Source organism: Crinia signifera, chromosome 9 (assembly GCF_055691185.1).
Source record: "Crinia signifera chromosome 9, ASM5569118v1, whole genome shotgun sequence".
NCBI lineage: Eukaryota > Metazoa > Chordata > Amphibia > Anura > Myobatrachidae > Crinia > Crinia signifera.
In genome coordinates, this window is record NC_139225.1 from 100057581 (window position 1) to 100129669 (window position 72089).

Consider the following 72089-nt stretch of genomic DNA (forward strand, 5'->3'; position numbering starts at 1 on the left):
GTTGGCATATGAGGGGGCCATATATTCGACCCCATAGCTGTACCCCTTAACTGCAAAAAAAATGAGTTCTGAAAAAGAAAAGAATTTTTCTTAAGAACAAAATCCAACAACAGTAATAAAAATTCAATCACTGGTCCCTGGTAGTGTGGACTAGAGGAGGTCGATGTACGAACCGATTCAATGCCTTCTTCATGCATGATATTTGTATAAAGACTTGTTATGTCGAGTGTGACCAACAAGCTTGAATCTGGTAAAGTGCCAAGTGCATTAATCTTAGATATGAAGTCGGTCGTATCCTTTAGGAAGTATTTCATATTCTGAACCACCGGTTGGAGCCAGAAGTCGTTATACTGAGATACCGGTTGGAACAAAGATCCACAAGCCGATATAATTGGCCTACCCGGAGGTTTGACCAAGGTCTTATGGATCTTTGGGAGTATGTATATGAGGGGGATCCTCGGATTGCTTTGGGTTAGGAAGTAGGAAGTGGGCTCATCAATCCATCTGTTATTCAAACCAAGTAGGATGATATCGTCCAACTCCTTCTTGTAGGAGTAGGTAGGGTCATAAGTAAGAGTCTTGTAGCACGATGTATCACTGAGTTGCCGCTTGATCTCACCAATGTAGTCCAGCTTATCGAGTAAAACAATTACGGATGATGACTTCACTATTATTTTTAAGCGACAAAAGAGCCATGTTCTCTTCTTTGCTTAAATTTGTAAAGGATGTTTTCTGTCTGTTCATGAAGGGAACCACATCCTTCCTCACCAAATTAATGAAAGTCTCGATATGCGGATTACTACTGGGTGGATCAAACGTACTCTTGGGCTTAAAACGACTGGGAGGCATTATAGTAGGTGTCTGATTACAGAAATATTCTTTAAGCTTGAGTATAGGGTGAAACTTAAAGAGCTCCACTTCAAAATTGAATGCATCCTGTTTAAAAGTTTTAACAAAAGACAAGCCCTTGGATAAAACAGACATCTCCGTTGTCGTGGGAGTATAGGAAGATAGATTAAAAACCACTACTTCCTCCTGCCAACCTTGCCCGTTGCCTTTCCGGGATTTGTGTTTAACACCTCCCCTTCTTATAGGTTTTGCCCTTTGTATTTGCTTCTGGTCACAGTGCACTTCTGAAAAGGATGTTTATAGGAATGGTCTGAATCACTCGCAGAAGTGTGCGAGTCTATATCAGTGAAGTTCCTTCCGGAGTTTGCCGTTTCGCGCGCTTGGTCTGAGCCAATCAAGCCCATCCCTGTACAGCATAAATACCCGCACTGGTTGTTTGATCTGACTGCACATGACTAAGGTGCCGCTGTGCACCGAAATGGCCGTCGTGTAATGGTCTATGGTGGAGGAGGACTGGCTATTATCTACACTATGCTGTTACTGCCAAGTATCTAATATGCTTATTCCTGGAGTCCTCTTTTTGTCACTTTGCACTTTAAAAAATTATGCCAAACAGTGAATGTTTGTATCATCCTGACGACGGGGGAGACCCCGAAACGTTGATTGATGGATTAAAATCCTGTCCTATCTTCACCACGCAATTTCTAGTCCATGAGTGCCCTTTTTTCTTTGTCGCTTATATATATATATATATATATATATATATATATATATATATATATAGCTTGTGGGGTTGCAGCCTGGCACTCTCCAATATCCGTGCAACTGCCCTGGTGCCTTCACGTGAGATTAACAATGTGGAAATACAGTAACTGGCAGCACTCAGAGGTCTTTTCAACAGTGCATTTGCAGAAAAAATGAGCTTATCGTTTCGGAGCTTGCGCTCCTTTTTCAATAGCGTGTAGGTGAGACAACATGATATAAAATCATCTTACCTTAAAAAACTCCATCCTCTGGCTCATGCCGGTCCCCGCCCGCTGCAGACGCTGCGGGCCAAAGGCCTGGAAGTCGGAGCTGTGTCGCTCCCGGAAATGACGTGGGGGAGACAATCTGAGGCTTGCCTGAACCGCAAGCTCCCGGTCACCATGGTGATCATCCTTCCATGACTGGATGACGAGTGTTTCGGCTGGCTGGGGACCTGGAATAGACATAGGGGGTGAGATTTAATAGGATGAGAGAACCAGAAAGTGAGAGATTTGGTAAGAAATCTCCAGGTTTTTTTTAAAGCGGCAATCATTTACACTGCAAAACCAGTTCGATTTTGCAGTGTAAATGATTGCCGCTTTAAAAAAACTGGAGATTTCTTACCAAATCTCTCACTTTCTGAATCTCTCATCCCATTAAATCTCACCCCCTATGTGATGAACACTCACACAGTGCAATAAGTGTATACGTAATAGTGACAAATTAAGTGAATAGATTTTGCATCAATAAAAACATGATAACAGGCATTCTCATCCGTAATAGTGACTGGCAGTGCTGTAAACAATGAGTAAAAGTGGAAAATAGTGATTGAACTAAAGTGTAAAAAACTAAGGGAATGACTGTTAGTGATATGTTGTTTGATGTGTTGTATAAGTGCTAAAAATGCCCAATAGGGTTTTAGAATATTTGAGAGTGTTTGGAAATACTTACAAAATATTTTAAAAGACAGGAAAGAAGTGTGGTTCTTATATCTCAAATGTGGGTAGTCTCTTAGGACAGCAGTTTCTCGCCTATATGATATTTGGATTACTGAGCTACAGTCAGTCTCACTCCAGGTGTTGTGATATACTGTGTTCTTAATCAATGGCCTGTGCTCATCTGACAGGTACTCTAAGCTGAGTCTTGCATATGTGCTCCTGAATCTAGGGTGCCTCCCTAGCCTGATAGATATGTCTGTGTAGATTGAACTATGGAGATGGAAACCAATCTCCTGGACTATCTGGCAGCATAGATCCAGGACTGGACAGGGTTAGTTAGAGCTTGTTAATCGTAATTGAACTTCATGATAATAACGTGCCCAATGATAACCTCTCATTGAGCCCATTGGGTTTGGTAGCATTCAGTCTGAATATCCATTTAGTCTCCAGTCTCATGAGGTGTCCACCTCTGTCTCCCCCTCTGATTGACTCCGGGACATGGTCTAGGGCTATGTGCTTCAAGTCACTGGCTTTGACAGTGCGCATGACTACCAAATGTTAGAAAAAATGTGTAGAATATATAATGATTACCCGATACCTGGGCTCAAGTGTAACTCAGAAGATACACAGTATATACACTAACCGAAAGGTAGATAACTGGTTTCTACAACTGCAGTAGGAAGGCAGTAATTAGCACACTGTATTCTGCCATCTGACATAGATATTTGGGTACTCTTTACCTAGAAGGGCGCCCACGATTTTTATCGTGGGCATCGTAAGTAAAAAATCGCGGGCATCGCATGCACTAAAAAATCGCATGCGATGCCCGCGATTTCCCATAGGGAACAATGTTAAATGTCCCAATTCACCCGATTTTCCTGTTCAATGTCTCAATTGACCCGATTTTTCCATAGGAAACAATGTTAAATGGCCCACAGTGGCCAAATAGGCACCCTGAAGTGTGAAATGGCCCCCACAATTGTTAACGCCACCCCACGATCAACGTGAACCCGAAGCGTGGCGAGCGCAGCGAGCTCACGAGGGGCGGCGGTACGCGTCCTACGACCTTTTCATACCCCCACTATCCACGTCGGCGTGGAGATGAGAATAGAAAGTGTGGCGAGCGCAGCGAGCCACCGAGCCCGAAGCGTGGCGAGCGCAGCGAGCCCCGCGAGGGGACGCGGACAGCTGTGAATCCCGCGAGGGGACGCGTATACCTGTGAAGGTGTCTGCGTCCCCTCGCGGGGCACGCTGCGCTCGCCATGCTTCGGGCTCGGTGGCTCGCTGCGCTCGCCAAACTTTCTATTCTCAACTCCACGCCGACGTGGATAGTGGGGGTATGAAAAGGTAGTAGGACGCGTACCGCCGCCCCTCGCGGGCTCGCTGCGCTCACCACGCTTCGGGTTGACGTTGATCGTGTGGTGGCGTTAACAATTGTGGGGGCCATTTCACATTTTAGGGTGCCTATTTGGCCTCTGTGGCCCATTTAACATTGTTTCCTATGGAAAAATCGGGTCAATTGAGACATTGAACAGGAAAATCGGGTCAATTGGGACATTTAACATTGTTCCCTATGGGAAATCGCGGGCATCGCGTCGGTCGCATCGCACCCGATTTTTTAGTACATGCAATGCCCGCGATGGCCGCGATGGGTGCCCTTCTAGGTAAAGAGTACCGATATTTGTAATAAAAAAAACTATACACAAAGATGATAAGCCCGTATGTATTATACACCTATTGTAATATGATCAGACACCAAAGTCAGCTTTTTATCACTGCTGTTCTCCATAAGATCCAAAAAAATAACTGAAATAGACTCCTCTAGTCCATCGTTTCAGTGATATAATTTCACTTTTATACAGGGCCAGATTAAGGGGGGGGGGGGGGCGGCACAGGGGGGTCAGTATCCCATGGCCCCCTTCTACCTAGGGGCCCCCTGTGGTTGGGATGTATTTAAAAAAAAAAGCTAAAGGTTTTGTGCATGGCAGTGGGGTAGTGCTGCAGCTTCACATATGTGACAATGATTACAAGTGTGCAGTGCATTCATAGGTGTGCGCACATTGGGTGTTAGGGGTGCACAGGCCCCCCCTAATGCTGTGCCCACCCTTATGAACACCTCGGCCGCTAGCAATACCAGCAATACCTTTAACCAAAGACTTTTGCTTTTTAGAACGGTTTTCCATTTAAAGAAGCGCCCATCAATCAATGATATGTGTGTTTGCATTGTTAATTGTACTAGACCAGTGGTGTCAAACTAATGGCCCTCCAGCTGTTGTGGAACTACACGTCCCAGCATGCCCTGACACAGATTTTATATAATGGATTGCTAAACTGGTGGCAGGGCATGCTGGGACGTGTAGTTCCACAACAGCTGGAGGGCCATGAGTTTGACACCACTGTACTAGACCATTGTCATATCACTACATACCTGCATTATTCATGTGTTTGTGTATGACTGCATTTGCATGTACTGTTACACAGAGTATTTAGAAGATTAAAACTGAAATAGGCAGGAGATTATGGTGTTGCTGAAAGACTTTTTATATTGTAGCGAGTGCCAATAGATGACGGAAGACACGCCCGATTGGCGGTGTTAGACATGCCCAATAGTTGGAGCTACGCACACCCCTGATAGTGCACCCCCTCATAAAATGTGCTGTGCACCAGGGCCGGTGCAAGGCACCGGAGCGCCCCAGGCGAGTCGGGCTGGGGGCGCCCCGGTGCCGGGGGTGTACCTGTCCTGCGGCTGTGTATATAAAGCTTGCGGCGGCGGCAACGGGGGTCCCTGCAGTCAATAAGAAATAGAGTGCTATCCGCCTGGCTACGCGGAAGCGTTTCTGTTGTGAAAACACTGGCCGCACGGCGCTCGCTGATTGGCTGAATCTCAGCCAATCAGCGTGCGGCCAGTGTTTCCACAACAGAAGCGCTTCCGCGTAGCCAGGCGGATAGCGCTCTATTTCTTATTGACTGCAGGGACCCCCCCCCCCCCCCCCCCGCTGCCACAAGCTTTATATACACAGCCGCAGGACAGGTACCCCCGTGGCACGGGGGGGGGGGGGCAAAATGCCGCCCTCCAGTGGCCGGCGCACTAGGCAAATGCCTAGATTTGCTTAGTGGTGGCGCCGGCCCTGCTGTGCACTCCTATGAGTGCATTAATGGGAGTTTACTAAGTCCCATGAGACTTTGGACAAAAGATCAGAGGCTGAGATGCTAGTCTAGTGTCCGTGAGTCTCCGAAACACTGCCATCTGCAGGTAGGGAGTGGAACTACATCCCTGTCTCACACATGCACAAACACAGAAGATAGCAGACTAGCTTTGAAAGCTTTTGCTTCAAGCGGACTTAATAGTAATAACACAAATACATGGAAGACCAATGTCGGCTATAGAAGGTACTGTATCTACTTTCTGACATTCAATGAAGAACTGATACTGAAGTAGGGCAGAAGGAACAGAAGTCACAAAAGCAGTCCGTGCATGAAATAGGATTTTGCCTAACACACCACATCTGTCGTCCTAATTTAGATTTTCATCTCTCAGCAACTTCCCTGTTTCCTTGCGTTTGCAGTCTGTGGCGCTATTATAGTGATTTAGAGGGTTGAAGCCTCACATTGTACACTTTCATAACAGGATTATTAATAAAAGGAAGTGCTCTACATATTGTTACTTGTTTCTGTGATCCTTAGGAATTGGGATATAAAAGCAGTATAGAGCTGTGGAAGGAATTATCCTGAGTCTGAACATTCTGCTATGTAAAGTAATGGACACACTGATATCAGCATTTATGTCACTGTTTGCATGTGAAACAGACAAATACTGTAATAAATGTAGGGGACAGATAGATTTGGGGGCTTTTTTGTCAGTAAATGTGAAAATGATCAAATAAAAATAAATGTATTTTTCTGATTGTAGAAATACAAGGAAATAACACATTTTAATCTCACAGACAGTGACTGTCAAGGTGCCTATATACTAGGGGGCGAAATACATGCAATTTGGTTACTTTTAAGGCGATTGCGGCGATCAATCGCATAAAAAGCGGCCAAATGTATTTCAGAGCAGGTCCAATGTGATGAGTGGTTCTGTGCTCATCACACTGTAGGGAGCAGGAGAGATCTGTCGAATCGCAGCCAAGCCAGGCAGTCTAAAAATAAGTATTATTAAGGCTATAATATTAATAAACCGGAGAGTGCTCAGCACTTCCCATCCGGCAGGATGTGGCAGCATCACTTCCACCCCTTCTGGGGTGCTGCAGTCCGCATGTGCGCGTGATGGTAAAATCTATTTGGGATTCGGCTGCAGCCTTGATGATGCTTGGGGACTCCCACCTCCAGTCCGTGGGTAGTGTGGATAGCATCTGAGCCACATGTGTTGTGCTGTCCAGTCCTTGCATAATGATCTAATGTTCGGGCGCCATTTTCTTGTGGGACCATTGTGACATATAGGCTTAGTATTCAGGCACAATATTCTTATAGAGACAGTCTGCAGACAATTTCGGCCTTATCAACATGGATATTACACTATTTCTACTCTTTTAAATACAGAGGGGGAATTTTCTAAGGGAAATAAAATAGGCATATTCGTATAAGAAAGTACACCTATTTTATTCATATTTTCGGCATTCACTATGCTAATTGTCGGTAATTAGCTGGATACGGCCGCTAGTTGCCGGTAAAATACTCCTAGAAATACACTTAATTTTTCAAATAAATAAATGATTTAAAAAAAACACCGGAGTGGGGTCCCCCTGGCCATAACCAGCCCCAAGCTCTAAGAGCCAGTCCTGGTTTAAAAAAAATCAGGGAACAATTGAAATAGGGGTTCCCTGTATTTTTTAAAACCATTCCCAAGGGCCAGTCCTGGTTCCCAAAATCTGGGGGACAAAACGAATAGGGGTCCCCTGAATTTTTTTTGAACGATAACCAGGCCCAACCAGCCAGCAGGGTAATGCCACAGCTGGGGGTAGACTTTTTATACAAGTTGCGCAGGCCAAAGCATTAACCCCCTGTGGGTGCCAATGTGTGTGCCCATCAAATAATTTAATGAGAAACACATATGACATGGACTATGCACTTTCACTTGTCTGACTAAAAAGTGGGTAATTGGTGGTGTTGAGGGGGGGGGGGGGGGCGCAGAAGCAGAAGTTTAACTTAGGGTGCAAAGAAACCTTGTACTGGCTCTGACCGCGATGGCTCAGGCCATCAGTAAAGAACCCTGATATTTCTATCATCCCACTTGAAATTTTATCCTTCAACTATTGTACATACAGTAGTACAACAAAGGAACAATTGTCTTCTTTATCTGGACTATGACTGGAATGTACTGTATATTTCCAGAAATATGCATATTAATGAGCAGGCACCAAGAGGAAATTGTAAGATGTGGACACTATCTACCTATCTATCTATCTATCTATCTATCTATCTATATATATATATATACACATATATACACACACACACACATACTTATGAATATAAAGGTCACAGATGAAATATCAGAATTATAGAAGGGGTGCATTGCTGTACATGGTCTCTGAATGCCACCTTCTTCCCCTTTTCTGTGTGTTGAAGGATCGTCTATTTTTATTGGTGTGTGTGTGATAATGTATTGGAGAATTAACGTTGCCATATACTATATACATATCATATTTGCTCCAACATTGTGTTCCTTTATATGTTTTGCTATCATTTTATACATTGATGTATTGGCATACACAGTCACATTTTGCCTCTGTCTGGCTGTATGTGCCACATTATCAAATGTCACTTAGACACATAATTTTCAGGCTGGCATGTCTGTAGCATACACATGAATTATACAACAGGTGTATTAATAATATATACAGCTAGGTCCATATGCCAACATCAGCAAAAATAATTGTCTGTAGAATGATGATACCCATGCAAATTAGCAGTCTACTATTTTGTTTTTCTTTTATAACATAATAAAATAATTCTCCCAGGTGCTTAATGGATTTTGACAGTGAAAGATAGGTTTAGATGCATTTTGTGCACTTCTGCCACCAACTGAGACTCAATTGTCTACAGGAACCAGCTTTCTATCCAAAAGCAGGTTAAATTAGTAATGGCCCTCCAATGCATGCTGGTCTCTGCAGTGTCACAAGGAGGATCTAGGGGTGACATCTGGTAAGCTGGCTCTCAAGTTAGATGTATGTGTATGTGCTATTATTATGTTGCCAGTAGCTATATGGCCCAGAGTTATGTAGTGTAGGAACCTCCAGTATCAGAGAAGTGTTGAACTGGAGGCTTACCATGTTTTTGCAAATATATTTACAATAACTAAGATGTCTGTATTATCTACTACCATGTGTTCTTTTAAATATTATTGTTAATGTCCTTTGGTGTGCTGGGGAATACATGTTTAGTGTATATACTAGTCTAACACAGCCCCTCCCTTTCAGCACGTGAGGGGCATTACTAATTTGATTGAGAAGCTTCCAATTTATGTGCTCTGCCTCTATCTGAGATGTAGTAAAAGCCCTCAACTGGCCCTCCCTCCCTCCTCCTTCCCACTAGACCATATCCCCTCCAATCTCCTCTACTACCACTTCTACCTGTTCTTATCTTTTACACCTCCTCAATCTCTCCCTCATCATCAGGCACTGGCTCACGCATTTAAGCATTCTTTAGAAACCTACCCTTAATACTAACACTCTCTGCAACTACTGTCCCATCTCACTCCTCCCTTTTGCCTCCTAATTTCATGAGTGAAGTGTCTACATCCTCGCCTCATGAAAATCCATCACTCAATTCATCTGCATTATACTGCCCTCTCATGGCTGACCTCCTACCTGTGACCACTCCTTCTCTGTCTCCTCTCATGACACCACTTCTCCTGCACTTCCCCAAACAGTAGGTGGCACTCAAGGTTCTGTTCTTGTACCTCTAATTTTCTTTCTCTATACATCCTCTTTAGGTCAGCTCATTCACTCTTTCGATTTCCAATATCATCTCCACTGAGCTCTCCTCGCTTGTATCTTCAACTGTCTCTCTGCTATCTATTCTTGAGTGTCCCACTGCTATCTTAAACTTAATAAGTCTCAGCTGATGATCTTCCAACCTGACGAATAACCTCAGTTACCACAATTTCACTATCTATTGATGGCACAATTATCTCCTCTAGCCCCCAAGTGCAATGTCTCGGAGTTATCCTTGATGAACCCTCATCTACCCACTGTCCATCTCCAGATTGGGTTGCTGTAAATGCCTCTCTCCACTTCAATTGGTCCTCAGTGCTGCTGCCCAATTCAATTTTTCTCCAAAAGTACTTCATACACCTCCTTTCTCTTGAAAGCCTTACACTGGTTCAGCTTAACTTTTCTAATCCATTTCAAGCTTCTTATACTCACTTACAAAACCCACACCCATTCCTCTTCCTTTTACATAATTGGCCTTATCACCCTTTTCAATCCCACATGCCTCCTTTGCTCCACAAATGCATTGCCTCACCTGAAAAGGTAAATACTTCCTCCCATTCCTGCCACGGTGCTCCATACCTACGGCATTCCCTACCTCTACCTTTCAAACTCAGCAACTGTATAAAACACTTCAAAAGAGCTCTTCATCAAAACCAGCCATTTCTCATTCTAAAGGTGCCCATACACGCACCGATCCCGGCAGTGCGATATGTGCTTTGAGGTGCGCGCTCCCACGGCACCTCATCGCACAGTAAAAAAACTATGTGCTGCACATACTTTTTGTACTTGCTTTTCATCGCATTGCATCGCACCGCACTGCATGCACAGCGCATGCACAAGACATGCAATGCGATGCGTGCTATTTAAGCTCAAAACGCCCACATCGGGACGTGTATGGGCACCTTAAGGCTGCAGTCCTGCCCATGGTTAAAATATGACACTGAACATAACTCTCTGGTGTTATGTGCCTTCTTGCCTACACAAATAAGGAAAAGCAGTGTTCTCTCCCTGCTTCCTCCATTGCCCTGATTCCATCATCTCTGCGCCCCTTGCAGCTCCCATTACACTATATGGCTTCCTCTTTTCTGCTCTCACTGTCCTTTTCTCCAATCAATGTTGGTCTGACAAGCCATGCAAATGCGAAAGATGGATGAAATCTCATCTCTAGGACAGCACTTTACCTTTATAGGTTAATTCGTCACTAAAAAATATATAAATAAATATATTTTTGTTTCATTTATTTTGAAATAGGCCCGTCTATCACTAGCACTGTAACATCTACCCCTTTTATGTAATACAACATCAACCACTCCAATCTGTCCTAAGGTTTGTGAATTTCCTGCCAAGAGCATGAGTAATTTAATCACAGTTTGTCACTTTGTCTGTTATCTAAACAGGTCTTGTTGACTTTGGCGATACACGGCAATGTGTGGATGAGGTGACTGCTGGGGAAACCCTACATTTGGAAGATAAAGCACCGCTGATAACTACCAGGCAAATATCTCACTCTTGTTTCTTATGCCAGGTGGTTAGTGAAACCAATCCCTGCAAGAGGTGCAATAGACCTTTGGGAAATAACTATACCAGATCAATGAAAACATTTTTAGCTTTATATAAAGTGCCAGGTCATCTCTCTTGCCATAACTGTTATTTTTGTGGGGGGGGGGGGGGGCTTGTACAGTGCATTGAACTCGCATTCAATTTGTATTAAATCTGTCAAAAACTGGAAACAGTATGTAGTCAATAACTGGGCAGCATGGACAGTGTCATGGTTAGCATTATGGCCTCACAGAACTGAGGTCATGGGTTTGCATCCCACCATGGCCCTAACTGTGCAGAGTTTGTATATTATATTATATTATACTTGCGTGGGTTTCCTCCGGGTACTTCGGTGTCCTCCCACAATCCAAAAACATACAGGTAGGTTAATTAGCTTCCAACAAAATGAACCCAAGAGTGAATGTGTGTGCATGTATATGTGGTAGGGAATATAAATTGTAAGCTCCACTGGGGCAGGGACTGATGTGAATGTTCAAATAGTCTCTGTAAAGCGCTGCAGAATATGTGGGCGCTATATTAAAAACTGTTGATAAATAAACTGTAGAAATGTATTTGTATTGTGCTACTCTCCATCCTTGTCTGACATTTCCTTCCAAATCCCAGATATTCTAATCAGTAAATTAGTTTCTTATAGAAGTAAAAGTTTTCTGTGCCTAATTAGACTAATTAACCAGTGTGTTTTCTAGGTGATTTAAAAGGGAATATAAATAAATGCTAAATAAGCCTGATCTAGTGTTTATGACTACTGCTGTTTTAACAACATCAATCAGCTCCACAAACTACAGTCACCCTATAGAGACCACTGGACACTGCTTCTTTCTTGTTACAGCCATGTCTCCAAATCCTTCAAGCATCATCCCACCTGTGTCTCTCCAACACATGCCTACTTTTCTAGTCTGTAAAGCGAGAAGGGGGTTTATCACAGGCTGCAGTTATTTGGAAAAAATGATAATTAGAAACAATCAGGGAAAACCAACATAAGACTAATTACAGCAAAATTATCAGCGTTACTATGTTGGTGGTGCTCCCAAAGAAGTTCAGCAACGAAGCTATAAGAAGAGAGTGTGTCCAGAGAAGGACAAAGGAAGAACCGTATGGGTTTTTGGGGCACGCTTGTATATTAAAGATATGTATGGATTATGAGTTAGTTAAAATATAACTTTTAGGTAAATATATGTTAGTTGGGCACCCACTAAGCTATTTGCTTAGTATTCCGCGTCCCCTCACGGGGCTTGCTACGCTTGCCACGCTTCGGGCAGGGTGGCTCATGGCGCTCGCCACACTATATAAAATCAACTCCATGCCAACATGGATAGTGGGGGTATGAGCATAGTAACTATAGTGGGCGCCCAACTAACATATAAGTACCAACTTTTATTACACTCGTTATAAAAATAAAGGCGTCAACAAACTGTAATTCAAAATAAGACTAATAGTAGTTAGTGTACATAACCAAAACAAACATTCATTGTATACTATATGCATAGTATACAATAAATGTAAATAGGGCTTACTCAGCAACGGGGGTGGTCACCGTAGAACAATCATTTTCGCCATGAACAGGGATGAAATTGATATAATGTTCACTTTGGTTATGTACACTAACTACTATTAGTCTTATTTTGAATTACAGTTTGTTGACGCCTTTATTTTTATAACGAGTGTAATAAAAGTTATATTTTAACTAACTCATAATCCATACATATCTTTAATATACAAGCGTGCCGCAAAAAACCATACGGTTCTGCCTCTGTCCTCTGGAAACACCCTCTTCTTACGTCTTTTCTAGGCTCCTCTCCGGGAGAAGCAATAGCAATGTTGGGCATGTGATGGAGAAGGTGTCAGTTAATTTTTTTAAACACTCTGTATGTATTATAGAATATATACAAGGTTCCAAGAACCTCAGCATTATAGGTCTGTTTTTTTTTTTTTTTTTTCAAGCCGACAGGATGGTGATATTAACTCAATAATAATGTATTACAGAATAGTATTTCTGAACCCACACCATATTGCACCTTGAAATGGATGGCATACAGCAGCAGGTAACCACACGGGGATCTAATTCTATCATCTAAGAACAGAATACTGCCTGGATGGACAAATCTTGATATCTGCTTTGCATGTGTAAATGGTTCAGGTAGATGGAGGTTGTGTACGAGAGTCGTAATGGTAATCATGTAATTATTGGTGTGGGGCAGAGGTAGACATCAACAGGCACTCCAGCAACTGAAGATCGACACATTCCAGCATGCTCTGCCAGAGTTTTGCTGTTAGGGTATGATAAAACCATACTACAGCAGCTGGAGCAAATGGAAGTTGCCTACATGTGGTGTGCATTATCACCTTATACTTTATCTTCACTGTATCTCTTCACCAGGCTTAATGCATCCGCCAGTTTTACGTGTTGCTGATGTTTTCACAATTGAGTGAATACAGGCAGACTGCGCATATGCTGCAATTGGACTGCGCATTTGTAAAAGTTCCTTTCAGGGTCTGGTCACAGTGAGGATTTCATTGCATAGTTATTGACAGGAATTTACAATTTAAGGGAGTTATTGAGAAGTGTGGGTTTTTGTTTGCTCAAGGGAGGGCAAACGTAAGACAGAAAAAGAGCTTTGTGGGCGCACTCTTGTATTTGTAGATATGGAATTAATTTAAAACTTAACTTTTATTACGATCTTTTAATATATACTGACCAAGTTTAACAATAGTAAGAAAGAGAGTATAAGGAGTTAGAAAAGGGTACCAATAGTATGACAAATATGAAAGATATAATATATAAAATGTTGTGTGATGGCACCTTTCACTTTTCACACTTTACTCTCCATTCAGCGCACTACGTCCTTATCATCATTGACATATGGACAATGTGATTATGGGCGAAAATGAATGGTTTTTATCACCTACAGGTTCGGATCACCTGTAGGGATATAGATTACCCCAGCAACAGTATGTAGGTATTATCACAGCTTGTATTGCTCAGGCAGTAGGCGTGTCCAGTGCAATTATCTTAGGGATACCTCTATTCGTACCACACCAGATGTTCTTCAGGGGTCCCCCACAAGAATACTTTTCTGGCCCGTCACTACTTTGCTTGCAAGTTCGGAACGTGTTTGGGCATTTCCAGTGAGGTATGGTGGTATTTTCTGAGGTTTTTATTTCCCAGAATAGAAATTGCCTGGTTGACTGCGGATTAGAGCATTGATAGCTGACTGGATACCGAAATTGTGTGGTCACCAATGGATTAGCAGCTAAATATGTATCTCTTCAATAATTGCTGCAAGACTGACATTACAAGGGGAGAAAAGAAAAGTAACATACGGAGGGGAGGGAATGGGGGGAGAGAGATGGGAAGGGAGAGGTGGGGAGGGGAAGTAGTGGCAATTAGTGATACAAGAGGCAAAATTGCCTGTTTGGTATGGATGATAATTAGGGTTAATTATAGCTGCTATTCAAGTCTGCGGAGTTCAGGGGGTTAACTACCTAGGTATCAGGTATAACCTGCCTGCTTATTTCAGGTGGTCACTTCCTCTTAAAAGAGGGGGGTTTTGTCCAATGTCCACAGTTGTGTATTACAATATTGCTGTCCCACAAAATATTTCAGGTCCGACAAAGGGTTAAATACCTCAGTGCCAGATATAGCCTGCCTGCCTATGTACTGATGGTCAATTGTAATTATCCTGTATCCACAGTCAAAAGTTACTACACTGCTGCCCCACATGGCTGCAATTACTGTATGTATGCAGAGAAACATGGCATCTGCATCGATACTGACATATCCAGTCTGTATAGCTATAGACCTAATCGAGCAGTTAATGTCACTGTGTATGAGTTGCGAAAGTGTATGCAGTTGTGACGGCTCCGAAGTATGGTAAAGAGGCCTGCTGGCACTCTTACACCCCGCAGGACCACAAATACTGCAGGGCTCATCCAGTCTGCAGCTCAGAGACTTACCTACCTCAGATGAGACATAAGTCTGCATAAGACTTATGGTAGAAAGGAACCTGCTGGCTACCCCATTCCCTCGAGGCTCATCATGTGGTTATTGACTTTGCTGACATTCACCCACATACTAACTTGTATGTTTCAACTTCTTATTGTACATTACTTTAATAAACATTTCTTATTGCAATCACGACTTTCTCACTAGCCTTCTTAAACCTCTAACACACCCACATACACATTAGGAGTTACAAGGTGAGCGCTTAACTACAACCTACTATTTATTCTGACTTTGAGTGTGGACAACTCAGTTAAGCTGCCCCCACATACAAGGGATCGGAGCGCGATAACCGACAACCTATCAATGCACAATTCATAGCCTACAAAAATGTAAATTCTATTGATGTACAAATTTGAATCAGGCCCTTAATTACTCACATTGGAGGCCATACGGGTACATTGTAACATACTTTGGGGAAAATTGACTAAGATTGGATGTTCTACGGGCAACCATTCAGATTCTATCTATTATCTTCTAGAAGATGCTAAATAAATAAGATGTACATTCTAATTGGTTTCCCACAGCAACATCTCATCTGAAGTAGAACTCCCATCTTAGTAAATTTCTCCCTTTGTGAGGAAAGCCCAGCCTGGTGGTGTTGCATCTGATACGACCATGCCAGGCAAGGAATGTGTAAATACCTTCTTCTTGACAGGTAGAACAATACAAAATCTCATAAATATATATATATATATATATATATATATATATATATATATATATATATATATATATATATATATATATATATATATATATATATATATATATATTGCTCATAAATATATATATTGCTAAATGGCAGCATAAAACACTTCTGAATGGACAAAGGCTAAAATAATAATAATAAAGCACCATCAAGAGATGTTCAAAGATATCTAAAGAATTGAGTGAACACTAGACTTACGCTGTATAACTACATAAGCAACAGTTTTACAGTCTTATAATTTATTAACATTCATATTGATATCTATGATATTTTACATATAAAGTGATTTGAATTAAAGTCTGAATAAACAGTGTGAAAAACAATTACTGGCAATTTAAGCGAAACATTTCGCTGGAGCATTTAAATTATAACTGACTTTTCTGCAAACAAGTTTTTTAGTTGATAATTTTTTACAAACAAACCTTATTTATTAAAAAAAATACTCTGTATTTATCAATTTATACTGTACATAAGTATAATTTTCAACAGAATATATTACATTGCTAAAACGTTCTTATAAATACTGTACAGACAACCATTGTTCATACACCTACAGTACAAGTATAAAATCCTGAATTGGACTGGTTTCAGGATGGACAGAATACGAAGCTTGTTTCTCAGGTACGAACATTCCAATAAAGTAATTTTTCCAAACAGAGAAACATGGTTTTGCTAGTGGTTATTTTAAGAGATGCAATATTTGTTTCCAAAGTGAAGGTTCCTTGCACACACAGATTGTACAATAAACAAAAAGCCTTTACAGGTATGACAAATGGCAGGCAATTTATATTACATTATCCTCTTAGGAGTCCATAGTATTAAATGAATATATAGATCTATTAGCTTAGCTGACATGGTCAGGGAAAGATCTCAATGCAGCAGAACAGAAAAGTAATGTCATGCTGCATTTTAAAGTAGACTTCATAAAAAATATGAGTGTAAAGAAAAATAAAAAAACAGAAAAGGAAGTGAGATCAGTAGCGCATACAGTCTCGTTTCGATCAGGCAAGGGCACCTTTTCGTGGTCAAGAGTAAGCCCACTTAATCTGGCATGTCAATGCTCAGTTTGGGAGGCGGTAAGACGTACTTCCCCGGGCTCTGCGTAATAACAACACCAGTCTTTTTACGGAACATTGGCGCAATCTTCGGAGGCTCCGGTACAGGCGTTTCCTCAGCATCTTCACTGTCCTCGTGATGAATGTCATACGAAATATTGCCATATTCCCGCAGGAAAGGGAAAATCTCTAGCAGGAACTGGCAGAAGTCTTTCCGAATACCAAACCACCCTGCAAAGATTTTGGTTAAAAGGAAAATACTTTGAGATCTAAACAAGTAGTGGTATTATCATGCATAAATGTGATCACTATTATATATATGCTTACAGTGATTCCCTCCTTTCTGCCCAAATGTCGTCGCCATCAAGGTAATTAACGAAAGCCAGAGGGGGACAAAGATAGGGATGTAGGAGAACAAATTATGTTCGTCCAATCGATGAACAAGTAGAATCTAAAATAAAAAGGAAGAAAACATTTATAATACTATTATTTAATTAACAAAAACAGAATTTTTTTTAGAGCAGGCAAGGATAAAGTGCAGTTTTCCGGTCTGTTTCCTAAAGAGATAGCACAGAATTAGGAGAAAATATTTCCCGCTATCAAATTATCAAGAGGAAAAATGAAAATGGATGGTGGAAAATGGAAAGAGAAGGACAGGACAGGGAAAGAAAGGGCAGTGCAGTCTCTAGGGGGTGCAGGCTGCAGTAGATGAAGGCAAAATATCACAGCTGTTCACCGCCTGCCAGATGGTGTCACTGAGCAGCAGTGGGTGGGACCAAGAAGAGGCTGGGGGCTCTAGTTACAATTCTTGTCTAAAATATAAAACTGCATAATACACCAAATGTCATTTTCAACAAGGTCCAGATTGGAATCACATGGTCAAACATTAATGGTCGAACGCATCTAGTTAGATGCCTAAAAATGGTCGGCAGCATCTAAAATCAACACTAACAGATAAAACGACAAAAGGTTGACGGGAACGTGGTTGACAAGTTTATCATGATTTTTGGGGGGGGATTTCTAACTGATTTGTTAATACTTTACCATCCCAGTGGACATAGGGGAGAATAAAAGTGTGCCGAGCACAGCGGGTCACTGTGCCGAAGCATAGTGAGCCATACGTGGGGATGTGGTACACTTATATGATGTCCATATCATCAGACACCAACAAAATCCTGTCGTCATTGACGACCACAGAATTTTGCTTGCATCAATCTTGTTACTGATAATCCGACCATTTGTAGGCATCCAACTAGACTTATTCGACCACTTGTGAGAGACCACGTGATTGTCAATCTAGACAAAGTCGATCCATTATACTATATAACAATTTCTTGTATACCACAGTCAAAGCCAAATAGGAGACATATGTTACATGGGAGGAGGCTAAATAGAGGAAAAATAAAGATAATCAAGAGTCCACAAAGCAAAAAACAGACTCCTCTACCTTACATTTGGCAACTGGATATGATAATCCAAAAGATAAATCACCCAGTGACTATATATCTATTCCATATTAAAGGCCATACACTCTAATACAGAGGTTCCCAAACTTTTTTAGTCCATGGCACCCTTTGGGTCTCGATAGCTTTTTCAAGGCACCCTTAAGCCAAAATCATTATTATGAGTAACTAGGTGGCCTGTGCAAAAAATTCATGAATAAAATACAATCAATTTTATAGCGAGGTTAATGGTTTGTAGTAAGATGAAAGAAGAACCAGGTCATTGCTATTTTGAGTAGCCGAGCAAATCTGATCATTTTAAGGGGCCTACACATGGGAAATGCTAGATCGCTCAGTACACAGCAATGTGTCAGTGCTATGCGCTGAGCAATCTGTCAGGGACAGTGTTCTCCGGTGAGAACCAAGGCCCATAACTACTGATTAATATCCAGCATGGTGGCAAGCCAAGGCAAGGCAAGAGCGACTAATGGGGCCATGCCTCACTATTGCTATGGCCCCTACACACGTATCAATGTCCCAACCCTTGCATCTCTCCATCCCTATCCCTGCACCTCTCCATCCCTACCCCTGCACCTCTCCATCCCTGCACCTCTCCATCCCTTTGTCACCGATGCATCTCTCCATCTCCCGTCATCCTTACACCTCTGTCCCCCCATCACAGCTACACCTCACTGTTACCCATAATATTAAAATATAAAGCATAAACCTGCATATTTTCTATCCTAGACAGCAGGTGGGCAGGTGATGGCCAGGGCGGGAGGCAGGATCCTGTCTCCTTCCCTGCAGTCTGCAGGTTAACATATCGCAGATGCCAGCCGTGGCTCTGAAGCACTGCTGGTTGTGATGGCTGACAGTGAGAGTGGAGCAGCGTGCGGATCAGATTGCTGACAGATTTAATCAGCGGTTGGAGCGGGGCCCCATCAGAGAGGGGGGCCTAGGGTTGCTGACCCTTAGAGCCTCCCGTAGCTCACTACTATTATGCAACAGTGTTCCCCTGTTAGGAGGACACTTGTTTGCTGTGCACACTCCAACAGCCACCACTGTCTGAGCCCAGGCACAGGAAGCACCATAAGTCACCTGGTCAACGTTCCCCCGCTGCGGCAGGCTGATTACTAAGACAGGTCACTGACTGGACTCATCCCGCCGTCCGAACCTCCAGCCCGGCACTCACCTCCAGTCCCCGCCCCCCTCCCAGTACTCACACCTCCAGCCCGGCGCTCATTCCCAGTCCCCGCCTCCCTCTCGGTGCGTAATCCCTGAACCCGCCCAGCGCTCACTCTCATCCCCCTCCCAGCGCTCACTCCCTGCATCCGCACGGCGCTCACTTCCGTCCAACTCCCGGCGTGTACTCCCTGTACCCGGCCGGTGCTCACTCCTGCACCTTCCTCTACTAATTTCACCTTGCCTGCCTTTAGACAGGGACACTGGCGCCACGGCACCGCTGTCACTGTGCTGCGGCACCCCAGGGAGCCGCGGCGCACAGTTTGGGAACCACTGCTCTAATGGATGCCCCCTGGCAGGGGGGGCAGGCATCGGTAAGGGCATACACTCTTGCCGATGCCTGCACCGTGGTTAGGGACGGTAGGGGGGGTGACAGTCGTGCTGCAACATGCCCATCGTTAATAACCTCCCTCGTCTGGGCATGCTTGGACAAGGGTCGTAACCGACAATGCGAGAGCAAGCATCGTTAACGACATTGTCCACAAATATTGCTCAGACAGGGCTTTCTGGGTGATATTGATATCACCTAGTGTGTATGGGGGCTTAAGACCAGGTGTGCACAGTAAGTGGACCTGCAGCAGCTGTGGCACAACACATCCCACCCACAGTTTTGTTATAAGGGTATAATAAAACGGTGGCAGAGCATGCAGGTATGAGCGCCGCTCATTGCACACTATTGGATTAGGCCATAACATACATCTGTAGGACTCAATTTAAAGGTTTTGACCACTTTTTCTTTGCCACTCTTCCCCTACACTGTTACGATTTAAAAAACAATTTAAAAACAGCAAACTACACATTACTGGCGGATTTGACAAGCAGAGTTTAACCCTTTGAGTGCCATCTGTGAGTAATGTTCAAATATCCGTTAAAAAATACCAGCGTCACTCACATTTGTTAAATAAATTCAAATAAAAAAATATTCTGTAAAAAAAAGATTATATTTATAAGGTAAACATTACAAGCCATCATGAATAAAAATGTTTGCTTGGCAATGTTCACACCTATTTTGACAAATACACTGGGCACTCAAAGGGTTCAATAATCTCTTCTCATTTTAAAGGTGTCACCCAGCATGAAGACACAATGTGATAAAAAAAACATATCTCTAACTTTTGAATAAAAAAATACAATGTAATAAAACAATGAAATAACCTCGAAAGTGAGCAATGGCACAACTATCGCCATCCAGCTGACTGCCATAGTGATATGAGTCCTTCTTTGTTCTGCTATGACGTCCATGGAGCGTAAGAAGAGGACAGACCACACAATATAATACAATACTACCAAGCATAGGAAAGACATCAGAATCCAGAGGGGAACACAAACCACCTAAACAGAAAAACACTGGTTATATATGCAGTTATTTATTTTTCATGTAACTAATTATACTTTAATGCTCTATCAGGTTAGAAAATGAAAAACAATACTTACTAGCCATGGCCAAGTAATGATGCCGTCAAGTCTCAGCGCAATGAATATAAACTGCAATATATTAACAGAGCACAAGATTTCCAGCTGTAAAGAGAAAACATCAAAACTTTACTGTGGGAGACTTTCTAAAAGAGGAAGGAGACATCTACATTAGGAAAGACGAGATTATAATAACAATGCAGAGCCTTGGATATACTAGAGACTAATAAGAGGATCCCTTTACTGACAAGGGTACATCAGAAACAAATCTTTAGGTCATAACGCATGATGTTAATAGCACAATTTCCCTAAGTGTTTCGGTCCCTTAGCAGACCACCATGGAGAGTCTTCTTAACTTCATCGAGAAAGCGGCAAAGGTTTTGATAATGGTCTTTTAAGGGAACGAAATATTGACAGAAGTTACGTTTTATTCATTTTACGTTATCTTTATGATTCTTCTGTTGCTTGTGGTGGCTAAAGGATTCACTGGGCAGTAACAATAAAAAAACTTGACAAATGTTCTACAATGACTGGCAAATTACCTATATCTTCTGAAATATAGATAAAATAGAATACAATTATGTAATGAAAAAGGTTGGTTTTTATTGGGAGCCAGTTATCCTACCAGTATATTTTCGTGTGTGGGAGGAAACCCACGCAAGCACAAGGAGAGTATTTAAACTCCCCACAGTTATGGTCATGCTGGGAGTTGAACCCCAGTGCTGCCTAGAGCAAATTGATCAGCGTAATCTATCAATACAGTTTGGTCAGAATATTCAGTTGTTTTATTTATGTGAGTGAGACACACATTTGAGTGAGATTTGCCTAGGACCTGCTACACTAGTGGCACTGTTTGGTGTTTGGCAATTCCCGTCTCTTCTATCACAGTGACTCAGACAATATTAATATAACATTATTGTACCCCTGTGCCAGGAATACAATTCAGTACAATAAACTTTAATAATACAAGCCATTGTAATTTGATAAATTTTACTTACTTCCAGAGAGCGGTCATGCCGGAAGCCCCAGACACATGCGGCAACCGAAACCGGAGACACAAAGAACAGCGGCATAAAAACCAGGAGCCAAAAGTAGTGGTTTCCTCTCTCAATTCGGTCGCAGACTAGAACTTCAAACATCAGAAGCAGCAAGTGAATCCCCACTGCTATAAGCATGGCTTTAAACTCCACACAGGTTTCCCCTTCTGCCCTGCAGAGTCATAAAGAAAAACAGAGTTAAATACATACAGTATAAAGAAGAAATACATTTAAAAGGAATGCCCACCTTTGTAGATATATTTGTTTATATTTAAAATGTAAAAGACCAATAGCATATATATATTTTTTTTTAAATACAACACAGTTCCTGTCTAATTGAATTTATTGATTCTGGTATAGTGTATGCAACCAGTCAATAAATACTGGAACAATACAAAATACTGCAATTCAATTTACAAATACTGCAATGCAAGTCAATGTCACAAAGGAAAAACTTTGCCTTTTAAGAACCAAGGAACTATGTCATGTTTGATGGAACGGTCCATAAGATGCTGCTCCTCCAGACAGCTGCGATGTGACACTTTATCGTTTAAAAAATTGTGCTGGCTTGAAGGCTTAAAAAAATGTTGCAGGCCATCATAAAAAAGATCTAGAGAAGCAGTCTGCTGATTGCTAGGACACTTCCCATGTTTTCAAAATGTTTAACTTGGTTCGCAGTACTTTCACTGTGGTTGCCTTTGAAATTTTGTGAATAAATTTATGATTTAAACACCACCTCTCCGTCATCATTACCACATTATGGGGGAAATTTACTAAGAATACAAATACAAAAAATTGTATTCGTATTCTTGATACGAATGACTACGACTGCACACGTCGTATGCAAAGTCGTGTTCCAGAGGGGAATTTACAAAGCAGTCAAATACGACTGCTTTGTAACCCTCCGATGTCGTATTAATTCGTATTAACGGCCGTCTATACAGCCGCCAATACGAATTCCTACAGGAAGTCTGCACGGACCAGTCAGATCCGTGCAGGCTGCAAGGTGTAAAATAAAATAAAACGGTGTGGGGTCCCCCCCCCCCCACAGCCGTAATCAGCACCTGGCTGAAAGAGCCGGGCCGGTAATAAAAAAAAAAAAAAAAAAAAGGTACTTGTTTCCTAGCACGGCCACACCGATTAAGATCGGGGTGGTCGTGCTGAAAAAAATCGGGTCGATCGCATCGCATGCGATTTGGTCGCATGCGATGCGATCGACGCGACCGACCGATTTTTGACCCGATTTTTTCATTGAATCCAATGTAAATTGGGTCCGTGGGACCCAATTTTACATTGGATTGAATAAAAAAAATTCCAAACCCCCCCAAATTGAAGCGCGTACACAGCGCCCCACGATAGACGGCAACCCGAAGCGTGGCGAGCGCAGCGAGCCCGCGAGGGGCGGCGGTACGCGTCCTCCGACCTTTTCATGCCCTACTATCCACTAGGGCGTGGAGTGAGAATAGAATAGTGTGGCGAGCGCAGCGAGCCACCGAGCCCGAAGCGTGGCGAGCGCAGCGAGCCCCGCGAGGGGACGCGGATACCTTCACAGGTAATCGCGTCCCTTCGCGGGCTTCACAGGTGTCCGCGTCGCCACGGACACCTGTGAAGCCCGCGAAGGGACGCGTTTACCTGTGAAGGTATCCGCGTGCGCTCGCCACGCTTCGGGCTCGGTGGCTCGCTGCGCTCGCCACACTATTCTATTCTCACTCCACGCCCTAGTGGATAGTAGGGCATGAAAAGGTCGGAGGGCGCGTACCGCCGCCCCTCGCGGGCTCGCTGCGCTCGCCACGCTTCGGGTTGACGTCTATCGTGGGGCGACGACGGGGACATTTATAATGTTAAATGGGTCATATTGACCCATTTCACATTTTTACACCATTTCAATGTTAAAATTTTTTTTAACATTGAATCCTATGTAAAAATCGGGTGCATCGCGTCGCATCGCGTCGTGACCAATGTTAATGGTCCCGACCCACGCGATGCCCCCGATATTTTACCGTTCCCGACAAGATTTCAATGTTAAAATTTTTTTTAACATTGAAGTCAATGCAAATATCGGGGGCATCGCGTCGGTCGCGTCGGGACCAATGTTAATGGTCCCGACCGACGCGATGCCCCCGATTTTTGTTTCCTAGCCGGCAAAATGGACCTGATTTCAAAAGAAATCGGGTCCATCGGGGTAATCGTGTCCCTTAATTAAGGGACACGATTACTTACGATTGTGGCCGTGCTAGGAAACAAGTACCAAAAAAAAAAAAAAAAAAAAAAAAAAACAGGAAACCCGACAAATAGGGGTTCCCCGATTTTTTTTAAAACCAGCCCCAGGCCCGGTTCCCAAAATACGGGGGGACAAAATGACTAGGGGTCCCCCATATTTTAAGAACCAGTGTCACAGCCGGGGGACACTTATTATATAAGGTCCCGCGGCCAAAACACCCCAATAAACGGGTCCCCCCCCCCCCTCCTGGACTTAACTGACCAGGCTGAAGCCTGGTGCTGTCCCCGGTGACCCTGTGCGGTGGTCACCGGGCTGATTTCAGTGTAAAAAAATAGAATAAAAACTATTGTCGTTTACTGAGGAACTATGAGTCCCAGCAAGCCTCCCCCGCAAGCTGGGACTTGGAGAACCACAAGTCCCAGCATGCGGGGCATTAAAGGGCCCGCTGGCACTTGTAGTTCCACAGTAATAAAAATAGTCAAATAAACACACTGACACACAATAAAAATAAAACTTTAATACATCCAAAGCCCATACATACCGATACTTACCTATCTTGAGCCCGTAGGTAGGTCCCTGGGTCTTGGTCCGGTGTCCTGGTGCTGCTCCCCGTCCATGCCGGCGTTTGGCTCCATGTCGACGTCCAGGTCCATGTCGGCGGCGTCTGTGTCCCGTTCGGGTCCGAAGAAATCCATGGGGGACCTTGTGGAAGGAAATCCAACTCACCTAGGTCCTCCTGCATTCAAAAATGCTCAATCCCGGGATTCTCGAGATTGGCATCCATAAAAACACCCCACAGATTTAATTACATGGGCAGGACGGCGACCGGGAGCAGGGCAGAGAGCAGCGCTGTGGGGGTGCCTGCCTGGTGCCTCCGGGCAGGTAGCGGCAGCATTAGATGGGCAGGAGGGGAGGCCAGGATTTACAGTGCGACTGGGAGCGCCCAGCTGTGACAAGACGTTGCAGTCTACGCAGTCTAATCCCAAAATCCCAGGATTGGATACTCCCGGACATTTTGGGGCCAAATCCCGGGATCCTGCCGATCCTAATTGGCCACCCTTGCCACTAGTCAACACCAAATAGAAGTGTTATCTCATGGTTTTGACTCTCATGTCAGCTGTCCTGATGAAGGTTTGCTTTCCCACGGTTTGTACACTCAAGTAAGCCGTCGTGATGAAGAGGTGTAAACCCCGAAACTGTGGACCCACCCTCTGCTGACCTTGTTTTTTTGTTTACACCATGTTTTGAATACACCTTTTTGACTACAAGTGAGTGCCGCCACATTGCTGGTCGGCCATTTAAACTGAGTAATCTGGGGAGAAGGGCCCAAGTCAAGGAGGTGATAAAGAAACCGATGGTCACTCTGTCACAGCTACAGCATTCCTTCGTGGAGAGAGGAGAACCTTCTAGAAGGACAACCATCTCTATGGCAATCCACCAATCAGGCCTGTATGATAGAGTGGGTAAATGGAAGTCACTCCTTAGCAAAAAGCACAAGGCAGCTCACCTGAAGTTTTCCAAAATACACCTGAAGGACTCTCTGATCATGAGAAAAAAAAATTCTCTGGTCTGATAGGACAAAGATTGAACTCTTTGGCATGAATGCCAGGCATCATGTTTTGAGGAAGCCAGGCACCGGTCATCACCAGGCCAATACTATCCCTACATGAAGTATGGTGGTGGCAGCATCATGCTGTGGGGATGTTTTTAGTGGCAGGAACTGGGAGACTAGTCAGGATAGAGGGAACGTGATAGAAAGGGATAGAGCAATGTACAGGGACATCCTGAATGAAAACCTTCTCCAGAGCGCTCTCGAGCTCAGACTGGGGTGACGGTTCATTTTTCACCACGACAAGGACTATAAGCACACAGCCAATATATCAAAGGAGTGGCTTCAGGACAACTCTGTGAATCTCCTTGAATGGCCCAGCCAGAGCCCAGACTGCCAAAGGTGCATCAACAAAGTTTTGAGCATATGCTGTAAATACTTATGTACATGCGATTTTCTTTTTATTTTAAATAAAATGTAAAATATTTTTTTTCACATTTTATATATTTGTAATGACAATCTAAGAGCTTCACTGAATAAATAGCCAACTCATTACTAAATACAGTGTAGAGGAATATATCAATAAAGTGAAAAATCTCTAAATACTGCATTATGATATAAGTTATTTGTTATATTTGCTCAATACCTGTACTGAGGGTTCCGTGCCCACACTCCTGTGCCCACTGAGGCTCCTACAATGACCATTAGTTTCCACAGCCATACTGGTGCAAATACCGCCCAGTAACTCCACTGAATAATGCCGTCCAGGCGCAGGGACAGGAGAACAGAGAATAGCAACAAACATGCGTATATGAGGAATTTACTGCAAAACACAAGAAAAGAAACACATAAATACAGTAAACATATTTACGTTAAATAACAGCATAAAACAAAAGTTTATTTGGTACTTGTGTAGTTTCATGGTGGCAGGCTACGCTACGTTTTCAGCATAGGCTAAGCTACGTTGTCAGCCTAGCCCAACGGCTGCCTAGCGTAGTCAGCGTAGTGTCCCCGCAGCAGCCCTGTGTATTCAGCGCAGTGTCCCCGGGAGCTGCAGCTCTGTCCCCGGCAAGCTTAGTGAGCGCCTCTCACACTGCGCCGGTAACCACCAGATCCCCTGCGCTGGTGGACGCCGGTGGAGAGGCTCTCCATCTGTCGGAGATGCAGGAGCGTCTCAGATGCTTGTGCGTCTTAGTAATTCTTGCGGCAGGGAACGGCAACCCTTCCTGTGTCCGCTTCAGGGAGACGGACAGAGTTAGGGGTTCAGTAGCACGTGCGTTTCCTGTACAAAGTGTGTGTGTGTGTGTGTGTGGGGGGGGGGGGGGGGCGGTGCGGTGCGCAAGTGCATCTCATGCACAATAAAGGATGCCTTTGACAGTGCTCCATGTTAGATACTGGCAAATGCCCCCATTTCAAACCCCCACTATCCACGCCGGCCCGAAGCATGGTGAGCGCAGCGAGCCCCGCAATGGGTAGCGGTACACGTCCTACCGACCTGTTCATACCCCCACTATCCACATCAACGTGGAGTTGATTTTATAAAATGTGGCGAGTGTACGCGCATTACTTGACGTGTATTCCGCGTCCGCTTGCCACGCTTCGGGCTCGATGTGGATAGTGGGGGTATGAACAGGTCTGGAGGACGCGTACCGCATACGCTCGCCGCGCTTCGGGCAGACGTGATAGTGGTGGTGTTTCAGGAACACAATCACACCTGTCATGTCAGGCAGGTTAAAATGGTCACACACAATGTAATAAGCGCTGACTGACTACGCTAACTGCGTAATGCTGACTGAGTACGCTAACTACGTAAGCTTAAGCTCCGGCTAGCCACGAACACGCCGCTGATACTGACAAGGACGCCTGACTGACTACGCTAACTACGTAAGCTCCGGATAGCTGCGAACACTACGCTGATATTGACAGGGACGCTGGCCGCGGGAACACTACGCTGATTCTGACAGGGACGCTAGGCTGACTACCGCCGTGAAACTACACAAGTACCGTTTATTTTAGGCCAAAGATGGGAAAATGTAGGTGCTAATGATTTGTGCCCTGTCACCTAACACATTGGCTGGTGATGCTGTACGCAGACAGAAATGGGTAGGTGTAGCTAGGCCACAGTTGCACACAGCCTGAAGCTATGCCAATGTTTTTTGTACGGCGATAGTTTACTGCCATCTGTCACAGTGGGGATTCGGGATGCAGAGTGCAGTGTGCGTATATGGAAGGTAATGGGGGTGTGACAAACAGTCAAACAGATGTGTTGTGAACAATTTGTGTTCATTTCACAATCAAACACTTTGTATGCAGGTTCATTAAGGGGCAGATGGGGCGAGCGCGGTGAAAGGGGCAGATGGGGCGAGCGCGGTGAAAGGGGCAGATGGGGCGAACGCGGTGAAAGGGGCAGATGGGGCGAGCGCGGTGAAAGGGGCAGATGGGGCGAGCGCGGTGAAAGGGGCAGATGGGGCGAGCGCGGTGAAAGGGGCAGATGGGGCGAGCGCGGTGAAAGGGGCAGATGGGGCGAGCGCGGTGAAAGGGGCAGATGGGGCGAGCGCGGTGAAAGGGGCAGATGGGGCGAGCGCGGTGCAGGGGCAGATGGGGCGAGCGCGGTGCAGGGGCAGATGGGGCGAGCGCGGTGCAGGGGCAGATGGGGCGAGCGCGGTGCAGTGGCAGATGGGGCGAGCACGGTGCAGGGGCAGATGGGGCGAGCACGGTGCAGGGGCAGATGGGGCGAGCACGGTGCAGGGGCAGATGGGGCGAGCACGGTGCAGGGGCAGATGGGGCGAGCACGGTGCAGGGGCAGATGGGGCGAGCACGGTGCAGGGGCAGATGGGGCGAGCACGGTGCAGGGGCAGATGGGGCGAGCACGGTGCAGGGGCAGATGGGGCGAGCACGGTGCAGGGGCAGATGGGGCGAGCACGGTGCAGGGGGAGATGGGGCGAGCACGGTGCAGGGGGAGATGGGGCGAGCACGGTGCAGGGGGAGATGGGGCGAGCACGGTGCAGGGGGTGACCACAGTGCGGGGAGAGATGGGGTGAACACGGTGTGGGGGTAGATAGGGTGAGCACGGAGCAGGGAGAGATGAGGAGTGCAGGGACTGGGTGAAGGCAGAAATATTAGCGAGCTTCAGGCTATGTACATGAAGGGATTGTATACCAATAGCAGTCAGCACAATCTCTCCTGAGCACACAGGTCTGATCTCCCGCAGAGCCTGGCTGTGCAGCCTCACCGTCCCCTCCTCCGCCACTTCCTCCCCACTATCTAGGCCGGAGCCTGCCGCTCTGTTTCACCGTTCCTGATCTCTTTAGATCGTGCATCAGCGACGCCTGCCCCGGTTCCCAGCGCCGTCATAGATCAGCTCACCTGGGGTTGAAGTCCTGGAAAAGACCCCGGAAATTCATGGTGTAACCCGGCGCCAGCTTTAGGCTCTACTGGCCGCACATTGCAGCCTCACTCACCGCAGCTAGTCCTGCTGCCGTAATGCTGCTACACTGCGCGCACTCCCTGTAACCGCAATGGACCGGGGAGCCTCTACTGCCCCTGTCTTCTCTCTACTACGGCAAATGACACTTTGTTATGGTGTCATCTACTATAACATTATTATTAGTAGTAGTATTATTAGCAGAGGCAATCCTGGGCTATTCGAACATCAGTTATCCCCTCTGGAATTAACTATGCTAATTATTTGTGTAGTGCTATTTGAGACTTGGTTGGAAAATGGAATGAATAATGTTACTTGTTGTAAAGTGCATTTGGCTGAATCTTCTGGAAATTTAATTTCCAACTTTTTTATTTTAATCTATATTCTTCAGTCATATAAGGCCGGATCTGACGTCACTAAAATACCTTGGTACACCTGCATTTTTCCCCCACACTCCCAGAAGAGCGCCCCAAACGCCAGCTTTCTGTCAATCACCTTGCAATCTATCGATAATCGTCTGGCCTGCGAATACGCAGCTGTGCGACCCGGTCTGAAAGAACCAATATTACAAAACAACCATGTATTTCTATATGAATGTCACAGTAATTGATACTACTTTCACATTGCAGACATGGGTAATGACACGGTATTCTTAAATGGGACTTTAAAACGGGTCTGAGCCTTGAGACCTTTCACATTGCAGGTGAAAACCGTTTTAAAAATCATTTAATACCATTCAAAATTCAACCCGTTTAACCCCCAAGGGGCACGTTTCAAGCCATTGAAATAGAGCCATTCACACTGCCTAAAAAACGGCTTTAAAATGTGTAGGACTCTGCTTTTTAACCGTGTTGAAATACCGGTTATCTTTAACCGGTAAATCAACTTTGGCACTTTCACATTGCAGCCTTAAACGTTTTAAAATGGGAAAAAAACGGCAATATACCGTTTTTAAAGTGCAATGTGAAAGGGGTATCAGAGGACTGACTAAGCATACTCAGACTCAGTAATTCCATAACAGCTGGGATTCCATTGTGTTTGATGAAATGAGTAGGCTCTGCACACCCTTGGCCAGGTACATGGCCCCATACGTGTATATAAAGTTACTCACCTGGCAGCAAAATGTCTATAAATTGCAGACCATTACACCCATATAGAGTACAGAATGTTACTACTACTGTATATTCCCTGCAGTACATGCCTCCCCACAGCAGGCAGGGCCCTCTTAACAATAGCCCGGGCCCTGGGCAAAATAATCCCCCCCCCCCGCGCAGGCAGCGGTGGCTGGGAGCTTGTAGCGCTATTTGCTGGGCGGGAAGGAAGCACTGCTGATTTTGAAAAGACTGGCCGGACGCAGATTGACTGAATTATCTCAACCAATCAGCATCCGGCCAGTCTTTTCAAATTCAACAGCGCTTCCTTCAAGCCCCGCCACCTGGCAAATAGCGCTACATGCTTGCAGCCACCGCTGCCTGCCATGTGACATGGCAGGTAGGAGCAGATTGGCTGATGGTTTATCACTCTCCATTTTATCACTTTTCAAGCTTAGAACATCTGTCCCTCACTGTTTTAGCTAGCCTCCCAAATGGTCTAAATGGGTGCATGGTTGGAGCTTCCCACTGTTCAGTATTCAGATAGAAAAAAATTACATGATTTTGGCTGTGTTTACTGATATTTGTCAATGTTTATTGGTTAATTACTGCAGCTAATTGAATTGGTTTAGTTGCATGAGATGCCACATTGGTTTACTAGACACACCACACGGACAGGCTGCCGCTATAGGCATCCACATGTAGCTTTCTCTTCTAAAAATGTGTTAATTAAAAAAGTTCTGAAATAGATATCACTAATGTATTAAAGTCAGTTTATAATAGATTTGTAACAGTATGTATTTGACAGTAATTATAAACATGCCTACAGTAAATCCAAATAATCTATTTAATTGTCACTTGTTGCGGAAAGAAACACTGGTTAACCACCTACTTGCCTACATGACCCTCTTTATGCTGGAGAAAATGCTCTGCTCCGGGACTTCCCTGGTAATGTATGATTGCCAGCACCTGTGGTGAAACACCTTTACCTAGCTCCCCACAGGTGCTGGCAATCATACATTACCAGGGAAGTCCAGAAACAGAGCATCATTTTCTCCCGCATGGAGAGGGTCAGGTAGGCAAGTATGGTTAACCATAGAAGCACAAAGCTTTCCTATGGAATGTGTGTGTGCTGTGCACTGCAGCGTGGGTACAGTGACCCAGCACAGCTGGGGAGGAAGGAACTGATGCTTGGTGTTGTGTAAATAAACATAACTTTCTTTCCTAAACAAATAACAGCCTTAGCCAATCAGAGCCAATCCCCATCACCCAGACACATGTCCAATCACCATCTGGTAGAAGTGTGCCAATCACAGCAGAGCTCTCAGTAATGCACTAGTAAGAACTAGGAAGTACAACACATCACATATACAGGAGCAGGTTTCTCCTGCAAACATAGAGCTGAATAACAGATATTCTGTGTAGCAGGAATCACCCCCCCAGCATGAGATCCCTATGCTGCTGCAGCAGCGCTGGAGCCCTGCTTGTCCTGTCTGTCATCACTGCTGTTACTGGAGGAACTGCTGTTTCTGGAAGGCAACAGAAGTCTGTTACAGGTCATATGCTATTATCATGCACGCTCACTATTATACAGTGCATGTATGGTAGTCCCATAGCTATTGCCTGTTGTAACATTTTGCATATTGCATATAGCTTATTGGTATTTTGAAACCTCATTGTTGATCAGTGCATATAATGCTAGAGGCAGTTTTTGCTCACACAAATTAGGTTAAAATACATTTTGTTTTGCCTGGATGGCGGCGAGCTGTGTTTGCTTTTGCGCAGTCTTGTTGTGGTGGTTTCAAGAACAGTTTAGTGTTGTTATATTTTCCATATATACAACAATGTACACTGCTATCTGAAACATTTCATAACATCCCATATTACATTTGTTCTGCTATAACTGCTTATATAAATGTTTCTAAAAGTGTATTGAAAGTATAATGTTTTGTTTAAGGGAAAGTTCATCTGCATTAAAGGACACCTAAACAGTTTTCCTGTCCTGTGTGTAATGGTACAGGTTGGGCAGTATGGATCATGGTTCTGAGCTCAGCCAATCAGAGGGCTGCCTAGTGTTTTAAACAATTCTGCCGCCACCGCTGACCCCCGCCGCCAGCTAGCGCTACTTATAGTGCTATGCTACTCCGCCGCCCTCTCCCATGCCACCAGCGGTCATCTCTCACCAAACCACACGCCACTGAAAGTGTTCCCTTTGCCCCCCACCCGTGGATTGCATTTGAGCAATCGCATGTGGTTAAAAACCACATGCGATCGCTCCTGCAATTCGATAGATATTATGTGCACCACATAAGATCTATCGACACAACATTCGACGGCGTGCCCGAGCATCGCATCAAATGGTCCCTTAAAATGCATTTAATCGTTCGATTTATCGGCCAGATGTGGTCGAAATCGAATGATTGCATGAAATTTCTCACAGGTGTATGGGCAGCATTAGACATTAAATACAGATGTGGGTACTTATGTATTATCTGGGCTCCCATGTTAAATGCACCCCATTTTTTCATACCCCTACTATCCAACTACGCATGGAGTTGATTTTATATAGTGTGGCGAGCGCAGCGAGCCACCGTGCCCGAAGCGTGGCGAGCGGACGCGGTCTCATAAGAAAAACGGGAGCCCAGATATTACATAAGTACCCAGATGTGTAAACACGTGGGAGATAGGGGCTGAAATCGCTGGGGGGCGGCGGGGACCCGGGGCGACCCTCTGCGAGGCGGCGGGGACCCGGGGGGAGCCCTGTAGTAAGGCGACGCGGGTGCATCTCGTGACCGCGCATCCTCTTACGGTGGCTGGCGGGGGGATGGCGAATCTTCCGCCATCCCCTGCAAGAGCAAGGCCTGCTCCATCTATATATTGCTCAGCAATATATTGCTAGCAGTATATTGCTGAGCAATATATCTCCCCCGTGTGTACGCACCTTCAGAGTCATCCTCATCTAGCCCTTTAATAGGATTAAGCGAGCCAGAGCTGTCAGAGAATTAGATTTGGGTGGGGTTTTACTTCAAAGTGAGATCTATATTGCAGTGTAAAAATAAAGCAGTCAGTATTTTCCCTGCACGGAAACAAAATAACTCACCCAAATCTAATTCTCTCTGCACAAATTACATGTGCCCCACCTGCAGTGCACATGGTTTTGTCCATTTGAGAAGGAATTTGCCTCGGAAATTGAACCAGAATAAGGCCCTTAGGGGCAGATTTATTAAGCTTGGTGAAGTGATAAAGTGTCTGGTTTTTATCACTGGCCAATCAGCTGCTAAATGTGAAGTTACAGGCTTGGTTTGAAAAATGACGGGTAGGAGCTGATTGGCCAGTGATAAAAACATGGCACTTTATCACTTCACCAAGCTTAATAAATCTGCCCCTTAATCCTTTGCTAATCACCTACTGTATTGTTCTATGTATTGTATTGCAGCTGAGAACAATAGGCCTTGCTGAGCCATGGCTCTCCAGAGAAGGCACCCTCTGTACCATGTTTCAGACAACACACCGCAAGCTTTCTATCTCCTAATTTATTAAGCCTGATCCAGTGTGCAATATGCCATATGACTTATTGGTACTTGTGTACTAGCACGGCGCCCATCGCATCGCAGACCATATCGCATGCGATGGTATGCGATGCGACGCGATATTGGCCGATGTTGTACAATGGCATACAATTTTAAAATTGTATGCCATTGTATATGGCATACAATGCCATACAAATTGTATAAGCACCCTAATGGGTGGTTACAATGGTTAAATGCACCCCCAAGTATAAACGTGAACCCGAAGCGCAGTGAGCCTGCGAGGGGCAGCGGTACGCGTCCTACGACCTTTTCATACCTCCACTATCCACGTCGGCGTGGAGTTGAGAATAGAAAGTGTGGAGAGCTCAGCGAACCACCGAGCCCGAAGCGTGGCGAGCGGACGCGGATACCTTCACAGGTATACGCGTCCCCTCGTGGGCTTCACAGGTATCCGCGTCCGCTCGCCACACTTTCTATTCTCAACTCCACGCCGACGTGGGGGTGCATTTAAGCATTGTAAGCACCCATTAGGGTGCTTATACAATTTAATATCGAATATGAGTTAAAATCGCGTCGTATCGCATCGCATGCCATCGGGTGTATGGTATGCGATGTGATTCAATTAAAAAATCGGCGACTAATTATCGGGGCGCTGTGCTAGTACACAAGTACCAACTTATTTGATATACCTATGCTTTCACTACATATCTTAACCAGAGACACATAATTCCCTCTCCTTAGGTGGTATGAATGTTCTCCTGATAATTGTGGATGACCTCCGTACAAGCCTCGGCTGTTATGGCGACAATATTGTTAAGTCTCCTAACATTGATCAACTGGCTTCTCAAAGTGTCCTTTTTACAAATGCATATTCCCAGGTAAGAAATGTCGGTACTTGTTTCCTAGCACGACGCCCACGATTTTCAATCGTATGGCAACTTATGCATTGTATCGCATCGCATGCCATATAGCCGCATGCGATGCGATGCAATTTTGGCCCCCCTATACGATTTTTAATTCTATAAGCACCCTAATGGGGGAGGGGGGGGCGTGCGCAGCGTATTACTTTACATGTATTCCGCGTCCCCTAGCGGGGCTCGCTGTGCTCACCACGCTTTGGGCTCCATGGCTCGCCACACTATCTAAAATCAACTCCACGCTGACGTCGATAGTGGGGGTATGAAAAGGTCGGAGAACGCGTACTGCTGCCCCTCGCAGGCTCGCTGTGCTCGCCATGCTTTGGGTTGGCGTTGATACTGGGGGTGACGTGGGGGTGCTTTTAACATTGTAAGCACCCATTACGGTGCTTATACAATTATTAATCTTATAGGGGGGCAATTTAACATTGAAAACACCCATTAGGATGCTTATACAATTTTAAAATCGTATACCATTGTATATGGCATACAATGCGATGGTATACGATTTTAAATTGTATAACATCGGGTGCCATCGCGCAACATCACATCACATACCATTGTAAGGCTTATGGTATGCGATGCGATGGGCGCCGTGCTAGGAAACAAGTACCAAAATGTCAGTTCTCTTAACCAGGCTGTGAAGAAAATATCCAATAACTGTGAGCAGATGAAAATCCAATGTCCAATATCTCCAGTACTGTCATTGTATGGAAACATTTACTTATACAGTTGTACATTTTGAGCTTTCTAAAATAAGGTAATGCTTAGTGGTCACTTAATAATGGATTCCCAATGACTGGTTCAGTGTTTGCTGTACTGCTCTTTCCAATAAACTGGAACCTTGTTACCTGCATGGCTAGAATTATTATTATCATGCTTTATTTATATGGTGCTACAAGAGTTCCACAGCGCCCACTTACAGTACAATATGGGAGCATGTGCAATTCCTGGGGATCTACTATAAATAGGCAGTGTTGTCAAAAGGGGGGAGGCAGCGGGTACTTTTTGCCCAGGTCTGGTGGAGGGGCCTGGGTCCCATGCCCCCTTCCCCACTGCTGAGACCGGGCAGTGAGGGTAGGGAGCACAGGCTGCCGCAGCAGCACAGCCTCTCTCCCCTGCTCAGCACACGCTGTTAAATGCCGTGTGTTGTGCAGGGGAAAGAGGCAGCAGCAGCCTGTCTTCTGACAGCCCGCATCCCCTGCCCATGTATTTATTTATTTTCCTTACAGGGGTGTGGCTATGCCCCCTACTGCTGGCCACATCCCTTTTTACCGGGGTCTGATGGCGCTTTCAGTGGCCCTGTGAATAGGAGCAAGTTAGTAAAATAACTGGGAATGCTGATTTTATAAGTTAATACCTTTTAGTAGTCGGTTTGTCGACAGTCAGTATATTGACAAACTATTGGGACAGCGTTATGCTGACATGGTTGTAATTATAGTAAACATATTAGACCTTGTTGGTCTTAGAACATTAAACTTGATAGCAGGGCCCCATATTTACAGTCCTAATTCCAAAACTAAAAAGAAGAAAAAACCTACCCCCTTGAGGGAGGTGTAGGCGCTATTTGCTTCACTAGCAGCTGCAATAAGGGGTGGGCAAACCCCAAATAACTGTAAAAACACACAACAAATGGATAGCAGCACTCAAAGTTTTTTTTTTTATCTATAAGCCAGTGGTAGCCAACCCTAGCCCTCGAGAGCTACCAACAGTTCACATTTTCCAGACAACCTAGCTGCTGCACAGCTGCACTCATTAATCACGGACACATTTGAAAAGATACACAGATGGAGCTAATTAGCTCACTTGTGATTCTGTGAGGAGACCTGCAAAACATGCACTGTTGGTAGCTCTCGAGGACTAGGGTTGGCTACCCCAGCTCTAGACCAATGGTTCTCAACCTCAGTCCCCATGGACCCCCAGCAGTGCATGTTTTCCAGGTCTCCACACACAATCAAAGGTGAAATAATTAGCTCCACCTGTGATCTTTTAAAATGTGTCAGTGACTAATGAGTGCACCTGTTCACCTGCCAGGTGACCGTGAAAACGTACTGATTTAACCTTACTGAGTTTGAGAAGATTTTGAATCGTATGCTACGTTTCCATATTAATATCGATGCTTGTCACTTATTTTAATTTACATTTTGTGACATTTTTCAATTCTGCATTACATCATGTCATTAAAAGTGATTGACGGCTCTCATTTTCACTGTACCATATAACATTCTAGCAAAACAAGAACTTTTGTATCTTTCTGATAATCTACTTAGCTGCCAGCTCTTGTAAGCCTCCTTCCTGCTGTCTCCTGCAGCAAGCGGTGTGTGCTCCCAGCAGGGTGTCCTTCTTGACAGGAAGAAGACCCGAAACCACCAGACTGTTTGACTTCAATTCCTACTGGAGGAAGCATGCCGGGAACTATTCCACTCTTCCCCAGTATTTCAAAGAACATGGCTATGTAACTATGTCAGTTGGGAAAGTGTTTCACCCAGGTAAGACAGTACTGCAGCTGGTTCTAATCATCTTATATGTGCAAATAATTTGATTAACCACTTAACTACTGTAGCTACTATTTTTCTAAAAAAAGGTCTTTGTTTATGATAGAATTAGGTTTAAGCAAACCTATTTAAAATATATACAATATATTTTTATATAAAAAAAAATATTTAAATTTGGCACAAAAGTTGATGGTCAAAATAGCGCGACTTCATATTTTTCCAGCGCCTCCTCCTCTCTCTTGCTCCTCACACACTAATCCGCATGGAATGATAATAGTCGTATGGGCCACCTAATACTACATAAAACTAGTGTCAGTGAGCACAAAGACTGAAGTATTCAGCAGTGTCGTGGTCTAATTGTGTGAACAAGTGGTCAGATGATTTACAAGAAAGTATCTATTTAGTCTGTTAAATATGTAGTATCTCTTATGGTGCTTCCATTGTATTGTTACTGACCTGTAGCAATCTTATATTCTTAATTTTTTAAGGTATTACTTCTAATCACAGTGATGACTATCCATACAGTTGGTCAGTTAGACCATTCCATCCATCTTCTGAGCAGTATGAAAACACCAAGGTATATGTGAGATATTAATAATGGAATTCCTGCTGTTCCCACTATGAGATGTGCTACTATACATATGATCACTTATTTATATCAGTTTAAAATTTACATCCTCTGAAATATACAGGAAATGTTTCAAAACTTCTATAAAGTGGGCAAAAGAAGACCCTTTTTTAAGCTTCTACCAATTATATGGAGTGGACTTGATAAATGCTTTCTTTTTAGCTGATTGGTTAATATTGGAATTTCCTCATTTGACCACAGTTGGTTACTATTGGAATTTCCTCATTTGACCACTCTTTAGTAGTCAAATTAGGAAAGGTACTTATGTAGTTTCACGACGGCAGTTACGTAGTCAGCGTAGCGTCCCTGTCAGAATCAGAGTAGTGTTCCCACAGGCAGTGTAGTCAGCGTCCCTGTCAGAATCAGCGTAGTGTTTCTGTGGCTCAACACACTTTATAAAATCAACTCCACACCGGCATGGATAGTGGGGGTATGAACAGGTCGGGAGGACGCGTAACGCGTCCGCTCGCCACGCTTCGGGCTGGCGTGGATAGTGGGGGTTTGAAAAGGAGGCATTTGCCAGTATGTAACATGGAGCACTGGCAAATGCGTCCTTTTAACCCCGTCTCCCTGAAGCTGACCCGGGGAGGGTTCCTGTACCCTGCCCACAAGAATTACTGAGACGCACAAGCATCTGAGACGTTTGTGCGTCTCAGACAGATGGAGGTGGCGCCCACATGATCCCCCTCTCCGCCGGCGTCTGCCAGCGCAGGGAATCTGGCGGTTACCGACACTGTGTGAGAGGCACTCTCTAAGCATGCCGGGGACATAGCTGCACAAGGTAGCCTAAGCTAGCCGTGAAACGACACACTTGTGTCGTTTCATGGCAGCAGTTACGTAGTCAGCGTAGCGTCCCTGTCAGAATCAGCGTAGTGTTCCCTCGGCCACAGCCATTGGGCTACGCTAACTGCGTAGCTTAAGCTGCCACCGTGAAACTACACGAGTACCTTAGGAAATTTTAAAGATTCATAAGACAGCCATGACCATGGTCCCTTTACATTTTGCTCGACCGCAAATCGCCAGGCTGGATTCAATGTCCCGCCTGCCAGTCAGCAAAAAGGGGGTGTGTCCACATAAACGGACGTGGATTGTCGAGATTTGGTGTGGTCGCGACAATTCACGGCCGTTCTCGGCGAAACGGGCCCGACAGCTTTTAAAATCTGTTCCATTCTGTTAATCTACCTCTTCAATGCTGTTGGTCAAGACAGCATAGAATAGGCGCCCGCCACTATTTCCTTTTTTGGAAATATCGGCGGGGATTAAATACCCCCCATAGTCTGAGTCTTATGCCCCCTTATGTCTTCTAACTGTACCTTACTAAACATGATAAACGCTGTGACAATTCCATGATTGTGGAAACACAGCTCATTAAAAATACACAGATACATAAATGATGGTCTATACCTGTGATTCAGCAATGTCTGCCTAGCTTCCTTTTTATATGTCCTTTGTAGACCTGCAAGGGTAAAGATGGTCAACTTCATGCCAACCTGGTTTGTCCAGTGGATGTGTCTGAGGTTCCAGAGGGAACATTGCCAGATATACAGAGCACAGAAGAAGCTATCAGACTCTTAAAGATTGTAAAGCAGAATAAATCTTCATTCTTCCTAGCAGTTGGTTATCATAAGCCTCATATTCCATTCAGATTTCCAAAAGTAAGTACAGATAACTTCAATATATACCAAAAGGGGTAGTTATAATAATTTATCTATTTTCTATCTCATGCATAGTACAGTATCTCATGTCTATTTACAGTATGTATCACATATCTCATATGGGGATGTCCAATTAACCGTTGTAATTTACTTTGGTTAACCAACTTCCCCGGGGCTATCCATTTGGGTGCTGGATGACTGGCTGACAATCGGGATCCTGTCAGTCAGTATACCAACATCGGAATCTGGACTGCAGGTGCCCAGATAGGGGGGGATCCCGACTGAAGGGCTATTCTCCCTTGTGGGGGTCCACAACCCCATAGAGGGAGAACAGAACCCGTGGCGAGCCACAGAGCCCGCAGTGTGGCGAGAGCGCTCGCTCGCTGTCAGAGCACCGGCAGTCAGGATTACGATGCCGGGATCCCGATTGTTGGGCAGTCGTACCACACCCTATCCAGTTAGCCCCATGTTAGCAGTTATCGTGGGATCTGGCTATTTATCTATTTAGTCTCTTTGTGACTATTTGAAATTGCAGGTGATTTGTGAAGTTTGGACACACCAACGAGTGTGACCCTCCCCCCCAGTTTCAGTGCCATTACCGTATTAAATACAACAATGGCTGCCCCACACTCAGAATGCAGTTAACCAAACATTTTCGCAGCTCATACTAACTTTATAAACATTTGTTGTATTTATTGTCTCCTAGGAGTTTCTAAAGCTGTACCCTATTGAAAACATTTCCTTAGCACCTGATCCGGACATACCCAAGAATCTCCCTCCTGTTGCATACAACCCATGGACAGACATTCGCAAGCGAGAAGATGTTCAGGCTTTAAACATCAGTTTTCCATATGGCCCAATTCCATCTAATTTCCAGGTATACTGTGGTCACATTTTGCAGTAAATATGGGTAACTAAATCAAGACACCAATAATACTGCAATTTAATAATCAGTACTTTGAAGCATCGCATGCATTGAAACATTTCAATTTTAAGTTGCCTAATACCAGCATACAATATTATATTCAGTCAAACTATGTCTAGAGACTCCTTAGCAAACCCAAAGGTAGGGGCAGCCATATTGTTTGATGAAACAATGTCCATGAGAATATATCAGTTTCTCCTTGTGGCTTTATTCTTCTGAAAATTGAATCTATTAACAACAATTCTGTATTCACTGTATATGGAATATAGGAATAATCACATTAATGAAACGGCACTGTTGTGCATCTCATGAAGCAATCACAGAGAAATATGGAAGTGCAGAACAGTAATAAGATATTTAGATTAGAAATATATCTAACAGAATCTCACTGATCCTGATGAATTTGATTCTTTAATCCTATTCAAGATTGGTAGGGGAGGAACACAGCTTGGAAACAATTTCCAGTAAAATTATTTTGATCCACATAAACTTTCTGCATTTCGAATTGGATTCCAATAGCAATTGATGGAGGATAATGTACAATGTTTAATTATGGGGCAATTCAGACCGCTCGATGCGGGCTGAATTTGCTACCCTGGCTTATTGTTGGAAGTTGTGCATGCGCATATATGCACATGTGCAAACCTCTGGGGCAAATTTCAAGCGTTATGGTCCATACACACTGGGCAATTTTGCCTAGTGTGTATGGTGAGAAATGATGGGGAAATTGCTGGAATGAAAAACGCTCAGAGCATACACACTAAGCGTTTTTTCCCCGTTTTGGCTTTTTTTTGGAGGACTTTCCATAGCAGGATTTTATGGAAAGCCATCTACTCTGCCTCTCATCTGCTTGCAATACCAGTAGATGAGCGGCTGGGCCAGCAATGATGCTGAAGCATGCATCACCGCTCATTACTGCCCTGTACACACTGAGCGGCTTTCGAGCTGAAAGCAGCTCAGGCGAGGAAACGGAGCTGCTTGCAGCTCAAAGTCGTCCAGTGTGTATGGGCCTTTAGCATACACATCCGCTCTTATGCTAGTTTGGGGATATGCTCAGCTCAGTGGCGTGCATTTAGCAGGCAGCATTTTCCTACCTGCTAGGCAGCAGATATATACTCTGCCTAGCGAACAGGTCTGAATCAGGCCCTACAGATGGAGGTGTTCTCATTAGATTCTATCGCCATTTGCCCTCCCCCGCCAGCTGCCGGAGTCCCATTCTCCCTGAAGCCCTTGGCCGGTCTCCTGCTTTGCCCCACCTGCACCGCTCCCTGCCCATCTCCCTGAAGTAGAGACGGACAAGGAAGCCTTCTGTCCACACTGCCTTACTTATGTGCACGTGACATCTGCCAGCCTAGGCCAGCTGATCTGGCAAGCGGGCAGGCTGGCTGACGGCACCTCCATCTGTATGTTATAGCACCAAGTTTTTTTATAATGGAAACAGAGCCATATAAAGGTTTTTTATGCCACTGATTCTGTAGCGTTTCATTGTCCTATAGATATCTTCATCAGAGGTTTAATGTGTATGTATTCACATTGGTTCTGATTTATTGTCCTATAGATATCTTCATCAGAGGTTTAATGATTGGTTCTGATTTAGAGTTGTACATGAATGCATTTGCAGCTGCATTCCTGTACACAGCAGATGTGGGGAAATATGCAAGTGACACATACCCACGAGATTTTTATTGAAATGCCCATAGACCGCTTCATAGATCCAAGCATCTGCATGCAATTTGCAGCAATGGTCACAAAACCTTTGATATTCGACTTCCTGAGAGTGGCTATGGGAATTAAGACTCTAACCCAGGCATGTCCAAACTATGGCCCTCCAGCTGTTGTGAAACTACACGTACCATCATGCCTTGCCACAGTTTTGCTATTAGGGAATGCTAAAACTATGGCAAGGCATGCTGGGATGCGTAGTTTCACAAGAGCTGGAGGGCCACAGTTTGGACATGCCTGCCCTAACCCATGGTTTTACCCGTGCGACTGTGACTCATGCGCAACGACCAAAAATTGCTTAACTCCGTAAATACCATTATTGCATACAACTTTGAATCAGGCCCACAGTCCAGACTGAATATAAATACACCTTCAATCATCTGCTTAATTAGTATTCAGCTGTACAGCTCATTTGCTAATTGCATCCACAGGCTAGATTACAATATATTGAAACTAACTAGAATGTAATAAAACTAAAAATCATAAATAAGAAGGCAGTCTGAAACATTTTCATTAGTATTAGAGATTTCCCATCAAATCACATGCTGCTAACTGTTTTACATAATAAGATATATTTAACAGCAATTAAGGCAAGTGTGGAGAACAAACTCTAGATTAAGTAATTATCAGCAAGAAGGGACGTTTTATATGCACTTCTTATTGAGTAGCACCACGTTTATTTTTTATGACCTTTGAGATTTCAAACTAAAGCAAAATTCCATGCCTTTGGTTAGGGTTCTACCAATTATGAACAAAAAGAGAGAAAAAGATTGTCTTGTAGGGTGCACCTATTTGGTCTCTTATAGGTAAAATATAACCATTATTGTTACAGATAAAACTAGCGAAATATGACAAACACACATGAAACAACAATAAGGGAATACAAGGGAAGGATAAAGTGTGTTTAAAAAACGTTCTTTGTGTGGTAGTGATACATTTCTCCAACAAAGGTTTGTTAACTGGTACCTGTTCAGATTTTAATTGTCGACATCATGTCGACTGGTGATACATCATAGGTCCTAGAATTTAAATATATGTTCACATGTGTACTAGTAATAGGGGGTATTCAATCGCCGGCGACCATCTCCCCATGGGGAGATGGCCGCCGTACCCTATTCAATGCTGTCTTCCCCGACAGCATTGAGCAGGGTTTCTCGGCAGAACGAGCCCGACTAAACAAGCTGACGAGCTGCCGGCTGCAGCTCGCCTCTTCCCGGCCGCAACTCACGGCCACGGCCACGCCCCCTTCTCGTCCCACTGAAGCTGTGACATTGACTCCCACCTGCATGCTCTCAGTCGAACTGACCGAGAACGGGACAGGGTCACGGCGGTCGAGCAAGCTCGACCGCTGTGACCTACACATTGAATACCCCCCCATAGTGACTTCACAAAATGATGGCAATATATTAACTGGGGCAAAGTTGACTCACATGTTGACGCTTAGATGTCGACATCTATTATAATGTATAGGTTTATTATCTGTAGCTGTCAATGGATCACTCTTTTTAGAAACATAGAAACATAGAATTTGACGGCAGATAAGAACCACTTGGCCCATCTAGTCTGCCCCTTTTTTTAAACATGTTACCTCAAACCATATTTGATCCTTATTTTTTTGTAAGGATATCAATATGCTTATCCCAAGCATGTTTAAATTGTACTACTGTATTTGCGTCTACCACCTCTGATGGGAGGCTATTCCACTTATCTACTACTCTTTCTGTGAAAAAATTCTTCCTCACATTTCCCCTCTAGTTTCAGTGCATGTCCTCGTGTTCTGTTGCTCCTCTTCCTGTGAAGAATGTCTCCCACCTGTACCTTGTTAAAACCCTTGATATATTTGAAAGTTTCTATCATGTCCCCCCTTTCCCTTCTCTGCTCTAAAGTATACATATTAAGATCTTTTAGTCTTCCCTGGTACGTTTTGTGATGTAGGCCATGCACCATTTTAGTTGCTCTTCTTTGTACAGTCTCTAATGTATTTATATCCTTCTGGAGATATGGCCTCCAGAACTGAACACAATACTCTAGGTTAGGTCGTACAAATGACCTATACAGTTGCATTATTACTTCTTTCTTTCTACTGCTGATACCTCTCCCTATGCAACCAAGCATCTGACTTGCCTTCTTCATTGCTTTGTTACATTGCCTACCTGCTTTTAAGTCCCCTGAAATAGTGACACCTAGATCCCTCTCTTCCTCAGTAGTTTCCATTATAGTGCCATTTATACTATATTGAGTCTTTGGATTTCTGAGACCCAAGTGCATGATTTTGCATTTTTTGGCATTAAACTGTAGTTGCCATTCTCTTGACCATTTCTCTAATCTGCCTAGATCCTCAATCATTTGTTTTACCCCTCCTGGTGTGTCTACCCTGTTGCATACCTTTGTGTCATCTGCAAAAAGGCACATTTTACCCTCAATTCCATTTGCAATATCACCAATAAAGATATTAAAAAGCACCGGTCCAAGTACAGATTCCTGGGGTACTCCACTTGTAACCTTTCCCTCCTTTGACTGTACTCCGTTTACTACAACTCTCTGTTTTCTGTCCTGCAACCACGCTCTTATCCATTCAACTATCTTAGAATCCAATCCCAAGCTTTCAAGTTTATTTAACAGTCTGCGATGTGGGACAGTGTCAAAAGCTTTACTAAAGTCTAGATAAGCTACATCTACAGCCCCACCTTGATCTATTACTTTAGTCACCCAGTCAAAAAAGTCAATAAGATTTGTTTGACATGATCTTCCCCCAGTAAACCCATGCTGTTTTGGATCCTGTAAATTGCTGGTTTTTAGATATTCTACAACCCTTTGTTTTAAGAGTGTTTCCATCAATTTCCCTACTACTGATGTAAGGCTCACTGGTCGATAGTTGCTTACCTCTTCCTTGCTTCCACTTTTGTGCAGTGGGACTACATTCGCTGTTTTCCAGTCCTCTGGGATTACTCCAGTAGCTAGTGACTGGTTGAATAATTCTGTTATTGGTGTTACCAGCTTCCCTTTAAGCTCTTTTAGTATCCTTGGATGTATCCCATTTGGCCCCATTGATTTATCCACTTTCAGTTTTGAGAGTTCTGTGAGGACTTTCTCTGCCTCAGTTTTCTGACTATACTTGCAACTTAACTGTGGCCCCTTCCCCGCTCTTTCAGCAGTGAATACTGAGCAGAAATAATTATTAATATTATCTGCTATTACATTGTCCCCCTCCAAGAAAACTTCCACTCTCTGTCTTCAGTCTAATTATTCCACTTTTTGTTTTTCTCCTTTCACTTATATACCTAAAAAAAGTTTTCCCCCCTTTACCCACTGACTGGGCCATTTTCTCTTCAGCCTTCAGCTTTTGCACATCTGATTACCTTCTTAGCCTCCTTCTGTCTAACAAGATACACCTCTTTGTCCTCATTCTTCTGCGTCTGCTTATATTTCTTAAAGGCCAACTTTTTTGCTTTCACAATACTTGCTACTTCTTTTGCAAACCACAATGGCTTTCTTTTTCTTGTGTTTTTCCTAACTTTTTTGACACAAAGTTCTGTTGCTTTTAGAATTGCACTTTTTAATTTTTCCCACTTATCCTGCACTCCTTCCAAGTTCTTCCACTCTGCCAAAGAATCCCTTACAGAGTTTCCCATCTCTACAAAATCAGCCTTCCTAAAATCTAACACCTTAGTTTTTGTGTGCGATGAGTCCGTCTCTGTCTTTATTTTGAACCATACTGCTTGATGGTCACTGGCTGGATCCCAGATTTTCACCCACATTTACAGTATGTCAGATATTCTGTCACCATTTGTATCTATCTATCTAACTATATATATATATATATATATATATATATATATATATATATATATATATATATATATATATATATAGTTGATCGAGATGTGCAGCACTCCAGTCAAAATCATTCGAAAATCAGCTTTATTTAGAAACAACAACGTTTCAATATCTGGTCGATATTTTCATCAGGTCCAGATATTGAAACGTTGTTGTTTCTAAATAAAGCTGATTTTCGAATTATTTTGACTGGAGTGCTGCACATCTCGATCAACTATCTAATACCCCCCAGTGCGGGCACCCACACAGCTACTTTTTTGGAGGAAGTGCTTGGCATTCTGTGCTATGTGTATATATATATATATATATATGTGTATGTGTGTGTATATATATATATATATATATATATATATATATATATATATATATATATATATATATATATATATATATATATATATATATATATATATATATCTCTATATATATATATATATATATATCTATCCGCACTCCCAATAAACAGTCAGGACACAGGTCGCTTGAAGTTACGTTTCGAGGTTTAATTACCTCTTCATCAGACTCAAATAAACACCATACAATAAGTGATATTTATACTTACATATCCCAACAGCACAACCCACCGGGCGCGGGAGCAAAAGCCGGCGTCTTCCGCATCCGTCATCACTGAGCGTCGTATGACGTCACTACGCTCAGGCGTAGAGGCGGTCCGACGGACCGGCAGCTCCGTTACCACGGAGATCTGTAAACAATACCCGGACAAAAACAAAGAATCACCAAAGTGAACATACACTATAATAAACATTAAAAACAGCTGGCATACAGATAACAAGAGCAATTTACCTGCAGAACAGAATGTTAAATCACAAAAATGATTATAAATGTAATCTCATTGTGTTCATAGCGCAACAGAATTAACGCTAAGCAACTATACAAGGGTGCGCATAACATAAATCAGAGAAAACAACGCAGGCCAAGATGCTCATTGAGACCCCGTGGGGACAGGGTACCCAAGCGGTGGATCCAAGCAGTTTCACACCGCAGGAGCTTTAGAGACCTGTCTCCACGTCTGATAGTGGCTGGAATGTGGTCAATAAGTATAAAGCGGAGGGCAGCTACCCCATGGGAAGCCTGCATAAAGTGGCGAGCCACCGGCTGGTCGCTGACCCCGCTATCAATGGCATTTTTTATAGAATGTCGATGAGTGGCCATGCGATCCTTAATGGTACGGTCAGTCTTGCCGACATAACCGTATCCACATGGACAGGTCAACAGGTAGACCACGTACTTGGTGGTACATGTTAACCTGTGTTTGATAAAATACTTCTTTCCTGAAAAAGGATGACAAAAAAATTGTGAGGATGTCATGGATCTACAGGTGAGGCACCCTAGACACCTGTAGCAGCCGTTCTTACGGGCCAAAAAATTATCAGACTGGACCTGACTGCTGAAAACCCCCAAAATATCAGTATGGACCACCCAATCAAAGATATTGCGTCCCCTTTGATAGCATGGCATCAATCTCTTTTCAGAAGGGCCAATTTTGGGGTCAGAGGTGACAATGGGCCACCATTTCTTAGATTTTTTGTTTATTTCATTACTTTGGATGTTATAATGGTTAACCCATGGCATGCGGTCACCAGTGGTCTTACGGGGATGGATTTTAAGGAGATCACCTCTATTTTTAGACATGGCTTTAGATCTAGCGGACAGAACTGAGGACCTCTCATAGCCACGTTCCTCAAACTTCTGTGTCATTTTATCCATCTGTCTAGTGGCTGTCTGGTCAGAACTACATATCCTTCTCACACGTAGAAACTGTGAGTAAGGCAACCCATACTTCAGCGACTTGGGGTGGAAACTATCTGCATGAAGTATGGTGTTGCGGTCAGTGCTCTTAGTATACAAATCTGTTGAAATGTGACCCTCATGTACAGACACCTGTACATCCAAAAAGTTGACACTTGAGGGATGTATGCTATGTGTAAGCTTGACCGGACTACCAGACATGTTATGCTCCTTGAGGTGTCTCTCAAGCTCCAACACAGGCCCAGACCAAACAAAAAACAGGTCATCAATGTACCTGGCGTATGCCATGATGTAATCGCACACGCCAGGGACATCCAGAAATATCTCACGTTCCACCTGCAGCATGTAGGCGTTGGCGTACGATGGGGCCACATTGGACCCCATCGCACACCCCGCCAGCTGCAGGTAGAACTCTCCATCATAAATGAAGTAATTGTGTGTCAACAACAAATTAAGTAACTCCAAGACAAGCTCTATTGGAGGACCACAGTAGAAGGGATTGCCCCTCAACAATTTATCCACTGCAAGCAAGCCATCAGCATTAGGAATAATGGTGTACAAGCTTGTGATATCCAAACTCACAAGCACACTACCAGATGGTACTACATCAACATTAGCAAGCAGGTTAAGAAATGCAGTGGTGTCTCTAATGTGTCCAGGAGCATTAATGACACAAGGTTGGATCAGTGCATCTAGGTACACTGATAGAGCCTGGAAGAGCGACCCCCTGGCCGAGATTATGGGTCGACCAGGGGGGTCCACCAGGCTCTTGTGCACCTTTGGAAGGGTGTAGAGAATAGCCACCACAGGATTTTTTGGGAGCAATGCATCCGATAGTTTCACATCGATACTGCCCGCTGCCACAGCTGAAGTCAAGATGGTCTGTAATTTCTTGCTGTATAGATCAGTTGGGTCCTTCGGCAGTTTGCAGTAGACTTTAGAATTAGATAACTGGCGTGCAATTTCCCTCTTGTATTGATCAATGTCCTGTATGACTATCGCCCCGCCTTTGTCTGCGGGGCGTATGACGATGTCATTGTATGAAGAAAGATCACGCAGGGCTTGAAATTCTGCAGCGCTCAAATTACCCGATCGATGTTGCACTGATAGTGGCTGAATGTCGTTGTCTAGCATGTTCCCAAATGTCCTTATGGAGGTGTTATAGGACACCGGATCAAATGTAGATCGTGGAATGATCTTTTTTAATTGGGGGGGCAAAGGGTTTATTTCAGGAGGTTGGGGATTATTGAAGAAATGTTCCTTCAGCTTGAGTTGTCGTTGTAGACGGTATTTTTCAACCTCCCATTTAAGCTTGTTGAGTCCAGTTGACGGGACATATGACAACCCTTTATTAAGAACCTGGGACTCAGATTCAGACAGGGCATGTGTCGACAGATTAATCACCGTGGTCGCCTGTTGCGATTCAAGGGGGGACGTCCCACTTTGCCTCGACCTTTGCCTTTTGCCGCCACGGCGGGTATACCGGCGCCTGCGGTGTCTCCCGAATGGGAGGCCTGAACCCCTAAAGGGGACTGACCGCGGAAATTATTTGGCATAGGTGCGGCATCCGAGTCGCTAGAGGTTATCGCCTCATAAGATGACCCATGGTCCTGAGGTGGTTTCCACCGTCTCCTGTTTGGACCCCTTTCACGGTTTCTAAATGGCACATCCGTACGACCACCGTGTACCCAATTATAGACCTGGTTATTCTCATAGTCATTATTAACTTTTTGTAGCTTCTGCTTTTTAAAAGCAATCAAATCCCTTTTATATGCAGACATCTGCTGGGCTAATTTCTCAATCCAGCCAGAGTTAGTGTCCGTTTCAAACGACTGTTTGTGTTGCAGTTCAAATTCTGCAATTTTATTCCGGATCAATACCAACTCTCGTCCTGATTCCTCTATGACGAGAAGAATTAAGTCAAAACTGCATTTATTTAATACAGAGATCCATTTGCGGCAGAAGGCCACATTGTGTCTGCCGATGGTGGGGGCATTCCTAATTCTGAATCCTCTCGGGATAAGTTTTTCTTTAAAATAATCACTTAAAGTGATCCCATGGTACAGGAAATCTATTTCTCTCTGTTTAAGTTTTTGCCAGTCCTTGTATAGGTATTCAAGTGGACGGGCTTCTGCCTCATCCATAAGTCTCTCAGTAAATAGCACAGAATCCGCATGCTCAGCTGTGATAGATAGGGTTAACCCCTGTGTCTGTAACGCCAGGTTGACAGACCCCAGCATGTCGACTCCTTGACTCTCCTGGGAGTCCATGCTGGCAAGCAAAGGGAAGTGCTGATGGAAATGCAGAATTAGAACACGTGATCCCACAGCGTGGCTTCTCTGGACCGGCACCCTTACAGATACACTCGTGACGGTGTTGCTGCTTCGAACCAAAATAATATATATATATATATATATATAATTTTTTTTTTTTTTTTTTTTTTTTTTTTTACAGGGACGAGGCGGCACTCCTGACGACGGGCCTGCGTTGCCCGAAACACGTGTCGGATGTGACCCTTTTGAAACAATAAAAGAAGTTCTTTTTGCATCAAGTCTTCGGAGTGCTGCCTCGTCCCTGTACCTGCTGCATAGAGTGACAATCTGTCACAGGAGGACACCGGAGCATTTACAAAGGGAGCATTAGTGAGTGCCGGAACCAGCTGGTTATATATATATATATATATATATATATATATATATATATATATATATATATATATATATATATATATATATATATATATATATATATATATATATATATATATATATATAGAGATGGTGGGGCGGCACTCCGACCAAGTGTGCAAGAGGTATCTTCCAATAATGCGGTGCCCCCCGTGTAGAAATACCTGAGAGGAGCTCAGGGTATATGGGAATTGGGTGCGGCGGCACTCGACAAGATGCTGAAATAAATGCCAGGAGACTGGACTGGTTCCCAACGTTTCGAGGCAGTGTGCCTCTTTATCAAGGTGCAGAAAGACAGGTATACATAATAAAAAACATACCTTTATCCCTTTCCGTTGCGTTCAGCGTCCACGCCGGCGCCTCCTCCCGTCGCGGCGACATGACGTCATCATTTCGGTATGAAGGGGCGGGCGTCTGGCTAACGTCACACAGTGGGCGTGCTAAAATTGCAATACATAGTATTGAATAATGTGCATATAAGAGCATGTATGAATATACATGCAAGGTGCAAAAACAATCGCTCAAAATATATAAACAACCGTGCTGATTACAACAAACGTATGTGAATGCAAAATAACAAACCAAAAACATTGTGATAACTCAGAAAGAAAAACACGTGCTAAATATATCAAAGTGAGCTGTAAATATATACTACAAAGAAAATTAAAAAGAACAAACAAAGACATATAGAATGTAGGACAAATGTGTTCCCTAAATTTGTCTTTAAAATAGGCATGTTTGGAATAAAGTGTCTCTTGATGGACGACACACAGTGTCGACTCACCAAACTGCACTGTGACATATTCATTGCTGAATGCACAATTTAGTTAGTATGAGTGCATACATTCGTATTTGCACCTCAATTTAAGATGGACCAAGGCTTAACATATTAAATTTACCTAACAAGGAACCTTATAATCAATCAGAACAGCTGCTTCCTTTGCATTAGACCATTTGGTCAATCTAATGACCCTGGTGGCATCTATGGTTATATACCCTTCTGCCATCAATGGTCAGTATTAGGAAAACAGCGTTTTTTGTATATTTTCACATGTATATATTTTATCTATAAGAAATATGACAGACCCGAGTACTCATTAAGCCCTTTAGGGGCCAGGGTCTCGAGTCTGTAAATCCATCTGCTCTCAGCTTGGCACAGTTGGAGGCCCCTGTCACCTCCTCTCTTGGATTTCGGGATTTGTTCGATGATCCTATATTTTAAAGAAGTTAAAGGGTGTTTCGCCTCGAAGAAGTGGCGAGCTACCGGCTGCTCGCTCACTCCGGTAGCGATGGCGCTTTTAATGGCTGACCTATGCCCTGCAGCTCTATCTTTAAAAGGTCTGATTGTTTTGCCGACGTAGTGTCGACCACATTGGCAACTAATCAGATACACCACGTAGTCGGATGTGCAGGTGACCCGCTGTCTGATCTTAATGGGTCGTCCAGAGTAAGGGTGGTAAAAGGTGTCGCCCACAACCATGAACTTGCACGTAGTGCACCCACTACATTTGTAGCACCCATTTTTTGGGGTGCCCAAAAAGGTGGGATGTTGGATGGTCGGTGTGGTGATGTCATTTTTTACTAAAAAAACCATCCCCCAAAATTAGCGGTGAGAACAGCCTGATTTGGGTGAATTCATTCCACCCTGCAAGTACTGACATTAGCAAAGTAACAAGAAAACTTTGGCCTATTGTCAACAGTGACCCTACACTACGTTCCATACAAAATAAAAAATTGATGTGTGCATACACACGGGGAAGGAACCTCAAAAATTTTTTAGTAAAAAATGACATCACCACACCGACCATCCAACATCCCACCTTTTTGGGCACCAAAATACTGAAGACTTTGTTTTCCCAACAGTGAAGTTTAAAACTACTGTATTTCTAAACAAGTTAATGATATTCTATATAGGTTTAATTGTTGGTCTTGATTATTATACATGTGATGGTGTTTTTTTCTTTTTGACCTTGTCTGTACATCTGGACTGAGCAGGCTGAGCCTTCTAACGCGACATCTCTTGTATATTGTTTCCTTTCAGCGTCTAATACGCCAGAGTTACTTTGCTTCTGTTTCTTACCTCGATGGTCAAGTTGGACAATTGCTGAATGCAGTGGAAAATCTGGGACTTTCAAATGACACCATCATTGCATTTGCTTCTGATCATGGTACATGGTGAAAGTTTCTATAATGTATTATTTTTGTGCGTATTATTGAGTCTTTTCTCCACTCTCTCAGGTTGGTCTTTGGGAGAGCATGGTGAATGGGCAAAATACAGCAATTTTGACGTGACTACTCGAGTGCCACTAATGTTTTATATACCAGGTGTGACCAGTAAAGGCCAGCCACAGCAGAACATCTTTACATACATCAATCCCTTTAGCAGAGAAGCCAAGAGGAAGCTTCCAGGTGATGTGCGATCTCTTCTTCAAGACCGAATGCTTTATGTTGTATTTATCTTTGTTTGTGTTATCTAAGTAATGTGTTTATTTTCCATTTCCAAATGTATGAAATAAATTTCATGTAGTTTTCATGTTTTTATGGTGCCATATTTCCTCGATTGGGTGTTTTACACACCAGTACTGTGGGTTCCTGATATTTTCACTGTCACATGGGGACAGATGTACTAAGCTTGAAAAGTGATAAAATGGAGAGTGATAAACAGCCAGCCAATCAGCTTCTACCTGCCATGTCACAAAACTGTGTTTGAGAAATGTCAGACCAGCTGATTGGCTGGTTGTTTATCACTCTCCATTTTATCACATTTGAAGCTTAGTGCATCTCTCCTTTAGTCTCTGGCTTTCTCCTTCTCCTTTTCATTATAATATAATTTATTTATTTATTAACAGTTTCTTATATAGCGCACACATATTCCGCAGCACTTTACAGAGTGTAGTTGAACATTCACATCAGTCCCTGCCCCAGCGGAGCTTACAATCTATATTCCCTACCACATGTACATGCACACACAGACATTCTAGGGTAACATTTGTTGGAAGCCAATTAGCCTACCAGTATATTTTTGGATTGTGGGAGGAAACCCACGCAAACACGGGGAGAATATACAAACTCTGCACAGTTAGAGCCCTGGTGGTTATTGAACCCATGACCTCAGCTCTGTGAGGCAGTAATGCTAACCATTACACCGTCCGTACTGCCAGAATAGACCCGGAAAATGCAGCCAATCTCAGAGGTGTGTCACTGATAGCACACTTATTTCTTAAATACATAGGGATATATGGTTGAAGCTTTGGGGATAGATAAAGGGGAGTAGTTGTTCATAGCAACCAATCAGTTTGTAACTCATTCATCCAGTATCGTCTTTGAAATGACACTTATGGCATGTAATCGCCTATCCGAACGCCCCCCCACACGCCCAAAAGGGGGAGAAATCATTGATGGTCGATGACCATGTGATGTCAACCACCCGCTCCGAGCAGGCATCTAGCACAGACAGTCAGAAGTTAAATGGCTGGCACTTAATCTCTCTCCACTTTATCCCTACAAGATTTGCTACATCTCCCAGATACTGAAGACCGGGTGCAGGGTGTGAATATTCGCTCAGCAGTGATGGCTATTACTTTGAATGGATTTGATCAGTTTTTGTGTTACTGTATTTCCTCTGTAGGTTTTACAAGTTTGATGAATGCTTTTATTCTTTTGTTTTACATAGGCACAATCAAGACCGATCCCGTTGAATTAGTGTCTCTGTTTTCAACCCTTGCTGAGCTTGCTCATCTCCCTCTTCTACACGAGTGTCCTGTTCCTTCATTTCATATAGAGCTATGCTCTGAAGGTCAAAGTCTCGCTCCATACTTCAACACATCTGCTGATGGGGAGTACAGTATCGGAACCGTTGCTTACAGCTCTTACCCTCGGCCTTCTGATACCCCCCAGTGGAATTCTGATCTCCCTGATCTCCAAGACATAAGAATCATGGGATACTCTATGAGGACAAATGACTACAGATTTACTCTATGGGTCGGGTACAATCCTGTTACATTCAGGGCCAATATTGCGGACATCCATGCACAAGAATTATATTTAAGCCAAATAGATCCCAATCAAGACCACAATATTTTTAATGTTTTTACCCATCGTAATCTCACTAGCAAGATTCTTAAATATATCATGAAATGATTGACATTGATATGAAAACGATAAAAATATTTTTTTATATAGTTTTTTTTTACATAGTTTTATACATTTGTAAAGCATTAAAATGATTTTATATAACATATTTAAATGGTTTTATATTTAGTCAGGTATCAGTAATACATTGTCAGTTGTGGACAGTATTCATTTCTGATGAAAGCTATATGACGGTGAGTCCCTGTTAATGCATAAAGGCTTTGTCATGAGAGGCGGAAGCAAAAATAAACTGGCAATCATTTATTTTCTGACACATCTTTAGTATTATGGGTCATGGTCTCCTTAAGGCTTCATTGCTAACCTTATGTTATGTGTATATGCACCTACAGTATCTATGTACATAGTACGCTCATACTTTCTAGTGTTTCTAAATGGCTCATCTTTTTTGTCCAATTTTTGTTACAATGTTCTCTTATGTTCTCTATTACAATTGAATGACGTTTTATATTACCCCCAGAACCCTACATATTAAGGGTCTATTCCGCATATGCTAAATATGAACGTCTGGACACACATACAGGCAAGAGTAAGGTATGCGGCAGCTTCAGGATGCAACATGTTGCAAGTTCTGATAAGAGGTGAGAAAGGGTGAAGAAGGCACATCTAGAGGTTAACTGTGCAGAGGGGATTCAGCACATTTCTGTATCACCTGGGAAAACGACTTGAATTTTATGGATCCTTTGAAAAATCGGTACTTGTTTCCTAGCACAGCGCCCACGATTTTAATCTTATTACATCGTTTTGATCGCATTGCATGCGATGCGATCAAAACGATGATTTAATTGTACATGCACCCTGATGGGTGATTAGTATGTTATATGCACCCCCATTGTTAACGCCACCACCACTATTAATGCCAACCCTAAGCATGGCGAGCGCAGCGGTACGCGTCCTCCAACCTTTTCATACCCCCACTATCCACTTCGGCATGGAGTTGATTTTATATAGTGTGGCGAACCTGAAGTGAGGGGAGGCGGATAATTCACATGTATTCCGCCTGCGCTCACCACCACTAGTACCAAAAAATCTGTGATAGCGGAATTCTAGGCACTATTCAACCAATGTACAAATAAATAGTGTCCATGTATCTCCCCGCGATCATTTGAAGTAATGAATTAGGCTAAAAAAGTGTTCTTGTCATTAAGGTGCTACCTAGTTTTTATCACCATGTTCACCAAGTACTGAAGGGTAGATATATTATAGCGGTGCTAAAAGCGCCGCTATAACACCTCCTGCTTCGCCTCAGTAGCGAGGCGAAGCAGGAGGAGAGAGCGACCAGATCTACTAACATCTTGCCCGCCGAAGCGAGGGAGTGATAACTCCCCCCTCCGGTGATGCCTCCTCCAGCTGATCGCGCATCAGTTAACACTGACATGCTGTCTGCTTCTCCCCGGCCTGGCCGGACTGCGCATGCGCGGGATCTCGCTACTCACGCGAGATCACCAGCGCAGCACAGAGCCAGCAGCAGCGCTGTCCCTGCTGTGGGCATAGGGCATCGCCGCCTGCAGCTGTCGAAGTCAATAGCTGCAGGAGGCGGAACGGTCAGCGATGCTGACCATTCATAAATTAGGTATGACTGTTGAGCGCTGTACTTAAAACAGTACATGTTCTACGTCGCTGCCCCCGCACCGCCGCCCTTACAGCACCCGCATAGTGGGTTTAATAGATAAGGGGAAGCACTATCCCTGCTTTAACGGTTAATAAATCGGTACTTGTTTCCTAGCACGGCCACAACGATCATGATCGTGGGCATCGTGAGGAAAAATCGGGGGCATCGCGTCGGGACCATCGCACCCGATTTTTTAGTGCATGCAATGGTCCCGACGCGATGCCCGCGATTTCCCCATAGGGAACAATGTTAAATGCCTCAATTTACCCACGATGCCCCCGATTTCCCATAGGAATCAATGTTAAATGGCTCAATTTACCCAAATCATCATAGGGAACAATGGTAAATGGGCCAGAAAACCCAAAAAACACAGCTGAACAGTGAAATGTCCCCCCAAAAGTAGTTGACGCCACCCTACGATCAACGCGAACCCGAAGCGTGGCGAGCGCAGCGGTACGCGTCCTCCGACCTTTTCATACCCCCACTATCCACGTCGGCGTGGAGTTGAGAATAGAATAGTGTGGTGAGCGCAGCGAACCACCGAGCCCGAAGCGTGGCGAGCGCACGCGGATACCTGTGAAGCCCGCGAAGGGACGCGTTTCGCACGCGGATACCTGTGAAGCCCGCGAAGGGACGCGTTTACCTGTGAAGGTAACCGCATCCCCTCGTGGGGCTCGCTGCGCTCGCCACGCTTCGGGCTCGGTGGCTCGCTGCGCTCGCCACACTATTCTATTCTCAACTCCACGCCGACGTGGATTAGTGGGGGTATGAAAAGGTCGGAGGACACGTACCGCCGCCCCTCGCGGGCTCGCCACGCTTCGGGTTCGCGTTGATCGTGGGGTGGCGTCAACTACTTTTGGGGGGACATTTCACGGTTCAGGGGTGTTTTGGGGGTTTTCTGGCCCATTTACCATTGTTCCCTATGCTGATTTGGGTAAATTGAGCCATTTAACATTGATTCCTATGGGAAATCGGGGGCATCGCGGGTAAATTGAGGCATTTAACATTGTTCCCTATGGGGAAATCGGGGGCATCGCGTCTGGACCATTTAAGCCTTTTTTAGACGCATACGACGCAACCGATATTGACTTTTTTCAATGCATTTCAATGGGAAAATCGGGGGCATCGCGTCGGTCGCGTCGCAGACCACTAAAAATGACACCCGATGGCCGCGATTGTGGCCGTGCTAGGAAACAAGTACCAATAAATCTACCCGAGTCCCTTTACCTCCACCCAAGTTCCATGATACAACTCGGTGAGGGTGTAGCAAGTCCCTCTGGGTATGATGCATTGTTGCAGAATATCTGGGTGGTGGCATATCACTTGCTGCATAGTGTTACAAATAATGCCACCACTAGAGTAGCATAAGAACAGCTGTGGTCAGCTAACGGTGTTTTCTGGATTGGTGCTATCCACAAATTCCCACGCTTAACAGCCTGATTGCCCATGTCACCCAGGGGACATTGCAAACAAGGCTGTGAGCTCCTATATAAATCACAAATACCTAGTAATGTTTAAATTTAATGAAAGGGTTGTCCAGAAGGGGCAGTTAGATGGACCCCATAGTGACGTTCTCATAGTACAGCATGTACTAGGTCGGTAAATAGATGAATCTGCTAATATACTGTAGAGATGTGTTGTTCTCCTGCATATTTTAGAACCTTGGCTTTTATTATTTACAATCTCTCCACTTGAGGGCAGCATCCCCATGCCTAATTTTGAGTGCTCCACAGAATTTGATGATCGGTATCCGCAGACTGTTCAAAACTAACTTCTTTCTTTATTTGCAGAGGATCTTGTTTTTCATTATCCCTTTTATTTGTAATTGCTTCAGGTTGACAGCACAAAAGGGCCATATTCAGGTTGGGTTACTTATGCTATCCAACCCAGTTTCCCAATTATTGGGAAACTGCACATGCAGGCCCATTTCTGCGCATGTGCAGGATAGGTCCTGCAATCGCAATTCAGAAATGTAAACAGCTCTGCCAAAATGACAGGGGTGGGAGGAAATGGGACGGACACAGCTGGCATTGGGAAAATGCTACCACTTCCCGAGCATTGCGAGGCCAAGGTTCACAGTTTCTTTGGAGTCATAATGCCCCCTGCAACTGCTGATCTGAGTAAGGTCACACTTAGTCAGTCTGCAGTCACAGATGAACATGGTGATTGATGGTTACGATGGTCATCTAGAACTGCAAAAGCATGGTAAAATGGTGTATTTTAGCAAATGCAAATGGTGGCAAGATGCATGTGATTGATGAGGATTAGCAAGCAGCTTAACACTATTGGTAGACAGGCCAAAGGTCAACACATTTAAAAGGTTGACATGTCTTAGGTCAACAGGGTTGAACGGTCGACACAACAAATAGGTCGATATGAGTTTTGCACTTTGATGTGGACACCCTTCTGATGTTTGGGGCACCGCGCAAGCGCATATTTGCACATGTGTAGACCCTGGCAATGAACGGCCTTACACACTCGTCGGCCCATTCGTTGCGGGAATGGGGCTCACCCATGGGAATGCCCAGCATTTTTTGGTCGTCCCCATGTGTATGCGGAAGGGGATGTGTTTGCAGCTTACCGAGCAAGCCTGAATCAGGGCCTTCGTTCTTTTCCAATGAGCTATATACTGCAATTATACTGCATTTGACCATTTAATTATTGATCAGGTATGAATCAGGTCCTATGTCTTTTTATTAGTGATGGGCAACGATTACATTTTCTAATCGTGATTAATCGCACTGATAGGCACATAAATGCTGCTTACCTAAAATCTTGGTTGCCATGGGTTCCATGCTCATTGCCAGGTGGGATTACATGCTTGTTGCCAAGGGGGATTGCATGCTTGTTGCCATAGTGGGTTCCATGCTTGTCGCCAGGGGTTTCATGCTTGTTGCCAGGGGAGGTTTACTTTCTCGTTGCCAGGGGGGTTTATGTGCTCCATGCCAAAGGGGGTTTATGTGCTCCTTGCCTTGGGAGTTTACTTGCTCGTTTCCAGGGGGGGTTTATGTGCTCCTTGCCAGGGGGGTTTACTTGCTTGTTGCCTGGGGGGTTTACTTACTCGTTGCCAGGGGGGTTATGTGCTCCATGCCAGGGGGTTTACTTGCTCCATGCCAGGGGGGGTTTACTTGCTCCATGCCAGGGGGGGGGGGTTTACTTGCTCCATGCCAGGGGGGGTTTTACTTGCTCCATGCCAGGGGGGGGGTTTACTTGCTCCATGCCAGGGGGGGCTTTACTTGCTCGTTGCCAGGGGGGCTTTACTTGCTCCTTGCCAGGGGGGCTTTACTTGCTCCATGCCAGGAGGATTTACTTGCTCGTTGCCAGGGGTTGCAGGGCCACAGTGCTCCCGGAATCTGCACTTCCAGGTAGCGCTGGGCACTCTGCACTTTCAGATGCTAGAGGTAAAGGAGCACCTCTAGCGTCTGTCCCCTTCATAACAGCGGCCATTTATGAAGGGGCACAGGGTCTCCGTCTGCATGTGGATGAAGACTCTGCACCCCTGCGCCACAGCCCCATCTCCCATTCCCTGCCGCCGCAGCGCACCCGCGTTAACTGCATTAAAAATATTAATCGCAGTAAATGTGCTGCCGCGTTAACGTGATATTAACACGTTAACGCACCCAGCACTACTTTTTAAATCTCTTTGGTAATAAGTCTATATGCAACTCTCACAAAAACATGCAAGATGTACAGTACATAGCAAACAGGCAAATGTTCAACTGTGCATCAAAGTGGAAGTCAGTAAAGCTAATTTATTAACTGCAACATACAAAACTGTGCACCACATCTAATTATGCACAAATATGCCCAGCCAGCCTGCACAACTAAATCGAGTGTCCTATATTGGGTCATGCACATCAAAAGGTCGGCATGCACAATATTATCACTGACAAAAGGTGGACACGAAAAGGGTTGTCACGTGAAAAGTTTGACTTGACATAAGTTTTTCACATCTTTTGTATTAACATACGCTTAGAGCGATCACTGCTGTTTCCAAGGGGCCCAGACCATGCAGTCTCTAATGGTTAGCTAAGCCTCTGTGGGAGCTGGCCACAACCCCTCTTAGACTGGCCACACCCCTAAACATAGGCCTCTGTTACTACATACCCCCAGCGGGAGGCTCATACCCCAGTCCGACACAGAAAACTAGAGAAGTATATATTCATCTGTCATACAATACTAAATTTACAGCTGTTGCGTTATCTTTAGAATACTAAAATAATTTTCTGCTGACAAATCGTGACCTATATAATTAGCAAATACACAGTTCATCAAAGGAAGCTTTGTTTTATTTATTTTCATTATTATGCTAGATTTCAGAAATGCCATATGCAATAAAGTTATTGTTTGATTTTTAGGGACTATCCTTGCTTTTAATCATAAAGTCAAAGGTCAGTAAAACATCTCCTCAACCTGGCAGGTTAAAGTTTAAGAGAACCTTTCTTCACATTTCTTGCTATTAGATATTTCCAAACTTTATCGGAATAAAACTATTCTGCTGGCCTTCCACACTTTTTTACTCTTGTTTTTTTTTTTTTTTTATTCCTCAGGACCTCTTATATCTTTAGACAGAAAGAAAGATGTGATTTGCTCCATAAGGACCTATCATTGCTTTAAGGGTAGGTTATTCATGCCTTGGCAAACAGAATCAAGGTCAGGGATAGTAGAGACGGATAATCCAGCTGATTGAATTTGATGGTATAATCACTTTCCTCCTGTGCTGCACCTTCCTCACTTCGCTACTTTAAAGAAAATTAACCCTAGTACTATTGCAGCATGTCTTCATATCAGCTATAGAATGGATACCTACTTTCCAATATAATTGTATTTTCTATGCTGTGACCATAGTACAGATTCCGAGGTCAAGCATAGAATATTCAAGGTACTATTGTGGCATTATAAATAGTATAAAATTATAACGCACATTCTGCACATGCAATTGTGGAGAATCCCTGAGATTGCGTCGGAACCCTGCATGCTACTATAACACATGATGGGGGAAATTTACTAACGCTTCTTAAAGTGGGGATGTGGATGCAAGCTATCGCGTTCTAGCTATCATTTCTCTATTGCATCCTAGAAAATAGTAGACAGAATCTGATTGGTCTGCTGATGAGCAGCATCCCAGCTATTAAATTTGAACTTTGAAAAACTTTACAAAATTGACCCCATTATCTGGAAAGGAAACCCACTTTGTGCCTGATTCAGACCTGCTTGTGTCACAACCTTTAGGGTTATTCTGGTGACTTACCTGTTCCAGAGTCCGCAGGAGTCGCTGTCAGCAGTGATAGTGAACATCTGGCTTCCAGGGTCACAGCAACAACTACAGATACTTGGCTTCCAGTGTCCCAGTGAGCGCTGGAGTCACAATAGCGGCATAGACAGGCACGCGGAATCCTTAGGGACTGTGTGCTGCCCAAGAGGCGCATTTAAAGAATCAGCTCCTGATATTATCCAGTGTCCTTCTACTCTGCTCTATGCTGCTTATCAGCCCTGTGTAAAGGTGGCCATACATCAGAAAGATATTGTACCCAATCATACAATCTCAATTGATTGTAAGATGGATTGTATGCAGATTGTGTGCACATTGTGTGTCTACAAATCACCAAGGACTGCTGGGGAAATTGGACACAATCATGAGCGCAATCGATCGTAAGATCGATCTTTCTGATGTATGGCCAGCATTAGTCTGAACATTGCAGACTGATTGCAGCACCTGGTTGAGATCATGCTCAGTTCTTCTTGATTAGGAACCTGTGAGGCTCTAGCCCAGTGTCTGACAGCTGTAGCTCTTTAGCTATCTATAAAAGGCACTTCCTGTCAAACAGACTCTGCCAGAATATAGGCTCACGAACCTGCGCCAGTATCCCTTGTGCTCATAGTGGTTGTTCCTGACTGCCTTGATTGACCTCAGCTTGCTTTCCTGACTACTCTCGTGCCTAATCCTAGTGGTATATATCCAGAGACTACCTGTGTTTGACCCCGGATTGCTTTCCTGACTACTCTCCTGCCTAATCCTAGTGTTCCATATACAGAGACTACCTGTGTTTGACCCCGGATTGCTTTCCTGATTATACTCCTGCCTCATCCCAGTGTTCCATATCCAGAGACTACCTGTGTTTGACCTCGGCTTGCTTTCCTGATTATTCTCCTGCCTCATCCCAGTGTACTGCAAACCATGCCTCCTCGTGTATGACCCGACCTGACCTTGGACTTCCTATTTCCTTATCCTTTGGTAACTGCTTTGCAAATTTGATCCTGACCTGGCTATAAAGACCATGAATTATCCTGACTTCACTCCACCTGTCTACCCGGGTTTACCAGTCGTAAATAGGTAACATGATCAGGGGACTGCGACCGGCAAGTCCATATCCTGCTTGGAGGGATCACTAGCGAAAACCAGCACGGTAAGATTCCGCACCCCTGCATCAGGTCCAGTCAATCCCCAGCCTGGTATTCCCCGAGACCGTGACAGTTCGCTAGGCTGCGTATACTCCCAGCCTAGCGAACAGGTCAGCGATGCCCCGCCGAATGCATGAACACATCCCCTTGCATTCAGCCAAAGTGGAGAGAAATCATTCGATTGGTCGCCGATCATGGAATGATTCTTCTCCCTTCGGAAATAAAAGTGAGTCTACTTCTACTGACTTCTACTTTTGCCGCTGATCATTGAATACAGAAAGATCGATGACATCATATAACGTCAGCAGTCACAAGCAGGCAATGCCACGCCTAAGTGTACAGGAGAATGCCAAGCGTTTTAATGGGGATGGGGATTGCGGGTGTGGTATAGGTTAGATCGACCCCAAATGGTCGACACTGGAAAAAGGTTAACTCATGGAAATGTCAGTTTGATTTTTTTTTTTGTCAATGTCGACACTTGAGCATGTGAACCCCCCAATTAGTGCACTGAGCATGGCTTGTTATGCTCACCATGCTTCACGTCAGTTTACCATTCACAATCTAAGTCCACGTGGATGGTAACGTATGAAACAGGTCAAAATATGAAGAACAATTCTCCCCACCACCACACACAAAAAAATGCATGTTGACGTTTTCATGAGTTGACCATAAAAACATCGACCTTTTGACCATGTAAACCAATATGTATGTATGTTGACCATATGGTGTTGACTGTTGACCTTGACATTGTCTATCAGCCACACAGATACCAGATCTTCCATTTAACTGAATTATATAATTTCACAAAAACATATTAGAATATCTACTAAATGGCTTCCAATAGCACCTTTTATTTGCATAACCCTCTCAATGGGGAAGATGTATTAAGCCTGGTGAAGACATAAAGTTGAAGGTGATCACGCACCAGCCAATCAACTTTACTGTAATTTTTCAAACATAGCTGATTGGCTGTTGCATTATCACCTTCTTCGTTATCTCCACTTTCTCTTCACCTGGCTTAGGGCCAGATTCTCTAAGATTCAAAAGTGATAAAATGCAGAGTGATAAACAGCCAGCCAATCAGCTCCTGTCTGACATTTTTCAAACACAGTCTGTGACATGGCAGGTAGGAGCTGATTGGTTGGCTGTTTATCACTCTCCATTTTATCACTTTTAAAGCTTAGAGAATCTAGCCCTTAATACAGTACATCTGCTCCAATGCTCTATCTCTCATGTACACTTGTTGGTAGATTATGTGTATTTAACATGCTTTGTATCTATCCTCTGAACTATTACATCCAGTGGTGACTCTTACCATTTAGGAGGAGGGGGGCTGCCGCAATGCGGGGCCCGCCCTCTGCTGCCACAGCCACTGTCCCGCCACGATCCCCGTGCCTTCCTTCACGCCGTCCCAGACACCGGTCCCCTGCACGATGTAACGTCATACATGCGCTATGCTGGCCCTAGCCTACATGGGCTGGGCTGGGGGGGGGCAATATGTAAAAATCACCACTGATTACATCCTCTATCGAACCTCTGTATGTACATATGGAAAGTTACAGAACATATCAGAAAAGCTCTCTATTCAGTAGCACCAATAATCCATAGATCAGTTTCATATGTATTAGTGTCAGATACAGACATCCGATAACCATGCACAAGACCAAATACGTTCACATTTCCTCCAATGATATATTACGCAAGTCTGAAAGCACACTCTCTTCATTGATAGGGTGACTGTTCTGACCCTCATTACACGTATGGAGTGTGTAACTATTCAGACAGCTTAACCAAGCCCATCTTCTCTTAATGCACACTGAAACTTCTGGAACTTTAAACTTTTATTGATACAGACTGAAATGATTGTCCATATAATGTAGCTGTAATTATCCAGGGTACATCAATGTACATGTACAAGAGATCATGGGTACACAATATATGTTCTTCTTGTTATTGTGTGTGTTATTATGTGTGGTAAGAAGATATAAGCCTGTAGGGGTAAGCAGACCTGTAGTAACACAGCTTCTCAGCATCTCAGCATAGATTAACTGAAGCAGTAAGTAAAATGGAGGATTTCACCCTTTGACCTGTCACATGGCAAAAGGCAGCTAGACATGGGCAAATGAACATAGATCTACAGTACATAGAATAAAGTAGACTTAAGCAGTAGAGTGCAGAACATTACCTAATCACATAAATCACTGACAAGATAATATGATCTCTAATAATGCTGTGGATACAGTACACTCCCCGTCTGATATCTGTAGATATCACTATTAAACTTATCACTATTAAACTTATGCAACACATAAGAAAACAGAAAAAAATGCATGCATAACAATTACAGAAGATCCTGATGAGACATAAGAAGCACAGTCTCTGTAATTGGTCTGATGAATGTCTTAGCAGTTCCATCTTTAACTACTTTGACTGCTACTTTCCGGATCTTTCCATCTCCACTGGGAAAGGTTTTGACAATTAGTCCCATTGGCCACTCATTACGACTGACCTGCTTGTCTTTAAGTAGTACAAGGTCTTTTTCTTGCAAGTTAGTGCAATTTGATTGCCATTTACAACGATTCTGTAGATTAGTCAGGTACTCACACTTCCAACGATTCCAAAAGGTATCGGCAAGACACTGCACCTGTTTCCATTGCTGTTTGTACAAGTCTTTATCAGTAAAGTTTCCAGATGGAATGGAAGACACGCCAGATTTTTGTGTAAGGAGTGTGGCTGGAGTCAAGATAACTGGCATCTCTGGATCGGTAGAAATTGGTACAAGAGGTCTTGCGTTGATGATAGCTGAAACTTCCGCTAAGAAAGTAGTTAACACCTCATGAGTTAATTGTTTAGAGTTGACATCTAACAACATAGAATCGAGAATGCGTCGAGAAGTTCCAATCATACGTTCCCAAACTCCACCCATGTGGGAAGAATGAGGAGGGTTGAACACCCAAGAACAACTTTGATCATGTAGATATCTTTCCACACTTGCATTGTCAACATTGTTTGTCTTCATGTCTAGTTCTCTAGATGCTCCCACAAAATTAGTTCCGCAGTCAGAACGTAGTTGTTTTGCGGGTCCTCTGATTGAGAAAAACCTTCGTAGGGCATTTATGAAACTTGAAGTGTCCATAGACTCAATGACTTCAATATGAACAGCACGAATGCTCATGCAAGTAAACAAAACAGCCCATCGTTTGCTGTGTGCTTGACCACCTCGTATTCGACGTGTAATGACTGTCCATGGCCCAAAGACATCTAATCCCACATATGTAAAGGGAGGTTCCATGGTAAGACGTTCAGCTGGTAAATCTGCCATCTTTTGCTCTTGGTGTCGGCCTCGTAATTTACGGCATCTTACACACCTATGTATCACAGCAGCAATGCATCTTTTGGCGCCAACAATCCAAAACCCTGCTGCACGGATAGCTCCTTCTGTGAAATGTCGACCTTGATGTCTCACCTGTTCATGATAATAGCGTATAAGTAAGGTGGTTACATGTTGACGACCAGGCATAAGAATAGGATTTTTCTCATCTTGATCTAATTTGGCATTATTTAATCGACCACCAACTCTCAACAAGTCTCTTTCGTCAAGTCTGGGGTTTAATGACCTGAGAGAACTATCCTTTGGAATTTCTTCTTCTTTCTCAATGCACCTAATCTCTTTAGCATATGTTTTATGTTGAATGCAATGGAAAACAACCATTTTTGCTTGATTGAGTTCTTTTGGAGTACATGAATTCTCACAAATGTGCCACCTTTGACAATTCTTTGTTACATTACCGCTTCTATCATGGTAACACTGTGCAATATGTATGAGTTGAGCTATAGATTTTATAAGTGTCATCCACTTTGAAAAACGTTCAAAACGATGTAGACCAAGCTGATTCCTAGTAACGGTTCTAACGCACAACGTAATTACTTGTGGGTGAAGCTCTACATCGGATTCAGGGTTTATCAATTCGAAAGAGTCTCTGGTAATGAGTGATTCATCATCTGGATGTAATAAGAATGAAGGACCAGTTAACCAGGTGGTACTCATCAGAAGTGTTGCAGGAACTGACCTAGTAGCATGATCTGCAGGGTTTTTATCTGTAGGCACGTAGTTCCATTGTTCCGGAAAGAAAGATCTTCTGATCTTTTCCACTCTGTTACCGACATACACATGGAATCTTCTGGTTTGTTTGTATATGTAACCTAGAACTACCTTACTATCGGTGTAGAATTTAACCGCATCTGGTTTGATGTCTAATTCTGCTAATACAAGCTCTGCTATTTCTGCTGCTAGTACAGCCCCACACAGTTCAAGTCTCGGAATAGTGTGTTGACGTTGTGGTGCTAACTTAGCTTTGCCTAGAATGAATCCAACCTGACAATTTCCTATTGGATCTGTCACCTTTAGGTAAGCAACTGCAGCTATGGCCTTTGTTGAAGCATCTGAGAAGATACAAATTTCCTTGCGTTTTGCTGCAATAAGTGATACAGCAGTGTAGCAACGAGGAACTTGGATCTGTTCTATAAAACGTAAGGAGTCCTTCCACATTTCCCATTCTTGTTTCCTTTCTAAAGGTAGTGGTGCATCCCAGTTTTGTGAATCTCCAGATATCTCCCTTAACAACAATTTCCCATGTATTGTTACAGGCGCTACAAACCCAAGTGGATCATAGAGACTGTTGATTGTTGACAGGATACCTCTTCGAGTATATGGTCTTTCTTCTGTTGACACTTGGAATGTAAAGGTGTCTGTCCTTATGTCCCAACTTATTCCTAGACTGCGCTGAATTCGAGGGGTGTCAACACCTAGATCCAAGTTCTTTAAGTCCTTTGCATAATCTTCTGAGTTAAATGCTTTCATAACTCGGGTACTGTTCGAAACTATTTTGTGAAGTCTTAAATTTGCGACACTCAACATTGCTTGAGCTCTTTTGAGTAGATGTATAGCTTCATCTTCGGTAGGCAGGGATTTAAGACCATCATCCACATAAAAGTCTCTCTCAATGAATTGCCTTGTATCAGTGCCATATTCCATTTCTCCGTCTTGAGCTGTTCTCCTAAGTCCATAGGTAGCAACTGCAGGTGAAGGACTATTACCAAAAACATGCACTTTCATTCGATATTCAATAATTTCATCATGTACATTGTTATTGCGGTACCAAAGGAACCTTAAGTAGTTTCTATCGTCTTCTCTGACAACAAAACAGTAAAACATCTGCTGGATATCTGCTGTTATAGCAACACGTTCTTTGAGAAAGCGGATCAACACTCCCAGAAGGTTGTTTGTAAGATCTGGTCCAGAGAGGAGAACATTGTTCAATGAAGTACCTTGAAATGTAGCGCTTGAGTCAAATACCACCCTTATCTGACCTGGCTTTCGTGGATGGTACACTCCGAAGATTGGTAGATACCAACATTCTTCGCTTTTGAGGAGTGGAGGAGCTTGTTCTGCATGGCCGTTGTCAAATATGTTTTTCATAAAGGCTACAAAATGTTCTTTCAATTCTAAATTCTTTTCCAAGTTACGCTTCAGTGAGTTGAATCTTGCAAGAACTTGTTCCTTATTGTTGGGAAGGCGACATCTAGATGAGCGAAATGGGAGTGGTGCAACCCAACTATTTGATTCATCTTTGAATAATTCTGTATCCATAATTTTTAGAAATTCCTTGTCTTCAATTGAAGGTGCAATTTTATTGTCATCCTTTGTTGTCTGGAATACTGTATCACCAAGGCCTTCACCATCCCCTTTGCATGCAGTAAGCTCTCTGTCAGTATGATTCCCTTGACCTTGTTGAGCTGTTCTGGTGAAACTCTCTTTTATAAAGAAGTGGTTAGGGCATGGTTCAAATAGAGATACATGACCATTTTTAAGCACATTAGTTTTAAAGACATTGATGTTGTCTGGTCTGCGCAACTTGTTGATGCAAACGTCACCCACTATCACCCATCCTAGGTCGAGTCTTTGTGCATAGGGTGCATTATTAGGGCCGTTGCGTTGTTGATGGACTTTGTGTATCCTCAGTATATCTCTTCCAAGCAGAAGAAGAATTTGTGCAGAATCATCCAAAGGTGGGATTTGATCAGCAATACCTCTCAAGTGTGGGTGATGACGTGCAACGTCAGGGGTAGGGATCTCACTCCTGTCATTTGGTAATTGATCACACTCAGTCAGTGTAGGAAGTGGAAGTTTTAGGCTTCCATCCACAGACTCTATTACGTAACCATTTGCGGTTCTTCCTAATGCTTCTTTTGTCCCAGCACATGTGTTTAGTGTGTATGGAGTAGGATTCTCACTTATGTTGAATAGGTCAAAGAACGCTGACTCCGCTAAGGATCTATTGCTTTGATCATCCAAAATGGCATACATTCTGATGGATGTTTCTGCATGTCCTTTGAGGTACACCTTGACCAGGTATATTTTTGAACAGGATCGATTGCTATTCCCTTCTTTGCACACCTCAGTACATGCAGACGTGACTAAAGTCTCCATGTTTTGTCCCTCCTTCTCCCCGCCGTTCTTTGACACAGGGCTGAGAGTATTGGCAGAACTCGGGTTAGGGGTGTCTGGGTGTAAAGCTGTTACATGTTTCTCACTGTTACACTCCAAACATTTAATTGCAGCTGTACAGTCTCTAGAGAGGTGATTTGTAGAAGAGCAGCATCGGAAACAGATCCCAAAGTCTCTAAGTAAGATCTTTCTCTCTTCTAAAGGTTTTTCTCTGAAGGTACGACATTTCTTAAGAGGGTGTGGTTTCTTGTGTAGAGGGCATTGTCTATCTGGATCCTCTATTTTTCTGCCTACTGTGTAAGGAGAAGCCGCCACTGTGTTCACCTCTGTCTTGTGTACTGAGATAGGTGTCCTGGAGTAATCGTACCTTTTTGTAGTTCTTTCACCTTTTGGATAACTTGGAATGGCAGCAGTTTGAGAGTTAAAGGCAAAACTTGGGTCATTTTTTGTCTTTGCTAAACTTTGAATGAATTTTGAAAAGACAGAGAAGGGAGGAAAAGCCACTTGATTTTCTTCCTTGTACCTTGAGCCTTTGTAAGTCAATTTTTCTTGTATGCTATATGGAAGTTTCTCAACAATTGGTTTCACCCCTTGAGCAGTATCTAAATAGCTTAGTCCTGGTAAAAATGGATCAGTTTTAGCTGACTCTAATTCTAACAACAGGTCTCCTAATTCTCGCAATTTCTGGTTATCTGTGTTGGAGATTTTGGGAAAGTTTCTAGCTTTGTTAAGAAGGGCTTCTACAATGACTGCTGGGTTACCATAACATTCTTCAAGTCTTTCCCATACCAGTTTCAGTCCTATTGAGGGATTATTCACATTGACTGACCTTAGTGTTTTCACATATTCTGAAGACTTGCTCCCTAGCCATTTTGCTAGAAGATCTAGTTCTTCACTTGCAGTGATGTTCAGGCCATTGACTAAGTTTTGAAAGCTGGCCCTCCACGATCTGTAGTTCTCTGGGCGGTCATCAAACTTTACAAGCCCTGTGCTAACTAGCTCACGGCGAACCATGAATTTAACAAAGTCTGACATTTCTGCTTTAGCAGCATGCGTATGGTGTGGTGTATTTAGGATGTTGTGATTCAATGCATCACTCTGCCCAATCTGTCTGGTAGGTGGGGCGAATCTCTGTTGATCAGGTATTTGTAATCCATAAGTAGGTTTTTGCTCTTGAATGGAAAATGGCATACCGTTTTGCTGATTTATACTTGGTAAGTGATCCTGATGAGGTACATTTGCTTGTGAAAGGCTATCTAAATCACTGTAATGGCTGCCAACTTGCCTGCCGGATTGTGCATTTAAAGGTTCAGCATTTACAACTGGTTCTTCACTGGTATAATTTAGCACATATTCTCTGGTGCGCTTATCAGGGTCTTCTGAGAGAATTTGGCTACATCCTCTCTGCTGCCTTGTTCTATTGCTGCTTCAAGGGCCTCAGCCTGCGCAACAGCGGCTGCTGCTTCTTTCTCTTGACGCAGTGCATCTAAACTGGCTTCCAGGCGTGCTTTTTCTAATTTTAATGCAATCTCCATTTTTCCATAAGAGGCCTGTGCTTTTGCAGCATCAGCATCTGCACGCGCTTTTATGGCAGCAGCACTCATTGTGGACATGCTGGAACGCAATGATCTTGATTTTTTTGAATGGTGGCTGGATGAACTAGAGTATTGTGAGCGAACTTCTCTCAAACGGTCTAATCTAGTTTCTGCCTCTGTTACTGCATTACATATGAGACTGTCACGACCCTTATTAATGTCTCTCTGTATGTCACGTTCCATCAAGCTTCCTTCCACATTTATTTTGGTTAAAAAGGTGGAATATTTCTCTGACTGCAATTTATAAGATGCATAACTGGACCTGAGCTGATCTAAAGCATTATGGAGTTGTTCTTGAATGCTGCTTGCAGAGGACAGATTAAGCATATCAGTTTCAGTTCTATCCCATGCTTTCTCTAGTCTTTCTTGGTATCCCTCTGTCTCACTGATGTATTTTTCCCTGGCCTTTTGAGACAGCTTAAGTGTACGTATAGGCTTAGTGCCATCTTGCTGGGACTGTGATGGAATTTCATCATCTGCATTTGCTGCAGTTTCTGCATTAGAGTCATAGTCTGCCATGATGTAGCACTTGCAGCTTTGTGACTGATGATTATCAGGATATGTTATGTGCTGCACACACTTACTTGAGATCTGTATGAAGCTGACTGTGACACACACACCTTAGATCCGATATCAGCTGCACGTGATGATGAATCCGGAGCAAACTTGTGGAAAGTTCTGGCTGTATGGATGTAGTCACTGGATCGTGGATCTGTAAAGGGTGAGCTGGAGGTTTCACCAGCCTGGCTGTGAGTCTGTAAGCTTGAACCCGCAGAAAGGTTATCTTCTTACTGTTCTGACCCTCATTACACGTATGGAGTGTGTAACTATTCAGACAGCTTAACCAAGCCCATCTTCTCTTAATGCACACTGAAACTTCTGGAACTTTAAACTTTTATTGATACAGACTGAAATGATTGTCCATATAATGTAGCTGTAATTATCTAGGGTACATCAATGTACATGTACAAGAGATCATGGGTACACAATATATATGTTCTTCTTGTTGTAATTGTGTGTTATTATGTGGTAAGAAGATATAAGCCTGTAGGGGTAAGCAGACCTGTAGTAACACAGCTTCTCAGCATCTCAGCATAGATTAACTGAAGCAGTAAGTAAAATGGAGGATTTCACCCTTTGACCTGTCACATGGCAAAAGGCAGCTAGACATGGGCAAATGAACATAGATCTACAGTACATAGAATAAAGTAGACTTAAGCAGTAGAGTGCAGAACATTACCTAATCACATAAATCACTGACAAGATAATATGATCTCTAATAATGCTGTGGATACAGTACAGTGACAGCAGGTGATTAGATTTACAGTCAGACAATGAATTTTGTAAGGGTAGTAAAAGACATGCGCCTACTACTGTACTAGAACCCGTTTCTGTATTTGTGCTAATTTTGCTTAATGTATGGGTAAATCCATTTGGAAGTT

The 72089-nt window shown here is 43.7% G+C and overlaps 2 protein-coding genes across 4 annotated transcripts; one reads left to right on the forward strand and one right to left on the reverse strand.

The window, feature by feature from the left end:
- Positions 1 to 15789: 15789 nt before the first annotated feature.
- Positions 15790 to 29228, reverse strand: TMEM185A (transmembrane protein 185A). The gene is made up of 7 exons (XM_083159447.1): positions 29067 to 29228; positions 26347 to 26523; positions 21892 to 22102; positions 20915 to 20998; positions 20636 to 20812; positions 17124 to 17247; positions 15790 to 17027 (listed from the first exon to the last, which is right to left on the reverse strand). The coding sequence occupies exons 1-7, from the start codon at positions 29102 to 29104 to the stop codon at positions 16783 to 16785; spliced, it is 1056 nt and encodes a 351-aa protein (XP_083015573.1). The 5' UTR covers positions 29105 to 29228; the 3' UTR covers positions 15790 to 16782.
- Positions 29229 to 31547: 2319 nt separating this feature from the next.
- IDS (iduronate 2-sulfatase) lies at positions 31548 to 54776 on the forward strand. 3 transcript variants are annotated; one of them, XM_083159449.1, is made up of 9 exons: positions 31548 to 31771; positions 34487 to 34623; positions 36974 to 37151; positions 37646 to 37734; positions 39240 to 39440; positions 40147 to 40317; positions 52423 to 52549; positions 52707 to 52790; positions 54055 to 54776. In XM_083159449.1, the coding sequence occupies exons 1-9, from the start codon at positions 31660 to 31662 to the stop codon at positions 54519 to 54521; spliced, it is 1566 nt and encodes a 521-aa protein (XP_083015575.1). In that variant the 5' UTR covers positions 31548 to 31659; the 3' UTR covers positions 54522 to 54776. The 3 variants fall into 3 exon arrangements, with proteins under 3 accessions (XP_083015575.1, XP_083015576.1, XP_083015574.1); XM_083159448.1 differs by having other exon boundaries at positions 31549 to 31771; positions 52620 to 52790; XM_083159450.1 differs by lacking the exon at positions 34487 to 34623 and having other exon boundaries at positions 36933 to 37151; positions 52620 to 52790.
- The last annotated feature ends 17313 nt before the right edge of the window (positions 54777 to 72089 follow it).

Bases quoted from the DNA above. Each gene is read 5' to 3' on its own strand.
- TMEM185A (XM_083159447.1), bottom strand. From the start codon at position 29,104: ATGAATTTCCGGGGTCTTTTCCAGGACTTCAACCCCAG. The intron at 22,103-26,346 runs GTATTGAGCAAA...ATGACTCTGCAG, and splicing joins GCACGGAACCCTCAGTACAG to GGCAGAAGGGGAAACCTGTG. The intron at 20,999-21,891 runs GTAAGTAAAATT...TTCTCTTTACAG, and splicing joins GGCATGACCGCTCTCTGGAA to CTGGAAATCTTGTGCTCTGT.
- IDS (XM_083159448.1), top strand. From the start codon at position 31,660: ATGAGATCCCTATGCTGCTGCAGCAGCGCTGGAGCCCTGCTTGTCCTG. The intron at 37,735-39,239 runs GTATATGTGAGA...TGTCCTTTGTAG, and splicing joins AGCAGTATGAAAACACCAAG to ACCTGCAAGGGTAAAGATGG. The intron at 52,550-52,619 runs GTACATGGTGAA...CCACTCTCTCAG, and splicing joins TGCATTTGCTTCTGATCATG to GTTGGTCTTTGGGAGAGCAT.